Source organism: Nicotiana tomentosiformis, chromosome 11, assembly GCF_000390325.3.
Source record: "Nicotiana tomentosiformis chromosome 11, ASM39032v3, whole genome shotgun sequence".
NCBI classification, from domain to species: domain Eukaryota; kingdom Viridiplantae; phylum Streptophyta; class Magnoliopsida; order Solanales; family Solanaceae; genus Nicotiana; species Nicotiana tomentosiformis.
In genome coordinates, this window is record NC_090822.1 from 69999157 (window position 1) to 70071245 (window position 72089).

Consider the following 72089-nt stretch of genomic DNA (forward strand, 5'->3'; position numbering starts at 1 on the left):
CATCAAAATTGAGTGAACGCATACAACCTATTGTGACTGTATCCAACACGACTGTATGTGGATACAACAAAATTGATCGAACGCCTACAATCTATCGTAACTGTATCTGGCGCGACTGTATGCTTTGATACACCAAAAGTAAGCGAACACATACAAACTATCGTGACTATATCCAGCGCGACTGTATGCGTAGATGCAGAGATATTGATATATTAGCTACGAAGAGAAACAAACTATAATTATGGTAATTAAGCTCTAAACTATGGTGCTTTATAAAAAAATCTCTTTTATGTACTTGGTGTATGTGTTTTGGCCATGCTTTAGTAACACTGAATGCTAAAAAAGAAAAAAGAAAATTCCTTGTTTTATATATTTCGTAGAAATGAGATTGTGTTGCGAACAATTGGCCCAACATCTTATTGTCCCAAAATCACTAGCCTCTGTGGCTTACTGATTTCCTTGACAATTATCAAGTGTGGTCCAACATTTTCCCAAATAATATTTAAAAAATAAATAAAAGCAGTGCTTAATTATAATTCTTGGGACGTTAAATATCTGAATAAAATTGGTCTCGAGATGAAACCATGCACTAAACAATTTAGATAATAGGAGGGATTTTTGTAAAAGTTTTCATATGTCATCCTTAATCTATATCTATATCTATATTATACTAGTTTTTATGAACGTGTGTTGCACGTTAATAATAACACGTAATGGTTTAGCAATATATATAATACAATAGTCATTTAAACACCGAAAAATATCATTAAACTAGCATACTACGTGAAATTAAAATGATTGGACATTATCTTAACCTGCAAAATGATCAATTTAGTCATGACATTTAGATAATATCATTATGTAGTTATAGTTTAGAAATATGCAATGTGATGATACTTACCTAAGACTTCTTTGTAGATGATGTCTTTTGCGTATATTCCCTTTTGAACGTTGATTGTTCCATCATCACCATAACTCTTATTGTCGATGTTGATATTCCTCTTGAAAGTGCAATATATAGTTGTCCGTGCGAGAAAAATACTGCGGTAAATACGGACCAATGCTTGGGATTGTTACGTTTGTACTTTAATTATTGACATTGGAAAGCACAAGTATATTACAAATTATTTTCGGACAAATTTAAAAGGATATCTTTCATTTTCTAAAGGCAAAAGTTAAATTCTAGAGATAAATACATGCTTGGAAGTACATTTCTCATCATGATTTTTGCATGTATGACATTATTGTTAAAACCTCTATATACCATCGTTATACCATTACATAAGCCATTAGATGGATCTAAGTTTATCAATAGCATGGTAGGCACATTTATTAGGGTGAAATTAAAAAATAGCCAGATTTACAACTGGTAATTGAAAAATAGCCAAGGTTTCAAAAGTAATCGAAATTTAGCCACTTTTCATGTAAAGATAAATTTGAACAAAAATATTATTCAAAATCTAGAAAATATTCCAGCATAATATACTGGAGTTCGAATTTTTTACATGTGAACTTCCAACATAATATACTGGAGTTCCAGCATAATATATTGGTCCAGCATAATATGCTGGAAGTTCATACACGAGTGCTCCAATCTCCATTATATTATGCTAAATTTCGTGTTGCAGCAAAATAGTTGTTATTTTTCAATGACTTTACAAACGCTGGCTATTTTTCAATTATCAGTCCGAAAACTGGGTAGCCCGTGCTATTTTTATTTATTAAGACCAACATGTACACAATAAAAGATAAATTTTAATATTGTCTATTATATACATATATGACACTAACATACAAAAGAAATAATGAACTGGCAATATACATGTTATGGTAAAAGGTCATTTGGTGTTCAAGTATTTAAGTATTCTTCTTGGTAGTAATTGTTGATATCATCTTCTACTGAGTCGAAATTGAGAAATATTTTTCTTTTACCAAAGAATTTGGTAATTAATATCTCATTTAGTTAATCAACACATTCGTTATTGCTAGCTAAGATAGCAATTTTTTTAATGATTCTTATTAAGCAATCTTCACCAATAGTAACATCATGGGGCTTGATAACTAATTATTTTAGACAAAGGAACAAATCATCTTTTATTATACGCTTTTCTCCATTTTTGATACGAAACAAGAAATCATTGAATGTTGGATCTGTCATTGCTCTCAAATTTTTTGTTAGCCGAATCTTTTTTATTTAAGGTCATAAGTATGATTTTGCTAAGCTTGCAATTACAGTCTTTACTCTCGTCGATTTTAGAACTATTAGTAGTATCTAGAAATTTCCTTCAAAAATATTTTTTTACCAAATGGTTCATTGACATCCCTTACATTTCTGAAGCTCCAATCAACGTGTTCGATCGTCTGACGCTTTATTATATGTGCTTCATCCCAGATTATCAACTTTAATTTTCTTATCAATTTAGCACCACCACTCTGCTTTGATGTAGTTGTGATGGTTGTTTTAGTTGTTTGATGAGGTATGTTGAATCTAGAGTAAGTTGTATGACACAACTTATTATTTTTTTTCTAACGCTGTCATGCCTCTTGCTATGATATTTGCAAGTAATACATAATATAAGAATGGTTTTCTAGTTCCTCCATGGCCTTCTATAAAGAACAATCAACTCTAATGGATTTACTCTTTGCAATATAGTCTTGAAGCTTGCTCTTGTTTAGGATTTAATTTTGATGGTGTGTTGAAATCTTCCTCAAGTATTTGTATAGCCTTTTCCTTCAATAATTTCACTGCATTTTGTATTCTGAGGCAACATTATCATCTCGACCCTGATCAAGTTTAGATAGATCATATTTCTCAGCACTCTTGCCCATGCTTTGTAGTTATGATTCTAGTAACCCTCTTTCTTTTGCAACTTCCTTGAATGTTTGGCCTTCTCTTTTATTAATAGCTTTAAAATGAAAGGAATCCTCTAATATAATTCAACAATAATCTCAAATAGTTCCTTTCACGTTCTTTATGGTTAGTTGCATTATTCAAGAAACGAAGATAAATAAATAAAATTTACAAATATATACAAGGAAATCTTTGGGTTAAATGTTAAATTCTTTTCAAATAGAAATTTGACTAATTACAATATTTTTGTTTCCTTTTTGCCCATGTCTTCGACTGAGGGTTCTAGACATAATACTTACACATAATACTTTGTGTAAGTGCATCCGTCTTCATTATATGTTGAGCATGTCTTGAAATATTCATTGAGCATGGTTCACTTGATATTATTCAATGCTATAACAGTTTGTAAAATTTGCCTTTTCCAATAGTACACTAAGTAAAGATATTTTGTTAAACATTAATCGATTTTTATGATCTTAAATATTTATTGTCACGACCCAAAATTCACTATAGCCCGTGATGGCGCCTAACGCCACCGTCAGGCAAGCCAATGGTGATTAATCAACTTAGTTACTCATTTTATTATTATTAAAATCATAAATTCTATTAATTAAATAGATTGAAATCCGGTACTCATAGAACACCCGTGATTTTATTTTCCAATTTTCGTATGAAATATAAATTACAAGGTGAAATTATAATGATTACGTGAACTGCAATGATGAACATCCAGTAGGAACCCCCAAAAACCCAGTGTCACAAGTGCATGAGCATCTAGAAAATATAATAAAATACAACACATGTCTGGAATGCAAGTTAGACAGGAGAATGTAAATAACTCTAATGGAGACTTTGTATGCTGCGGATCGTAACATGGAATGTAGCTCACCGTAAAATACCCACAATAGTCGTGCCTTTGCGTCCCAAAGACCACTAGACATATATATATATATATATACCTGCACAATAAGTGCAGCAAGTGTAACATGAGTATATAAATCAATGCGTACCCAGTAAGTATCTAGCCTAACCCAGAAGAAGTAGTGACGAGGGGTCGACATCGACACTTACTAGCGATCCAATAAATCAAATAATGTAAGAAGTAAACAAATATGAGGCAGGGTAAATAAACAGTATAAACAAATATAGGTACGTGGAACGATCCTTCTCTGAACAGTAAACTCAAGCTCTCAATTATCGGTTACCTCCTCAACCGGAGTATATAAGTATAATGGTCCCCACCAGATACGTCGACAAAACTCAAATCAGGAAAACTCATGGATACAATGACTTCTTGTCAAATATTACGCACGACGCTGCTGAGGAGAACGGTCTGATCCCATAAGAGTGTTTCATGAAGCTACCGAGGCAAACGACCCGATCCCATAAGAGTATTTATAGAAATGTCGAGGTGAACGACCCGATCCCATAAGAATATGATACTGCCGAGACGAATAGCCCGATCCCATAAGAATATAATATTGCCGAGGCGAACAGCCTGATCCCATAAGAATATGATATTGACAAGGCAAACGGCCCGATCCCATAAGAATATAATAATGTCGAGGCGAATGGCCCAATCCCATAAGAATATGGTACTGCCTAGGCGAACGGCCCAATCCCATAAGAATATAATATTGTTGAGGCGAATAGTCTGATCCTATAAGAATATAATATTGCGGAGGCGAATGACCCGATCCCATTAGAATAAGAAGCTTTAACGGGTCCTTGACCCCACTCACGAATAAATGCGTGAGTTATGAAATTTAAGGAAACTTTTCTATGAAAACGCACAACACGGGAGAAATCTGTAAGGGAAGCACAATTATTTCGCGGCTAAATCAAGTAGCTCGTTAAATCTCTACAATAGCGAGTCTATCACTCTACGCAAGCCTAGTCTCAGGTCGTAATACATAATAAAGGAATTCAACAGGCAAGGATAACTCAAATAGTATAATTAAAGCATGGCGTGAACCTAAGTCTACCCGGACAAATCAGGAATTCTAGCATACGCACGGACACTCGTCACCTCATACGTGCGTAGCTTCCACAACATGTAGCACATAAGAATATAACACCTATGGGATAAATTTCCCCTAACAGGGTTAGACATAAGACTTACCTCGCTATAAAGTTCCATAACTGACTCCAATGCCTCCTAATTCCTCGACTCAAAGCCAAACGATCCGAAACTAGTAAAACAATGTGCAAATCAATCAAAATATTCTCCAATGCTTATAATTAATCAATTTATAACAATTCCCAACTCCGCTCAAAAGTCAATAAAGTCAACCCTCAGGCTCACGTATCCGAATTTCGAATATTTTCGAAGATAAACTTTATCCATAACAGTACGAACTCAAATATATGATTTATTCCTAATTCCATTTCACAAATCGTGGTCAAAATCCAAAATTATCAATTCTAAGTTTTTCTCTTAAAATCTCATAATTTTCACAAATTTTCATGCTTAAATCAACATATAATCCATGTATTTCACTAACATTATGTGGGAATTACTTACCTTGCCGTAGATGACAAAAATCTCCCCTTGAATCTCCAAAAATTTCCCCAACCAAGTAAAAATGAAAGAAAATTGGCCAAATCCCGTATAAAATCAAGTCTGCCCAGGCCGGTTCTTCTTCGCGATCGCGAAGGCTAAAATCATTGCCTCCAAAATTCCTCTATGCGTTCGCGACCAATGGGCCGCATTCATGAAGCCTTCGGATCCCACTGCTTTGCGTTCGCAGTGTAAGCATCGCGTTGGCGAAAGCTTAACTGCTCCAGGCCTAGATCCCCTTCTTTCTATGCCGTTGCGACCTCCATGTTGTGTTCACGTAAGTTGCCTCAGCTCCTTATCCGCGTTCGTGACCCTTGTGTCGTGTTCGCAATGAGAAAATCCAACAGCCCCAAAAATCCTTCTTCGCGAACGCGTGAATCACTTCGCGTTCGCGAAGAACAAAACCAGACACCAGCAACTAGCAACAGCAAATCATCCAAACTTGATCCGAAACCATCCCGAAACACACCCGAGGCCCCCGAGACACCATCCAATCACACCAACCAGTTTCATAACATAACACGGACCTTCTCGAGGCCTCAAATCACATCAAACATCATCAAAACTATGAATCGACGATCAAAACCTTTCTTTAAACTTTCAAACTCTTAAACTTCGCCGAACGCGTCCGAATTATACTTAAACATCCTGAAATGAAGCCAGATTTTGCGTGCAAGTCACAAATCACGATACGAACCTAATCCAAGGCTCGTAAATCCAAAAAGATATCGATAACCCCAAAACTCACTTCAAATCAAACTTAAGAAATTCTAAAACCTCCAAAATGTTAACTTTCCTCAATAAGCACCGAAATTCTCCCGGGCCATCCGATACTCAACCCGAACACACGCCCAAGTCTGAATCATCATACGAACCTATTGGAACCTCCAAATCCCAATTTCGGGGTCATTTACTCAAAAGTCAACCCTTGGTCAACTCTTCCAACTTAAAGCTTCCGAATTGAGAATTTTCCTTCCGAATCAACTCTGAACTTCCCAAAATCCAATTCTAACCACACGTACAAGTCGTAATTCATGAAGTGAAGCTACTCAAGGCCTCAAACTGTCGAACGACGTGCTAGGGATCAAAATGACTGGTCGGGTCGTTACATTTTTCCCCACTTAAACATACGTTCGTCCTCGAAAGTGCCAAGAACTGCTCCGGATTTGCCTCAAAATCACTGCTCAACACCTTGTGCACCTACCCGTGCCACCACAACCCAGGTGAATATATTAGCTCATGCTAGACTGAAGATCCTCCCTTTTATTTAGCCAACAAGACTTAGGACCAAATTTCAACCTCCAAATTTCTCGACAAGACCTGATTCCAACATACGAACACCGTATCAATCTCCACACGCTGAACCCACACATGATCATGCACCCATGCTGGCATCACACAATGCACCGCATAACTCATTTGCCCATGGTCACCTCCTCCAAACACAACAGCTGCAAATTCACTGACCCGACGCCCGTAGTATACCTCATAACACATATAACCCCGGTCTCAACCCTCAAAATAGTGCAACGATGAAAGAGATGTGCAGGAATGCATAACCACCCATTAAATCAATAACTCACGGAGTTCCTCCACTCGACAAGAACCATTACCTCATTCTGAACAGATTAGTGACATTTTCCCTTTAATATACCTTACATAAATCCGATCGCACCGATTTCAGGTCCAATAACATCGTCTCACCCAGTATATGTTGCTCGGGCAATAAGCCACCTCAAACACTGACCAAGATCTCATATGACGCCATCAATGTGCCAACAAGCTACAACTTGAATATGACACATAAGGAAGAACGAACTCTGGAAAAGAACTACCCAGCCCGTGTAATGAATAAAATAGCCAAAAAGATGCTATGAACCTTTCTCAAAGAATGGGAAAAAAATACATATAAATAAGTATAGGGAACCGTACTCAACATCTCATAGTTGCGGGTGCAACCCGATCCACACATGATACCGTTGCGGCATGCAACCCGATCCAAGCAACATACCTGTGGAAGAATGCCACCCGATCCACACATAACAATAAATAAGGAAATACCCATCAAACCATAATGCTTATACCTATGAAATACCCGAATATCGGCCAGAAGCACACCAAGTGCATAAATACGACTCTGGGGAGACGGATAACGCCATGCGCCATAAAACTCGAACTCGACTAAGGTGCAATAATGAAAAGCTACACAGGACCACAACACCCGTGCGAATAATCAAGTTGTCTCACAACCCACATGGCATAATATAGTGTTACATAGGATAGCTGATGACAGGAATAACATCCAACACCCGAAGACGCCTCCATAAATAGTGTTATGCTGAATGAACACATTCGACCTGACGTAGAACATACATTCATATTAGATCTGCTAGAGGACCTCAAACCGATTCCGATCATCTCGTACTAGGACAATAACCTTCCAAGAAAATTAGGCGTATAGCCGCCTTGGGCCGGTTCATATCGAGGTCTTCGGATAAGAGCCATCGATTCTTCTCATTATTGAAGAAGAAGAATAACTTTTCTTAGACCCCGGAATGCCAATAAGCTTTGGAAGAACTCAAACGTTACCTTTTGAGTCCACCCTTGCTCCATACTCCAAAGGCGGATGAGCAGTTATACTTATACTTGGCAGTATCCGAGGTAGCGGTAAGTGGAGTCCTAATCCAGGAAGAGGAAGGTACACAATTTCCTATCTATTATGTTAGTAGAACTCTAGGCGAGGCCAAAATAAGGTATCCTCAACTGGAAAAATTGGCGCTCGCATTGCTAAGTGCCTCCAGAAAGTTAAGCCGTATTTTCAATGCTTTCCATATGCATCGTAACTTCTTACCCACTAAGGAACATAATGCACAAACCCGAGCTCTCGGAACGGTTGGCTAAATGGGCCATAGAAATTAGTGGGTACGATATCGAATATCAACCCCGAACTGCCATCAAATCATAAATTTTGGCAGACTTCGTGGCCGACTTTACGCTGGCCTTAATACCCGAAGTCGAAAAGGAATTGTTGTTAACCTCGGGTCTTCCTCAGGAATATGGACCCTCTTTATGGACTGTGCCTCGAATTCAAGGGGTCCAGACTCAGTATCGTGTTGAAGCTGCCTACGGGTAATGTAGTTAGGTAATCTATTAGAACTGTAAAATTGACTAACAATGAGGCCGAGTATGAGGCCATGATTGCAGGTCTCGAATTGGCTAAAAGCCTGGGGGGGCGAGGTGGTCGAAGCTAAGTGTGATTTCCTCCTTGTGGTAAATCAAGTCAATGGGATGCTCGAAGTAAAAGAGGAACGAATGCGAAGGTATTTAGACAAATTGCAGGTAAGGCTGCATCAATTCAAGGAGTGGAGCCTACAGCACGTACCCCGAGATCAAAATAGCGAGGTCGATGCTCTAGCTAACTTAGGGTCATTAGTTGATGATGATGAATTCAGCTTAGGGACGGTCATACAGCTCATGAAATTGGTAGTGGAGGAAGGCCATGCCAAAATAAACTAAACAAGTATAACTTGGGATTGGAGAAACAAATACATTGACTATTTGAAGATTGTGAAGTTGCCCTCGGATCCTAAAGAATCGAGAGCTCTACATACGAAGGCAGTCAGGTTCAGCTTGTCCAAAGGGACTTTGTTCAGAAGAACATCCGACGGTCCACTCGCAATATGCTTGGGACCGGAAGATGCCGAATATGTTTTGAGATAAGTTCACGAAGGCACCTGCAGAAACCATTCGGGGGCAGAATCTTTGGTTCGTAAGATAATTAGGGTCGGCTATTACTGGATCGACATGGAGAACGATACAAAGGACTTTGTACGAAGATATGACAGCTGTCAGAGACGCGGACCAATGATCCATCAACCCGGAGAGCTACTACATTCGGTCTTCTCACCATGGTTGTTCATGAAGTGGGGAATGGACATCGTCGGTCCCCTGTCGTGGGCACCTGGTAAGGCTCAATTCATACTATTGATGATAGATTATTTCTCTAAATGGGTCGAAGCTCAAGAATTCAAGAAGTTCTGGGAAAAGAAGTCATTGGCTTCATTTGGGACCACATAATATGCCGGTTCTGGATGTCGGCTGAGATAGTGTGTGATAACGGGAAGAAGTTCATCGGCAGCAAAGTAAACAAGTTTTTCTAATATCATAAGGTCAAAAAGATCTTGTCAACACCCTATCACCCTAGCAGGAATGGACAAGTAGAATCAAAAAATAAGACCATACTTCAAAACCTAAAGAAGAGGTTGACCGATGCCAAAGGAAAGTGGAAGGAAATTCTGCTCGAAGTCTTGCGGGCATACCATACAACCTCAAAATCTAGTATCGGAGCCACTACGTTTTCATTGGTCTATGATGCCGAAGCGCTAATACCGGTTGAAATGGGAGAACCAAGCCTCAGGTTCCGATATGCGACCGAAGAATCAAGCGGTGAGGCCATGAGCACGAGCCTGGAACTATTAGATGAAAGGCGTGAGGCCGCTCTAGTCTAGTTGGATGCCCAGAAATAGCTGATAGAAAGGTATTACAACCGAAGAGCCAACCTTTGACATTTCAATATCGGGGACTTGGTGTTAAGAAAAGTAACATTGCACACCCAGAACCCGAACGAGGGGAAGCTGGGACCGAATTGGGAAGGACCATATCGTGTCAACGGGATTACAGGTAAAGTCTCGTACAAACTCAAAGCAGGAAACAGTGCACATCTATCGAACAACTAGAATGTTACGCACTTAAAGCAGTACTACAGATAAGGTACGATCTCATTTACCTTTTTATAATATTGTGAATCGGACTAACACTTGCAGGCAACAGCCAAAGGGGAATGTGACTATAGGTCTGAAAGCATGCGTTGCTTTCTTTTTCCCTTAAACCAGTTTTGTCCCAAATGGGTTTTCCGACAAGGTTTTTAACGAGGCAACAGTAAATCGTGCTAACTTAGATTCGAAGACCGATTTTAAATCGGAGTCAATGGTCGCATCAACAGTATCCGAGCCCTCTCAAGATCGACCTCGAGTATTGGGGGCCATCACCCTTGGGTTAAACTTCTTAGCAAGGAAGGAAGGAAACTCTATGCTCGAATAGCCTAGGCTCGGTGGTTAGGATTTATTGTAAGGGCCAAACGGTCAAGTGAACCGTGCCCGCGTAGGCCACCTTAGCCATAATACAAGCTTTTACACACTTTCAATCATGTACTTTACATACAGAAATGAAAGAAAGTTTTCACCTTGCTATTACATATTTTTGCCTTTTAAAGCATCGAGCCTAAGGGCCATCCCTACCCGGGGACTATCAAGCTCAAGGGATACCCCTATATGAGCCCAAGGCTACCCCCACTTGAGGACTGTCGTCCGAAATTAGTTCGGGCAACTCGGGTTATCAAAGCTCGGAGGCACAAAACTTATTAAGTAGTGCCTAAACCTAAAAGGCTATGGCCGCCCTAAAAAATGACTCGGAGACGTCCGAAGCCCGTAATCAAAATGTAAGGCCTTTAATAAAAATTCAAAATCTGCCAAAAGTTTACCCTCGGAAAAAGCATCGTCTACGAACACTTAAGCATTTTTGGAAAACTTCTGGTCACTTCGAGTTTTCAAAGCTTTGAGCAAATAAAAAATTGCATCGAGGTCAAGTTCTGTTTGGACCTCCAAAAAACAAATGATTTATTACTACATTTGATTCTATGCTAAAACATTAGAAATATTTGCAAGAATAGAAATTGTGAAAAGATGCAAAAAAAAGTTGAAATTGCCAAAAGGGGAAATGTTATATATTTCGGAATATCTTTACAAAGGCCAAAAAAAACGGCCTCAAAATGAACAAAAATATGTACACAAAAACTAAAAGTTCTTAGGCATTCACGCCTAATCTTCACCGGAGTCCGATTCGTCACCAGAACCATCGGGGCCTTCGGATCCTTCGGAACCCTCAGATCCCTCCGCACTTTCGGGCTCGGATAGTTTCTTTGCTTCGTCCTCAAGGCCTTTAGCCTCCTCGATCTCAGGCATGGATCTCTTTGAGGGTCTCCCTTCGAGACAGTTGCCTCATATATTCAGTATTGGTCTTCAGGCGGGCCTCGGCTGCTGTGACATTGGCCTTGTATTGGGTCACCATCTTGTCGACATTAGCAGAGGTTCTCTCCATCTTGGACCTTGTTGCTTCGAGCTCTTTACCAAGGGAATCCTGTTATGCGGTGGCCTAGCTCAGCTGTGCTTGGAGATCTTCATTTAGCTGAGCCCGTTTATCAGCTTTCTCCTTCGCTACTCGAAGCTGAACCTCCACCGAAGATAGCTTTGCCTAGGCGGTTTCCTTCTCTCAGGCCAGCAGATCCATCTTGCTCTTCCATGCATCGTCCATGACTTGGATCCCATCCATCTCCTTTCAAAGTTGGTCGATCTGGTCGATCTTTGGCTGGACCTGTGAGGTTTTGTCGTTAGCCACTACCAGTAGTTCCTCATTTCTAACTTCAAAGACCTTTACCTTTTCAACAAAGTCAGCATGCTCCCGCCTCAGGTCTGATACTTCTTTCTGAGCCCAATCTAGTTCGGCCTGAAGGTCCTTTGACCCCGTTTTGTTGCTCGCTGAGGAGCTTGTACGTATATCTTTTCTGAGCCTGCTCCTTGAGCTCAAGCTCGGGCTGGTTGACCTCAACGCAGTACCGAAGGAAGCTTTCATGATGAAGTACCGAGGCATCCAAAACAAAGAAAGTCGTGAGAATTATCTAAACCTAAGTGAAATTCAAAAAGACATAATGACACCTTACCTGGTTCAGCACCTACTGCGCCTCATTGAAAAGACACGGCACATCTACCTCGTTCATTTTTGCCTGGTCCTCCTCGGTCACCAGGCATCAGAGGTAACTGGCTACTCCCACGGGAGCAGATAAAACCCGAGCATCCTCCGGAACAGTGAGGATAATCGATCCCTTGCGATCGGGGTCCATGCTCTGAGCAGGGAACTGACTAACCAGTTTTGAGCTCAAACTCAGCCCACCAGCTTCCGATGATGTATCCTTCCTCGGGACTTCCAGGTCACCCAGCCTGGAAAAGTCTTCCAAAGTGGACGAGTCCACACAATTAAAAAAGGAATGAAGAGGATCGGTGTAGGAGGGCGTCCTTCCCTGCTTGGGCCTCCTCAATCATAGACTCGGTGTAGGAGAGCGTCCCCGTAAATTCTATTATATCGGGCGCTTCCTTCGGAGTGGAGCCGGCGTCCCAAGGGTCCCACCCCCGATCTCCATATCAGCCTCTCAAGTCTGAGGGAGATCGGCCTCACGAGTCTCCCCCTCGGTTGCCTCCTGCTCCCCGGGAGGGGTCGATCCATAGGCGATAAAAATATTGTCTTCTTCTGGCTCATCTTTGAGTTGGAGAAGCGAATCGGAGTCTGGCACCCGGGAGCTGGTGCTCTTTCTGGGCTTGCGAGCCACCCTCTTCTTTGGTTTCACCTCGGGGCCCAGGGAGACCGAAGGTTTTCTTTTCCTTTCTTCTTTTCCCCCGCGGCAGCCCCGGGCTGTCCCGTAATGGAGGGATCAACGGACATGTCCTAGTCCCTTCCAAAGGCCTAAGCTCGGTGGTCTTAGGCAAACCTATATATAAAAAAGGGAAAGAGAAAAGAGAGGTAAGTATGTTTTGAGCTAAGGACATAATAACAACTATTTGAAGGGGAACTTTACCATGAGAACGGGCCTCCTATCAGCCCTTCGACAACTTGCGCCATGGGCGCTCGAAGTATGACATCTGTTTGCAGATGCCATCGATCTACTCCTTAAGCCAGGGGACCGCATCTGGAACTCGAGCAACAGCTGCACAATCACAAGAGTGAATGAAAGGAAAGAAAATGAAGAAGCATTGACGCTTAAGGAGAGGCTGCACTTACGAGATGCATTCCACTTCTCAGGGAATGGCATGAACTCGGGAGGAATCAAGTCTTCGGTCTTCACCCGAACAACGCGTCCCTGCCAGCCCCGGTCTCGGTCTTCATCAATGCTCGAAAAGGGGGACTTGCTGGCCCGGCGAGTAAGCTTAATCAGTCCCCCTTGGAAGATTCGGGGATTGTATAAATGGAGTAGATGATCGATGGTGAACTGACAAGACTCGGTCTTATTCACGAAGTAAAGAAGGAGGATCAAGGTCCTCCATAGAGACGGGTGGATTTTCCCCAGGCACACCTCGTATATCTTACAAAAATCTAAAATAATTGGGTCCATCGGGCCCAGCGTGAAGGGGTAAGTATAAATACTTAAGTTCCCATCCATGTGGGTAGTAATAGCGTCCTCGGGCCCGGGGACTACCACGTACTTACCTTCCTAATTACAGTCCTCTCGGACCATGGGAAGGACGTTTTCGGTCACAGAGTATATGTACCTTGATTCTCCTTCACTCTGGTCTTGCTTGGACGAGGGTTTCTCAACCTTGAAGTCATCCACAATAGAACAACCCCGGGAATAAACACTTTCAAAGGGGGCCCGGGATCTTCTGGCGGCTGCCGACTTGATGGAATCCACGTCGGGAGCAGCCTCCTCAAGGACAACTATTTTGGGATCGACCACTTCAGTACCAGCAGCCGGTTGGGAAGATGAAGAGGCAACCTGTTGGGGAAGTGATTTGGAAGTTTTAGCCATTGTTGGCTGGTAAAATTTGAAGATTTAAAGAAGAAGTATGGAAGTTTGGAAGAACAAGTTTGAAGGTTGAATAGTGGGATATGAAGAATTTAAGAAGATCTGGGCAAGAATCTAAGAACAATTATGAAGATTTAAAGATCAAAAGATGAAGGTATGAAGGTTTGAAAGAAGTTTGATGATGGCTGGGAAGCTCGAAAGTAAAAGCTTGGTCAAAAAGTAGAAAAAGAACAAAGGATTGAAGCTTTTATAGGGAAGCAGGCAACGCTTTGCATTCGGAGGCAACTAACCGATGATCAACACGTGTTCGAAGTCAGAACGATGTGACTGGTGGGACGTTTCAGCTCCTTCATCGTAACGTACGGAGGAAGGAATCGGAGAACATCTATCGTTTTCCATCGTTTCAGCAAACCTACTCTCTAAGAAACTAAGGGACCATCTGTATACGGGTAAAATCGAGGCTAGTGAGTATCTCGATTTCCCGGCGAGGCAAACGAAGCAAGGACATAACTACAGGGAATCGGAATCGAAGCCAGGAGCCTCTCGCATCAAGGCCCGAGCAAAACACCTACCCTCAGAGCCATCGAGACCATACCTCTCGGGTACGGTTCAAGTTCCAAGACCTCGGAGAGCATTATCGAACGACCACGCACCATTAACAAAGGGTCGTGATATCCGTGTCCAACTGGATATCACGACGTGAATCTTGGCCTGTATCAACGGTAGATCAGTGATTAGCGAAAAGGAAGATTTTTACCTTTTTTAGAATTGTACTTAGGGTAAAACTCCCCTACTATGTAAAGGGAAAGCTGATTATTCATTAAACACATTATAACACGCATATCAAGGCAATATACATATTTGTTTTCTCTGCTTCTAAAGATTATTCTAAGTTCTTAGTTCTGTTCATAGCCTTTCATAAGTATTTGGTTCCGAATCGAAGGCAAGCTAATTGTTTGGATCACAACCGAGCCCGAACTCGGTCTTACTACTGGTTTGGCTATTTATTCTATCTTTAATTTGCTCATCTAACGCTATTAATCACTTGTATTGAATTAGTTCACATATTCTTAAAACCGCATGTAAATTCAATTGTTATCCATTTTTAAGGGTAAACAATATATATATATATATATATCGTCTTTTTTATCCCTTAAGAATAAATTTTACATTAGATAAAATCGTAATTTAAATTATTTTCTGAATATTTAGTAATTCGAAATCAACTAAAATTTAAGTCTATATTGTCTTATATTTAATGATAAATGGCGCTTGACATGTTTTTGTTAGTGTAATTTTAGAACTTCGATAGGACACATGATTTGCGTTCGAATTCCTTGAGAATTTGTAAAAAGGTGTTTTAAATTATACAATTTCAGTCCCGCATGGAATTATCTTTTTTCATCTTCTGTATTTACAATTATTTTTACATATTTGGAGTTCATACATAATTTAAATACGAAATACTAGATTATTTAGATACTATTCTCACTTGAACGCTTACACTTCAAAACCAAAACACCACTTCAAATTCTAATTCATGTCATTCTCTAGAATAAATATTAAGTTGTATTATTCACTAATGATTAAGGATTTATGTGGGATAGTCTCTTCTTATAGAGTTAGTTATAAACGATCGACATTTATCATCTCTTGGAACTATTGGTGCAAAATGGTTAAATGAAAACAGTTAACCACCCATATTATTCACTAAAAATGGGTTGGATAATGAGCTTTTTAAAAGTGGGTCAAATATGGATAAAAACCATATTATCCATTTAGAAAATCGATAATCAATGGATAACTAATGGATTTAACTTTTACATTTATAAAACTTCAAATTGGGGGTTCCTCAGAGATTATGAATTCTCTCAAAAGTGATCATATTCAAGAAGTCATGGATAATATGGTTACCCATATTATCTGCCGGTTAACCTATTTTTTATCCGTATTAAATTTGGGTTAGGTCAAATAATTTATCCATTTTTTCATAATTTAAACCTAATTTTGAAATATTTTTCTATTTTAAGAAAAACATGCGAGGAGATGGGGGGGAGGGTTACATATATATAACTTTTCGGTTAAGGTATAATTACAATAGAGAAAATCTTCGTTCAAAAAGTAAAACTAGGTCCAAAAGTATTTGAGTTAAGAGTATATTTTTTGAAAAATATCTTTCTATATATGTGAAACCAGGTGTAAGTTCATATTTGGGATTGAGGAAAGGACCAACTAATTTCTTCTGGATAATTTCCTTAGATGTATGTCTGAGTGTTTATTCAAGAAATTATATAAATGTGCGCATGGTTTCTCTTGAAATTAGCTTATTTAACTTTTTTACAAATCATTTTTTTCACAATTTATCAGCACATACGTCATAATATATATGTTTTAATTTCACCTAAGGAAATATATACTCCTCTTTCATATTGTTTGTCATTTTTTTAAACTCTTAAGAATCAAGTGCTCGACTGTTTATCAACAAAAGTTGTGATAGAGTGATAGATACTCATTTATCCTTAACCGAATGTCTTGATTCCATAATAAAATTCGAATTTAATTAAAGAGACGAATACCAAAAACCATGTGAAGGGGGCGCTGTCAACCGACCTCACAAACTGTCGAACCAACTCGTTGGAGTATAAAGAAGAAGAGATTAACCTTCGCTCTATTGAAACGTGATGGCCTAAGTCTGGAATTCTTACAATAGTGTCATAATTTTCTGTGCTATGATCCGGCATGGGTCACCTGTCACCTTGTTTTTTTTAATAGCAAATATATGCCTAGTGGCTAATATATATATATAATCCTTGTTGACCTGAGCGGTTTAGTTTTGATGATTGACAAAGGAACACATGTATGAACCAGGTCCATGGACATTGTACACAAGGTACAGTCAGAATCAAGTAAAAGGCATGCACGTGCAAGAGATAAGTATAAGTAGATATTTCTGATAGTCCGTGAATGAAATGATTGCAAATTTGATAAGGAGCAGGACTCGTTACTCGAAGATAACTCTATCAAAGATAAGAAAAGAGTTAGAAGTTGAAGTTAACTAAAACTCTTCCACCAAGGAAGAGTAAAGCATTAGACTTCTAGTTACTCTTTATTTACTAACTCTATAAATATCAGTGTTGTTTACTTTTAAAGATGACGCACATATACTGTAGTTAAACAAGAATTGAAAGCAAAATAGCAATGCATTTTGTGAGCAATCCCTGTGAGATTCAAGAGTATGATTTTGAAGCTACACAAACCAGATTGAAGAACCAATTTCATAAAGAGTTTTATGTGTCTGTCTTTATTTCTAGTTCAAAGTGTAATACGCATTTTGAGTTGTGCCTTTCAGCTTTTTTAGAAGCAAATTGTACTAGGTACTTGAGTTGTATCATTCAAGTAAGAGTTAACTTGAAGTAATCGCAACAACTTGTTGCGTGTTACTACAAGGATTAGGGTTAATCTTAGATTTGCAAGAGTTTGTAAACATTGTTGTTGCTTCAGAATTGTATCTTTCAAGTTAGAGTTAACTTAAAGTAGTTGCAACAGCCTGTGGCGTGTTGCTACAAGGGTTAGAATTAATCCTTAGGTTTGCAAGAGTTCGTAAACTTGGTCGTTGGCTCATAGTTGTAGTGAAATATTTGGGAAAAATCCTAGTGAGTAGTAAGTCGTAATTTTTTTACCTTTTGAGATGGGTATTTTCAACGTAAAAATACTTGTGTTCCTTACTTTCTGCATTACTTATTTCACAATTATAGTTTAAGGAACGCATAGAAGAACCAGGTCCTTCTATAATTTAGTACACGCAAAAATTGAACACCACATAAATCACCCCCTCCCCATTTTGTATGATATTGAAGTATAAAACATCAATTGGTATCGGGGCAGGTAATCCTTGAAGAGGCTAACACCTTAGGAAGAAAATCAAAATGAGTGCACGACCCGAAAACTGTGAAGGGCAATCCAATACTAGGCCACCACCGTTCAATGGTCATTACTATTCTTGGTGGAAGGAGAGGATAAGAAATCACGTACGAGTGACTGATGGATACTTCAAATGTGGTAAACAGGACCACATGATCATGAAATTTCCTATGTGGAAAGTCGAGTAAAAATATGAGAGATCTGAAAAAGGAACAGGAAGAAAGAACATGTTCATTATAAGAAGAACAACAACAAAGGGTCATCCAAAGCGATAGTTGTTGCTTGAGAAGATAGTTCAGATGAGGACACTGATGATGATGATGATGATGATGATGATGATGATGATGAACGTGCTCTTATGGAAATTGGAGAGTCTAAAAATGAATCTGATGAAAAATCTGAGATATGTTTTCTGGACCTAAAGAATAAAATCAAATTCATTTCTAAAGATAGACTATTAGGACTATTGCTAACTTTAATTGATGAATCTAAGAATATAAGTTATGAAAAAGAACAGTTGTCAAAATAGTGTAATATTTTAAAAGCGGAATGCAAAAACCTGGAAATAAAAGCTTGTAAAATTAAAAAGGAAAATACTATGTTGAAAAATCAGGTTCATGCACTTAATACAATTGTCTTAGAACTTAGATCAGAAAATATAAAGTTAAAGTTGGGGACAGGAAAAAAGATAGCCAATGATATACAACTCAACCTAGAGGATGATTTAAGGAAGGTTAAAGATGAGCTATACAAAAGGGAAGAAAATATAACAGTTTTGAAAGATGACTCAACTAAGATTAAACATGAACTGGATAGAATATGTAAATAGAACAGGTCCTCCGATGATCTTTTATGGCTACAAGAACACCATAGTAGCAATAGAAAGGGACTTGGCTTTGGAAACTCTACACCTAAATGGGATCCCAAAAGCTGTAACGACCCAAAATCCACTAGTTGTGATAGCACCTAACCCAACCCGCTAGGTAAGCTAACTAACAGTCAACGTATTCCAAATGAGATTAATGAGAAAGAAATGATGAAATAACTGAACTCTTATACAATAACCCAAGGACTGGTAGTACAAGTCATGAACCACTAAGACATAGATTTACAAAACTAAAATAAAATAATTACAACATCTGTTTGGAATTTACATAAACAGAATTCGAATCTAAAGTTACCAAGGACAGGTGATAGCCATAACTGGAATGCGGCTATATCTTCAATGCCAGCTCCCGCCATACATGTCAGTCAAGTCATGGAATTGGCAGAAGTTCCCCCATAACTAACCATAAGAGTGAATTCTTTTATTTATTAAGATGAGGCCATTTAGATTGTGCTTATTAAAGGAAAGAGCCGAATAGACAAAAGGGTTTACATGACCGCTCACTTCAATGACCACTCGACCGATCTCATCCACTTGAAAATTGGCTTCTGATCAATAGAACACGAAGATGAGGGGGGAAAAAGCACCAGATTAAGGGGGTTATCTTCTATCCTAAAGGTAGGGCATTCTCATTGGATACATACTTGGATAGCAGCATCAACTCCATGATCTGCATGCAAGGTGCAGAAGTAGAGTATGAGTACAACCGACCCCATGAACTCAATAAGTATCCTAACTAACCTCAGCAAGGTAATAGCAGCTAGAATTATAAATGATACTCGCTATCACCTGTACAGTTTATAGATTCAACAAGTATAGAATATATATATATATATGATCAAATCATGAAAATCACAATTAAAACCACCTTGGTGCTCACAATTCTTTGTTTTAAGGTGTTCTATTCAGTCAACAATCCAGGATATAAGGAAGATATGCAAGTAACTCAGGTAAACAGTCAAGGATATTGCAAGTAAAGATGAAATGCAATAATAAAATATCATTCAGTTGTGGAGCGCAACCCGATCCAAATAACAATAATCCAATAAGGCTTATTGCGGCGTGCAACCCGATCCAAATAACCACAACCAGCTCTCCCAAAGCTCACATCAACCAAAAATCTGTCGGTTTCTCACAATCCGTGTGTACACCATCAAGAGAGAAACATGAGAGGGTGACCCTAAGGGGATGGATCCTTATCCACACGCAAGCACAAGCAATTCAACGTGCTACCAGCCCAGCGTGGTCACAAGCTCAATATCATAATTCGTCCGACGTGATCATAGGCTCAATATAACGGATCCGTCCGGCGTGGTCACAGGCTATATCACAATCCGCCCGATGTGGTCACAGGCATAACAACACAATCTGGCTGATGTGCTCATAGGCATAACAGCACAATACGCTTGACGTGGTCACTTGCATAACAATACAATCTGCCCGACGTGGTCACAGGCATAACATTACAACCTGCTCGGCGTGGTCAGTCCAGTCCAAATCATATCACACAGAAGAAAATATATAAGAATACATGTATGTGATCAACGAATATCAGATTTCATGATCCTGGACTGGTATAAGTGACATGCTAAAGTGTATGCATGTGCAAAGTATGCTATCATAGCTCAAATTAGTAATTTCATCACAGAAATAACAATTACCAAGTTTATTCAAGGAATTATCTTTTTCGTAACCTCAAACATGGTTCAAATAGTTCACAATAATGTTACAAATACGAGAAATATTATAGCTTAAATCTTAACAGTCAATTCTAGGTATATCATAGCCTAAGCACTACCCCGAGCATGGATAAATACCTCGGTAGTTGCACATGGGCTCAAACCTCACACATATGCGCACTCATAGCACGTAGCTATCATAAATAATTCAGGCAACTAGTGCCTCAACCAAGTTTAGATAAGATACTTACCTCAAGCAAAGCCAAAACAAATACCGAGCAAGAAACCACCACTCTAGCAAAGCCATCCCGCGCGTATCAACTTTCGAACGGCTCAAAACTAGCCAAAAACAACTTTAAAACATCAAATAATGCCAAAGAAAACCTACCCAAATGATAAAGGTCGAATCTTTCATCAATAACTCAAAGTCAACTAAAAGGTCAAACTAGGCCCGCACCTCAAAACCTAACATAACTTATAAATTTTGACAACCCATTCAATTGCGAGTCCAACCATACTAATTTCACGCAAATCCGACTCCGAATCGATGTTCAAAACCCAAAAATTCACTTTAGAAAAGTTTGAAAAAAACCCAATTTCTATTTTGAAATCATCAATCAAATGCCAAAAACGAAGATGGAATCACGGAATATAATCAAAACTGAGTAGAAAACACTTACCCCAATCCATGTGGTGAAAAGCACCACCAAAATTGCCCAAATCCGAGCTTCTCAACTCAAAACATGATAAAATAACTCAAAGGTCTCAAATAGAGTACTTAAAGATCTGTTCCAGATATACTCTTCACAAATGCAGAAGGACACTCGCGTTCGCGACGAACAAAAACTCACCGCCACAAAATGACTTTACGCGTTCGCGACATAGACCTCGCGAATGCGATGCACAACAGATCCGAACTTTTGCGAACACGGCTACTACTTCGCTAACACGAAGACATTTCTTCCAGCTCCTCAACTCAACTCTATACGAACCCGATCTGACAGACGTGATCTCGATGCTCAGGCCTCACAAAGGTACGCGAATGCGATTACCCAGTTGCGAACAGGATGAAGGAAATACCCAGCTCCTATATTACACTACGTGATCGCGCCAATCATCGCATTCGCAAAGAAGAACTGAAACACCAGAAATCAACAGTGCCAAAGAACATGGAAATGATTCGTAACTCTTCCGAAACTCACCCGAGCCCCTCGGGACCTCGTCTGAATATGCTAACAAGTCCCAAAATATAATATGGACCTACTCGAGGCCTGAAATCTCACATAACAACATCAAAACTATGAATCTCACCTTAAATCAAACTTTATGAACTTTCAGCTTCCAAAACTCGTTCCGAACCATATCAAATCAACTCGGAATGACCTCAAATTTTTCACACAAGCTCCAAATGACATAACAAACCTATTCCAACTCCCGGAATAACAATCCCAACCAGATATCATCAAGGTCAACTCCCGGTCAAACTTATGAACTTTTCAAACCTTCAAATTGCCAACTTTCACCAAATAGTGTCGAAACCTTCTAGAGACATCCAAAGTGAATTCGGGCATACGCTAAGTCCAATACCACAATCCGGACCTAACAGAACCATCAAAATGCCGATCCAAGGTCAAATATACAAAAGTCAAATATAGTCGACTCTTCCAACTTAAAGCTTCCTAGTTGAGAGTCATTCTCCCAAATAAATCTCGAATCACCTTAAAACCAAAACCGACGATTCACACAAGTCAGAATACATCATATGAAAGTACTCAAGACTTCAAATACGTTCATCTTGGAACGTTCCAACAGTCATTCCAAAGCTATCAAATCACTGTGTATACTCACCTTGAACATACCCGGGGGTTATCCCATCTCACCCCAATCCATATAAGCTTGAAAATACAACATAACAGAAGATCCTTACTTCAACCTTAGTCCGTAAACCTTAGAACCCAATTTCCAATATCTAGAATTCATTTTAAGACCAGAATCTAGCATTTACACACTGTATAAGTTTGAACAAGTTGTATCAAGCCATAACCATAACCCAAGATGTAATCACATGATATACCACATAACTCGCATACTTGTAGCAATAATTTTCAATCACAGTGGCTGCTAAAAAACAAACCTGGTACCTTATATCAAATAAAACCTCGTTCAAGACCTTCGTACACTGCCGATGATGAAAGAAACACGCAAAAACTGATAACCACTCATTAGATCAACAAGTCATGGAGCTCCCTCTCGTCTGACAAGAACCAAAGCAAAATCTAAGCCGACTTCCGATATTATTCTTCCAAACATACCATAATCAAATCCATAGCGCCCATTCTAGGTCTAATGACCTCATCTCATCAACCTTAGCTATACTCCTGACATGCCACACCAATACAACCTAAATCCACAAACCGTGCAATCCGTGCACTAATAAGCAACCGTTCAAGTGTATTCAAACATGGAAAATGACTCAAATAAGAGAACCACCCTGCAAACTCAACAAGTACAACCACAAATGCAATGCTATGAATCCATCACACATAGTAGAACCAAGACATACGAATCTATCACAAAGGATCATATCCCAATATAACTCTGCCACAGTGTGTGATCTAATCCAAACACCGGTCCACCTGAAATACCTCGAGCCAAAATGCTCAAAATCAACAACCATATGCAAATTCACAACAACCACACGAAGTGCATGGCCATAACCACGGAGAAATGGATAGCACAATATACCACTAACAGGAAAGACCATAACCAAGATGAAATCAACCATTCGACATCCCAAGTACCATCTCGCTTGAATTCCGCCACAAGGCCCAAATAGAATCGCATCATGTGCGCAAATAACCAACATATCACAACCCAATGTAGCATAAAAGGGTAACATATAGATCATAGCAGAACATAAACATGCTTAACTCTAACCGAATGACACACCCCTCAACAATAACTGTGCTGAGTTAACAAATACGACCCAGTGTAAAATACACATCCTCATACGGCCTACTAGTGACCTCCAAATCGATTCCGATCCTTTCGAAATGAGTAGATAACCTTACTAGAGATCCACTGGAACCTATCCATAACACATACCATCAGTTGGCTAACTTGGTCATAACTACATAGTTTGCAACTAAGAAATTATCTGCCTCTGAGACTCCCTCCTAGTCTTCAAATCACGAGAATACAAAAATCTCCATATCTGGTCTGGACTCGACCACTCAAATGGCTGACACATCTCTTATGCACAATCATTCCATGAGAAATACTTTCATAATTTTTCTGTGCCACATAGCAAAATTCGAACATCAACAATCGATCAACTAGGAGTGTACCTAAATACCAATGAAGCATCTATAAGTCAAAATACAAGGCATCTTCTGAAATGCGCAGTCTTCTCAGGTGATACCGGATAGTGCCAACATTCTTCTAAATATTTGAAACTATCAATGCCATCAAGAACTCATGACCTTCCTTTTGAAACTGAACCATATACTTGTGCATGCAAATCTCAATCTCACGCGACGCACCGCCTCTATCAGGCCATCATATGAAAACATGGGAATCCCATTATCAACTCTGAGTCGCAAGCAGAATACATACTCAATTAGCTAGAAACCTTCCACTTGATCCCATTCAGGAGAAAATCACAACGCACAACAAACTCCTCATGCCTGTAAAAAATGTCCATCCCAAGCCGTGGTAAAAATCATCGAGAACTCTACGAAACCCATTGGCACAAGATCAATCCATCAGAACTGTATCCATCTAACTCAACCAAGTCCCGCAAGTCACCAAACCCAAGAGTATTGCCATAAAACCCTTATAAAACCTCATCTTATCATAAGAACCAAAAGAACCGATCATACCATTACCATACTAATCCAACCTACTACTAAGCTGTCCTATTTTCTATGAGTTCCTTCTGAGTTGCTTTGGTTAACACTTTTCCTTGCCAGTACACTATGACTCTTACCAATGCTCACCATAAGAGAATCCTAGCATGAAACCACGTCGTCCCAAAGCCCATAAGCCGTTGTATTCCTTTTTAAGCATTTGAAAAATACCACATCTGAGATACCCACTCTGAAGAGACTTTATGTGAATTTAAAGTTGTTTTCTTTAACCCTTTTGATACTGAAATGTAGAATCCAATAATGATACAGAAATCCTGCGAGTCCCAACATCATCCGATGCTTATATCAGATCTTAGCCATTTACAAATCTAAAATTTCCTCAAATACCACATATGAATCTTGAACCCATTAGAACCTTCACGAAAGTCATCCATCCTATTCAAATCTCAAGTGCACCGCCAAAACGAGCTGATCGATCAGTGCTCCATTAGTACACCAACACTCAAGGAAGTAACCTCACCTTAACGCAACCGAGTAAATCCTTGCTCCATACACACTACATCTAGCACGAATAACAACTTCAAATCATCCTTTGATTTCTATATCTCTATGAAGTGTAATACATCGTGCGTCCAGAAATTTTCTTGTCCAAGTTATCCCCAAAACTAACCTCTGCAAGTCATAACCGATCCACAAGGGTAACTCAAACCAAAACTAACATAACACATGACCATGCAAGTTGATCGTCGATAGCAGACTCCCCCCACTTGGCTCAAAGCCATAGAACACAATATCTGATAATTCACAATACCTTTTACCCCATAGCTGTCATGATCTCACACTGTAATCTAGCCAAATCCTTTATGAACTCATGTAACACTAATTATAGCATACCTTAGATCACCCGCTAAACTCATATTCATCCTCGTGACAGTCAAGCCAACTTCCCCAAGTGATCCAAGCTCAAGTTGCAACACATATAACTCACTGGTAGAAAGAACTCTACATAAAACATCATGAGAATCACACATCTGAAGATTACCTCACAGGTGATAACCCACATGCTTAGCCTCAAAATGGCATCTCTCTATGACCTCATCCTGGTGGGAACCACCATACAATCGCTAAATCCTTCCGAGTCTAAAATCGTCAACAAAACATAAGAATCTACTTTATCTAAAAAATGAACAACATGAAAGACCCCTCTACACACATTTAACTCTAGACCGTACAACATCAAGATAGAAATCAAGCACCTAATAGTCTTTTTCATATCCCAAGAAAACTCTTCTCATCACATCTAAGCCATCTGATCACACCCCGCAGCCATATCATACTCATCCTATAGCTATCCAACCACTCACCGAGTCATAAATCCCACTCATAGGGACACTACCGGATATATAGGTCCAAAAGCATATGCTTACACAACTGAAATTACCGAGCCCAAGCAGCGGTCCAAACCTGGCTTAAGTCCTCCAGACTGGCCCATCCCTAAAATACAGAAAACACACTTCGTACCTCATCCATGGAATCACAAGCTGTGGATGCACAGTTGATACCGAGCTCTCAACATAACATACGAGTGAGTGGATAGAATTCAAGAGATATGCTTCAAGCTGAATAAATGTCGCATGATAAGGAATGAAAGATGGGAAGTTTATCCTAAATTCCCTAATCATGGGCTAATGGGCCTGCTGTACTACCTTGTCCCGAAGCCTAGGGCAAAACCTCCTCTTGTGACCAAGCTCCCCGCTCTCGTTGCAACCCCTCGGTGTGAAAGACTGCTAAACCTGAGTCTGACCCTGGTGACCGAAATACCCATGGGAAGAACCCTGAATAGCCAGTAGATGGTAGGTACACTCTGGAATGGTGCTGAAGTAGGGCCGTGCTGGGGCACCCTGAGCAGGCGGTGGTGCTGAATACATAGGCCTGCTAAACTGGCCTCGCACGAACTGACCTCTTCCCCTAGACGAGATGCAACTGAATCTACTAGAATGTTGAGGCTGCTTCTCCCCTGTCGTATACAATCAGCTATGATGGCTGATACCCTCGATCCTCCGAGCTATCTCCGCAACTTGCTCGTAAGAAGTCCTCATCTCAACCTCTCTGGCCATCGTAACCTGGATACCATAGTGCAAGCCCGCAATAAACCTTCGCACTCTCTCTGCATCTGTGGGTAGTATCATCGGTGTATGGCGAGACAACTCAGAGAATCTCGCCTCATAATCGGTCACATACATCTGACCCTGCTGGAGCTACTCGAACTAACCTCGCAACTCTTCCCTTTAAGAGGGTGGGATATAACTCTCCAAAAAGAGGTGTGTGAACTGGTCCCAATTAAAGGGAGGTGAACCTACTGGCATGCTACAGAGATAAGACTGCCACTGCAGAGATAAGACTGAAATATGGTGAAGTTCACCCCGTTGGACTCCAATACTCCTATATTATGTAGCATGTCCCTACAATGATCAATGAAGTCATGTGGGTCCTCATGCCGCTCACCGCCAAAGATAGGAGGATGTAGCCTAGTCCATATATCCAGCCGCTTTTGCTTTTCAACGGCCGCGGCTGGTCTTGGATTTAGTATAACCGCTGCAACTGGCTGGGTCCCACTCATAGATAGTGCACCTGGGGTCTGATAAAGTGTTGTAGCATGCCCTAGAGCCTGAGCGGTAGGGGTATGTGCTCCCCCTCCTGCCTGAGATGTGGATGGATCTATTAGAAATAGCCAGCCTGAGTCATAGAATCCATAAACCGCAGCATACAGCCCATGACCTCCTAAAATCCTAGTGCAGTCATAAATTCTGCCAGGGCTGGCTCAGCTACAGGAGCCTCATTCTTCTCCTCAATAATATGATCCTCCACTGGATCTACTGGAGGTACAACAAGAGCAACTCTAGGATGTCGTCGTCCTCTAGCAGGTGTTGTGGCCCTCCCCCGGCCTCTTCCTCATCCTCTAACAACAAGGGGAGCAGCGCCTCTTCCACTGGGTACAACTATAGCACATGTTCTCACCATCTGTGAGAGAATAAGAGAAAGATACTTAGCACAACATTAATTGCACGATGGAAGATGGAGAAAGAGATGTTTCCTAGCACCATATAGCCTCTCAAAGATAAGTACGGACATCTCCGCAGCGATCTACAAGACTCTACTAGGCCGGAGCATGACTCGTTAGACCTATGTGAACCTAGTGCTCTGATACCAAGTTGCCACGGCCTAATTCTCACTAAAGGCCGCGATGACGCCCAACGTCGCTGTTAGGCAAGCCAATAGTCATCTATCTATTTAATTGCTCATTTTATTATATTTTAAATCATGAAGTTTATTTAATAAAGAAACAAAGTATGGAAGCCATGGTGATGCAAGCATAAATAAAACATGAAAGTAAAATGGTGATATTATTGAATAAAAAGAAAACCATAAGCGTCTACTAGAACTTTTCAAAACTCGGTGTCACAAGTGCACAGGCAATATAGTAGAATATACAAATCACTACAGCTACTGTCTGAAAATGAAATAGACAGAAATATAAAATGCAACAGGAAGGAGACTCCGGGCACTGCACATCGGAGCATGGGAAAGCAGCTATCACGATTCCAATTTCCGCTCCTTAGAATATCGTGATGGCACCTTGTCTCTAAGACTAGGTAAGCCTAACAATGAGAGACTTTGACAGAAATAAAAGCTAAGACATAATATAAACTAATAGTTCTCATAAATATCTCGATAATTGAAACACAACTACAATGCTCCCAAAACCCGGTGAGACTGAGTCATAAGCTTCTACAGAATATTCCAAAACACCTAATACAACATTGTCTAATAAAGGGAACAACAATACTATAAGGATAACAGAAGGTGACTCCGAGGCCTACGAACGCCGAGCAGGTATACCTTGAAGTCTTCAAATAACAGCTGCAATCAAACACTAATGTCCAGCAGTGCAGCCGTACCTGGATCTGCACAAAAAGATGTATAGAAACGTAGTATGAGTACACCACAACGATACCCAATAAGTATCAAGCCTAGCCTCGGTAGAGTAGTTACGAGGCCAGGTCAAGACACATACAAGGACATAATAAATAGAAGAAAAAATACATAAGTTGGCACCTGAGCTATGGACCAAATCCTGTTACACACTTTCTATGGGCGGAAATAATATTACATACTCAACCTTTTAAAAGTGTGTCTAATACACACCACTTCAGTGTTTGACCATTTTTTCTCGACAAGTGTATACTACGCGCCAATAAGATTTTGACACATGTCCTCAATTAAAAAAAAACACTTAAAAACGATACTCCATCTTCTTCATCTTAATCGTCGGAAAATCATGTCAAAGAAAAGCTAGAAACCTTGCATATTCAACCACCAAAATGATAAACACCAAAAAAAACTTCCATTTTCACCCAAAAACAACAAATTTTCATTACATTTTCAAAATTCATGGTTGCCACCAAAAATATTAACAACCATCCACCATTTTTGAGCAAAGGGTCTTAGACTCCTCCTGACCCAAATCAACCACCAACAGAAATAATATTTTTATATTCAAACAAAAAAAGAGAAGAAACGAACAAGTATAAGCCCCTCATAATTTGGATTACTATACTTCAAGCTTGTAATTATTTTTCCAATTTCAAGAACCCATTTGAGTTCCAAATCAACAGCATAAATCCCAGCAAAATAATTCTAATCATAAGGCGAGATCTAAAATATCAGTTACACTTAAATAAAAAAAAGTAAAAGAAAGTGCTTCAATAGAGGAAAGTGGTTGTGGTGGTATTGATGAGGAAGATGATAAAGGGATAGAGAGTTCTGAACAAATAAAGGTTTAGGAAAAAAAAAAGGAAGAAAAAAGAAGAGAAGGGATGGAGGTGGAGGTGGAGGTTGGCCGGCGGAAAAACAAGATAGAGAGATAGAGGGAGGGTGGGGAAGATGAGGGATTTGCTGACACGTGGCATTAAATAAGTATTTAAACAGTATTTTACCTGGTAGACAGGCTTCTATCTTGGTGTTTTACACATGCTAGGTCTTGGTCAAAGAAGGTGTGTATTAGACACATTTTTAAAAGGTTGAGTGTGTAATATTATTTCCGCCCATAAAAAGTGTATAACAGGGATTTGGTCCATAACTCAGGTGCCAACTTATGTATTTTGCCTAAATAGAATGAAAATATAATAACAGGAAGTAATAGGAGGCGGAGAAATAACTGATACAAAAACAAGTTAATAATATAGACAAATGCCAGAATTGTAAGCATAGAGATAACATAAAGGAAGCAATTAAAGAGAACCACCACAGTCAAGTACGGATCCAAACTGACAAGACAAGGAAGAATAAAAGCAACAAGAAATGTTTCACCAATAACTCTTTACAGCCTGAGATAAACAACAAGAATCATAACCGAGGTACCGCCTCGTATTCACATTTCTTAATTTCAATTACAATCTTTCCTTTTACCGCCGCATGAGCCTTACATTTAAATAGTTTTGAAAATATTTTTTCCAAAATAGCTACACGCACTTTAGACCACCATATGACGCCGCGTGGCTTCAAGTAATTTCCTTACAAGAAACACACACATAAGTTCCACCTTATGTCTCCGCACATTAACCCATATCCTTATACCGCTGCATGCGCATCAATATCACATCACAATAACAACTCACGCCGCAAGTGTCCATATGCCATAATTTGCCAATAATAAACAATATCAATATTTTCACAACAATAGTCCATGTCTCAACCATAATGTGTACAAGAATATCAACAATAACAATGAAATTAAATTTCTCCACAAGAAGGATTTCTCAACAATTAACAACTTCGCCTCAATGTGACAACGACTTTCACAACTTCAACACCAATAATTCAACAATGAAAAAGATAAAGTGCAACCATGATATTAAATAAGAATAACTTACAATGGAAGAGATAACATGTAACGATGAATTCAAATAAGGATAATCAACAATGGAAGAGATAACATATAACAATGACTTCAAATAATGATAAATCAACAATGGAAGAGATAACATATAACATTGACTTCAAATAAGGATAAGTCAACAATGGAAGAGATAACATGTAATAATGGCTTCAAATAATGATAAATCAACAATGGAAGGGATAACATGTAACAATGAAAGAGGCAACAACTTCAACTAAAGCATAAGAGCAAAATATCAAGTAAGATGTAGAACAAGCGTTAACAAAGTCGTTTAAGGCATGTATGGATAAACTAACACAAGTAAGAGTAGATTGACTATGAGAATATAGAAAATTATATGATAGTTCAATTAAAGAATGGAAGGAGTCTAAGTAGCCTAAACCGATCAAATACCACATATAACCCGTGTACCCACTCATCACCTTACGTACACGGCTTTCACATAGCACAAATGGCACAATCAATTCCAAATCCTAAGGGGTAGTTTTTCCCAAACAATGTTAGGTAAGATACGTACCTCAACTAGGCCAACTCAACCCTCGAAAATCGCTTTTCCCCTAAAATTCGCCTCCACACGGCTCAAATCTAACCAAAATCGACTTAATATCATCAAACAATGCAAGGAAAATCAATTACAATAGATAAAGCTATGATCTTTATATTTTTTTCAAAAAGTCAACCAAAGACAACCCGGGGGCCGCCCGGTCAAAACTCGGGTCCAAGGGTAGATTCCAACTACCCATAACCCCACGAGTTCATATAATGATTAGTTTCAAAATCTGAGTCCAAATCGACTCTCAAAACTCAAATTCTTATTTTTCAAAAACTTGAGAATTTTTCACAAATTTTCACTTTGATTCACATGCTTTTGATGTTAGATCTAAGATATTTTGATGAAACATAGTTGGAAATAGATTATAATCACTTATCCAATGTTTGTAAATGAAAATTCCCTCTCCAAATCGCCTACTACCGAGTCTAGAGTTCTAAAATGAGAGAATATGAGATGATATCCCGACTCCCAGCCTTTTTTATCAGATTTAGATGTCACAATTGCGAAGAATACCTCGCAAATGCGGCAACTGGCCAGCCTAAGACGAGATTGCAAGTGCGACATTGACTCCACATTTGTGAAGTCTATCCCCATTGCAAATGCGATTGTTCTGTCGCAAATGCGAACTACCCCTCTACCTGAGCTAATTCGCAATTACGAGCAAGGTATCGCAATTGCGATACCTGAGGCCCCCTGCTAAGCTTGCAATTGTGAACCTGGTATTCGCAAATGCGATACCTGAGGCATCAGACACCAGATCCTGGTTTTCAATCCAAAACATTCTGAAACATATCCGAAACTAATCCGAGCCCTCGGGGCTCCAAACCAAACATCCACACAAGTATAAAAATATCATACGAACTCGCTCACGTGATTAAAATGCAAAAATAACATCTAGAACTACGAATCGATCACTAAAATGCATGAATTTCAAAGTAAATTTTCAAGACAAAGCGTCTGAATCCTATCAATTCAACTCCAAATGATACAAAATTTTGCATAAAAATTCTAAATATTATAAAAGACCTATTCCAAGTCCCAAAATTAAAGTCCAAACTCAATAGATAAAAGTCAAGCTATTGTCAAACATTTCAACTTCAAATTGCCAAATTTCGGCAAAACAACATAAATCAACCTACAGACTTCTGAATTCAATTTCGGGCATACGCCCAAGTTCAAAATCACGATACAAAGCTATTAGAGCCATCAAAATACTGTTCTGGAGTTGTTTTCACAAAAGTCAAAGTTTGGTCAATATTTCTAACTTAAGCTTCTAAGTCAAGAATCAAAGGGTCCAAAACAACCCTAAATCATCCAGGAACGAAACAAACCAACCCCATTAGTCATAAAACCATAAACACACATGTGTGAAGCATGAAAAGGGGAAACGAGGCATAATTATACAAAACAACCAATCAGGTTGTTACATTCTCCCCCTCTTAAAATAAACGTTTGTCCTCGAACGTGCATAAGGACATACCTGAAGTGATGAATAGATGAGGATAACGACTCTGCATGTCGTGCTCGGTCTCCCAGGTCGCCTCCTCGACCGGATGACCCCTCCATTGAACCTTCACTGAAGCACTATTATTTTATCTTAACTTTCGGACCTGTCTGTCCAAGATAGCCACCAGCTCCTTAATATTAGTCAAATCCTTGTCCAATTGGACTGTGCTGAAGTCTAAAACATGTGACGGATCGCCATAATACTTTCGGAGATAAGAAACATTAAACACCAGATGGACCGCATATAAGCTAGGTAGAAATGCAAGCTTGTAGGCTACCTCACCAATCCTCGCGAGGATCTCAAAGGTCTGATATACCTAGGGCTCAACTTGCCCTGCTTTTTGAACCTCATCACACCCTTCATGGGAAAAATCAGGAGCAAAACCCACTCCCCAACCATAAATGATATATCACGAACCTTCCAATCAGCATAACTCTTCTGCCTAGACTAGGCTGTACGAAGTCGATCCTAAATCAATTTGACCTTCTCTAAGGCATATCAAACCAAATCCATGCATAACAACTTAGCCTCTCCCGGCTCAAACCAACTGACTGGAGAACGACATCGTCTCCCATATAGGGCCTCATAAGGAGCCATCTGAATACTCGATCGGTAGCTGTTGTTGTAGAAAAACTCCGTAAGAGGTAAAAACTAATCCCAAGAACCCCCGAAATCCATAACACAGACGCAAAACATATCGTTTAATATCTAAATGGTGCGCTCAGAGTGTCCGTCCATTTGGGGGTGAAATTTTGTACTCAACTTAACCCGTTGCCTAACTCATGCTGCATAGCTCTCAAGAAATACGATGTGAATTGCGTACCACGATCGGAGATAATGTATGTCGGCACACTATGAAGTTCGATAATCTCGCAGATATAGATCTATCCTAGTTGCTTTGAAGAATAGGTGGTCACCACCAGAATGAAATGAGCCGACTTGGTCAACCTATCCACAATCACCCAAACATCGTCAAACTTCTTCCGAGTCTGTGGGAGCCCAACAACGAAATCTATGGTGAAACGATCCCACTTCCACTCGGGAATCTCAAGTATCTGGAGCAAACTGCCTAGCCTCTGATGCTCGTACTTCACTTGCTGATAATTTAGGCACTGAGCTACATACTCCACTATGTCTTTCTTCATTCTCCTCCACCAATAGTACTACCTCAAATCATAATATATCTTAGCGGCACCTGGATGAATGAAATATCGCGAACTGTGAGCCTTCTCAAGAATGAACTCACATAACCCATCCACATTGGGCACACATAATCGGCCCTGCATCTGCAACACCCCGTCATCTCTAATAGAAACCTACTTGGCATCGCCGTGCTGTACCGTGTCCTTAAGGATAAGAAAATGGGGTTTATCATACTAACGCTCTCTGATGCGATCATATAAAGAATACCAAGAAACCACACAAGCAAACTCGACTGGGCTCTGAAACATCCAATCCGACAAACTTGTTGGCCAAGGCCTGAACCTCTAAGGCTAGTGACCTCTCTATAGTCGTTAGATATGCAAAACTACCCATACTCTCCGCCTTTTGACTCAAGGCATCGGCCACCACATTGGCCTTCCCAGGATGATATAGAATAGTGATATCATAGTCTTTAAGCAACTCTAACGATCTCCGCTGTCGCAAATTAATATCATACTATTTGAAAATAAGTTGTAGACTCCGGTGGTCAGTATAGACCTCACAAGGGACACCATACAAATAGTGCCACCAAATCTTCAATGCATGAACAATAGATTCCAATTCCAAGTCGTGGACTGGATAATTCTTCTCATGGATCCTCAACTGCCGAGACGCATAGGCATGGCCTTTTTATCTGACTTGCCATCTGCTCTAGTTTCTCCTATAAACTTCTTCTAGATGTCTGGTCATTAAAACCATATACTAGAGTTACTTCAAACTGCTCCCCTATACCTTGATGTTTCACCCCGCAATATATCACTTGTTTAGTTACCTCCTCAATAGTTACACTAAACACCATAGATGTCCAGAGTACCCATATCCTGCCACCTGGATATATTGTTAGGTTTGTTGTAAAAGACCAACCCTTACACAAATTAAGAATGTTGTCTGAGCCTTGCCCCTCTTAATCTTAGTTTCTAGGAGCCCAAATAAGCCTACCCTGGTGTTATGCATAAATGGATTGACTTCCCTTTGCTTAGCCAACTTATTCAGGCCCCTAGTATTCCAGAATCCTATGTTATCCATTAAGAGAGGGGTTTCCCCCTCCCTATCCATGTCCTGGCCCTATACCAGTAGAATCTCTCTCAAGGATGAGAGAATCTACCTTACTATCCACTTCTTTCTCCTTCTTCTTACCTTCCTGGTTTTCCAACACATCATATGTATTACTTATTTTTATGTTTCCACCTTCTCTTATGACCATCTCATTTCTACCAGTACCTCATCCTTTGTTAGCCAACCATGGTTTGTATGCCTAGGATCTATTTTGGGGTCTCTTGCTTTTTGTGGTTCTTCTGAATAGAACCCTTCTTCTGTTGTGCCTTCTGATCACCTTTCCCTTCTTTTTTGCTGCACCCTTTTTCTCATTTCCCCTATTTCTGCTTCCTCTTTGATTAGTTTCCTACATTCCCCTAGTTCATGTCCAAATTTCTTGCATTTGGTACATAGAACTGATTTCCATTCATAAGCTACCTCTTGTTCCAGAATTCTTCCATATTTATTTTCAAATCTAACTGTAGAAGGATAAGTCTGATTCAGAGGTATCTCAACCAATACTCTAGTATATGTCATTCATTCCTTTTATGTTGTAGCTCTATATTTTAAGGGATTGCCAATCATCCCTGCAATCTTCGTTTAAGGGATTGTAGATCATCTATGCAATCTCCGTCAATGCATTCTTCCCCCGATACTTCATATCCAACCCTGTCAGTCGAACCCATATTGGAATTCTATCCACTATTTCCTTTTTTAATATTTATATCTAATCTCCACGGCTTGACCACAACAAGTTTCCTGTCAAACATTTGTATGTCATCCTCTGCTACCTTAATTTTGTTCTCTTCATTGTGGAATCTCACCAGGAAGACTCCTTTATGTACCTGAGTAATTTTATCAATACCTAGTCCTCGCCATATCCTCCTAAAATAGCATCCATAATAGATTGAAGAGGATTTGATCCCAGTACACAGCAAATTACTGCATTCTGCCAGAAATTTACTTCCTCTTTAATATCATTCATTGATATTTTCAAATTAGTCTCACTAGGTTCAATTGGATTTAGGTCAAATCCCTCCTTCTTTGGTACCCTTCTCACTGTCCTACTCCAGGAATTATTCGGATGGGGGTTTTGCTCCATACATTTGGTTACTATTCCATTAGTTTCTTCTTCCACCATATCTGTCCAGGACTTGCTTATAGATTTTCTCTGAGTATCCTTCTACTCAGTTTGGCTACTCATCAGAGTGTTAATTGGAGTCATTGACGATGATATTTGTGTCAAATCCAACGGTATTATCCTTTGAATTACATTGATGTTTCTCGTCTTCTTCGAATCCCCTGCTTGCAGGATTCCTAGCTTGCCTATCACATTGATTTGCATTACCCATGCTGATTCTGCCCCTCCCTTCAGATTTCGATTTCCTATTCATCTTCAGCTTTCGGTGATAGGAGCGCTCATTTTAGAGAGAGAAAAAACTTACGTAATGAAACATGCAAAACTTCTTTAAATGATGACTTCTCTTCTATTTTGATATGTAACATGTTTTAGAATAATGGATGAAGTTATTCAGACATATTAATAAAAGTAGTTAATAAAAAAAGTGTAATCTTAAAATGGACAAATTACAATTATTTTACATTATTGATAGATATGTTAAATATTATTATAAATATCAAAATAAGGAAGGTAATTAAGCACAATATCACAAACAACAACCACAAGGAAGGTTAGAGTTAGAAATCAAAACCTACGGAGCTAGCTCTATGAAATTATCCCTTAAGAATAATACTCCATCTGTTCCATTTTACTTGTCACTTTTACTAAAATATAATTATTCCAAAATACTTGTCGTTCTTAGAATAACAAAAAAATAATAATTATTTTTTCTTTAATTTACTCTTACTCTAATAAATGTGGAAAAAGACTAATCTAGTTAAAACAAGAAGCAATATTAAATTGAAATTGAAGATTAAATAAGGCTAATTTAAGAATTTATCCTTTTAGCTAATGTTTTCTTCACGGATATGCAAAAGGAAAAATATACAAGAAATCACTAAAATTCAATTCGTGACATCACAATTCAAATTGGAATACTTTGGCTGTTGAATTATTTATTGGGTACAGAAAAAGAATTTCAACAGGTGCAATTATTTTTCCGGTTACTACACTTAGTAGGCATTTAGACATAAAATTGTAATTTTTGAAAAAAGCAGTATTTAGAGTTAAACTGAAAAATAGTATTTTGAATTTGAAATTATGTTTTGATATGCATTTCACTTGAAAAAATATTGTTGTTTTATGAGTGAGAAAAGAGAAATTTTCTGAAAATTTTGAGACAGTGGTTTTGAAAAACTCATTTTCTAAAAATTTCTAAAAATTTGCAAAATTTCATGACAAACCGGCCTTGGTATGTCGTAATTCAAAAATTTCTAAAAATTTGCAAAATTTCATGACAAACCGGCCTTGGTATGTCGTAATTCAAAAAGAAAAAAGATAAGGAGGGGGGAGGGGTGGAATTTTATGAATAGACAAATAAGCGGTGCGATTTTCCAAATATCAAAATTCAAAAACAAACCTAAACAAGTTCCCGCTTCAAAGCCCCTCTCGATTTCCAATTTCTACCACGGTTGTTCTTCCTCTGTCAAGAAACCCCAATGTTTTGATAAGGACAAATGATTATACCAGTCAATTCAACCGTGTTATGTTTCTGATAAAAGGTAAAAATTATACTTCGAATTATTTGATATTAGTCCCATCTATAGAAATGCTATATTTTGCAGATCTTTCTCATGTACATTTCAAGTGTCTTTTGCTTCCCAATTCAATACCGGCCCTTTTCTCGTTTTGGTCAATGGATTCGTCGGTATCTCGTATAATTCGGTTAAGCCTCAAGATTTTCTTGATTGTGCAATCTTTCTTTCTTGATCAATGTGGTTGTTCGAGTATTAAACGAAAAAGGGTGAAAACAGGGGAAAAGGATAAGGAAAAGTTCGACTTTTTGTTTCCCGTAAGATTAGTGATTATTTAGTCAATTCCGCCTATATGAGCTTTGTAACTTGTTCGGGGTAGAAATAGTCAAAGAACCTGAATAGGGAAGACATGTTACAGAAGATTCATGAGATTTAGACATAATTGATAGATTTGTGTTTGTGGAGACAGTTTGAACCTATGTTGGTCTGGTACAGACGGAAAAATTTGAGATGAGATACAACATGATTCCCGAAATCATACCTTATCTGGAAAATCAATCTTTTACTTATTACACTTGAGAATAAAAAAGAAATTACACTTTATAAGCTATAAGTAAGTATTTCACAATTTTCTTTTTTGAATTATTTTTAGGGATCACCGCACCCGTATCCGTACTAGGATCCATATTCCCAAATCTTAGAATTTACGCCTCGAATGATCCAACCTCTAGATCCCGTATCCGAGCAATTTAGGTTTGAACAATGGCAGAGTTAGAGATTCACACCAGGGGATTCAAAAAAAATACTAAAGCGTCACGCTTATGATTTGGGCCTTTGATCTAAAGCAATTTTTGAACCCCCTTTGAATCTTCTCTTATGTCAAGGGGATTCAACTGTTCACATTTTGTTTTTCCCCCTATTTGAACACTACAATTTTTTCCGCAGAGGGGATTCAATTGAGCCCTTACTTCCCTTCAGCTTCATCCCTGAGTTTGAGAGATGGAGGATTATTGCTTATGTCTTTGTTTGTCTATTTATTGTCGAATCTGCACATCATGAATCCAATTACGTTTCATGGTTCGTTGAGGCCCAGCTTCTGTTAAGCTTGATTTTGTTAGTGATTGATAATTCCCCTTGGAAGAGTAGTTATAGATGGTAAAATAGCTTAGTTTGTTGTTCAACAGTTTTTTGTACTCTGATGATTCATTTTGAAAGAGGAAATTGAACTATTATCTATTATCCTTTCAGCTAAAGCATTAACGTGAAGGGGGAAAACAAAAAGAATTCGTGGAACTCTGGTTACTAAGTGTGAACTGTTGTGTTTGTGTGTCAGAATAATCATCATCAACATAAGAAGCTAGGCAAATGGACAAAGTTTATGAGGAGCTAGATGCTGTGAAAGGAGAGGTGGAAAAGCTCAGAGAAGACTGCCGGACCAAAACGGATTTGACGGAGAGTTTGCGGAAAGCCCACGTTGATCAATTAGCGAAACTTCAAGAAGCTAAGGTGGAGACTCAAAGACTGGCAAATGACTTATTTGTCAAATCTGAGAAAATATTTGAGGTCAAGAGACTCTGTGATGACCTAAAGTTCAGTCTACATGAGAAAGAATCATGTCTCCAGAATCTTAGTTCTGCTCATGAGAAGCTGCAACTTGATTATAGGGAGAATATTGGAAAGTTGGAGGTACAAAACAAGGATTTGGTGTTCTCTTTGGATGAAGCAATATCCAGAATTCAAGATTTGGAAATGCAGATTGGTGCAAGTAATAAAGAAATCAATGCTCTTAAGCAACTCGTGTCAGTTAGGCAGGAAACCTGCATTGAATCAGAGCTAAAAGCACCGGCATCCAACGATCTGAAAGTTGGAGATGACATTATCCAAAAACTTGAGGAAGAAAATAGGAATGCAAAAGATCAGCTGAAATGGAAGAGTGAGCAGTTTAAACATCTTGAAGAAGCTCATGAAAGGATCCATGATCAGTTCAACACCAGTAAGGTGGAGTGGGGACAGGAAAAGTCAGCAATGCTTGAAGAAATTTCATCATTGCAAGCAAGGTTGGATTCTCAGACTCGAATCTCAGAAGGCCTCCAAAGCCAATTGAGGATGTGTAACCAAGCTTTGGCACATCAAGAAAGCAGAAGAAGAATTCTAGAAATTGAAGTGTCTGAGTTCAGATCTCGATTCCATGATATCTCTTTTGAGTGCCAAGAAGCAAACTCAAAGCTCGAGAAGTTGACCATCAAGAGGGATGAAGAAATTGGAGAGTTAAGAAACTTACTCCGAACAAAAGAGACACTGTTCAAGGATCTAAAATGCCAAAGTATGCAGATTGAACAAGAAAATCAAGAGTTACGAGGATCTCTCAAAGAGCTTCAAGAGACTCAACTCCAGGATGCTGCGTCCGCTTCTTCACTGAAGAAACTGCGAACCAATTTCCAGGATTTGAAGCAGTTACACAGAAAGTGTTCCTTAAACCTCAAAGAAAAAGAAGCTGAATGGAGCTCCCAGATAGGAAAAGTTACAGAAGTTATGAAAAGATGCATGTCTGAATTAAAAGGTAAAGAAAAGCACATAGAAGAGCTAGAAAAGGAGCTGGAAGATTGCCGTGATGCGTGTGATGTTCTTAATGGTGAGATATCTGTGTTAGTCATGGTCTTAAAATCAGAAATTCATGCCTTGACCAAGGAAAACTCTCGAGCGAAGGCAGATCTAGAACCGAATAGCAAAAATCTACATCAGAAGCGTGAACAAGCAATCCTTTTAGAGGCAGAACTGAGTGAGTATAAAAAGATGCTTGAAAACTCATCTAACTGCCAATTTCACCTCAGGGGACAGGTCCTGCAATTGGGTAATGCTCTGAAAGATGCTTCAGAAGAAGCCAAAGCTGACCTGGCCAAAGCAAGGGCTGAAGTCAAAGAGAGCAAACTTGAACTAGAGAAGTGGAAAGCTGAAGCAGGAAAGCTTAAAGACTGCCTTGGAGAGAACCGGTTCGCCCAAAAGCAAGAGCAGGAGAGCTTACTTGGGATTTTGAAAGAGAGAGAAGCCAAAACAAATGAGCTACAACAAGAGATTACAGAACTCGAGTTGAAGATTGTTGAAAGAACAGAGGCAGTGGAAGCTTTAAATCAGGAGAAGCTACAATATTGTCAAATTGCAAAAGGCAAGGATTGTAGCATAGAAATTCTTCAAACTAAGATTTTTTGCTTGGAGAAAGAGTTGGCTGATACAGACCTTCAAAATGAGCAAGCACAATCAGACGCCCGGAAGGCTTTTGATCAGGAGAAGGAGAGCCTGTTGCTGACTGTGAAAGAGAAAGACGGGGAAATGCAACATCTTCTTGAACGGGCCAAAGATTTGGAGGATGATGTAATCTGTAAAGAAATTGCTTTTACAGCTTTGGAGACGGCTGAGAGTTTAAAAATGCTTGAGATTAAAGAGAAAAACAATGTGATTGCTGAGTTAGAGGTGAAATTGGGTGATACAGATCAGAAGTTTGAACTTCTAAATAAATACTTGTCTGATTCAAGACAGAAGGAGGGGCAGCTGGAAACATTGTTGCAAGCAAGTAAAAAGGAATTGGATGAGCTGAAAGCTCATTTTGGCAATGAACGGATGCACTTGGAGGCCCAAATTCAGGAGATTGAATCTCAGAAAAATGATTTGCTTGAAGAAAATAAGAAACTTTCAGTTGATAGGGAGGAATTATTAGTACAAATGGAAGGAATCAATGGAAGAATCAGTGAAGTTTGCTTTGAAGATGTTGCACTTGTAAGACAGCTAGAAAAAATGTTGGGGAACCCTGAGGAAGTAAAAGAGCCACCACTTAGTAATTTAGGGAGAGGCCAATATACTGGAACTCCTTTTTCAACTGCCAAAACAGGAACTGATGAAAGAACTCCATTGGTAGAGCTCAACTGTTAGGCCATTTTTGAAATGAGGGAGCAGTTCTGTACTTCAAACACCCAAAAAAAAAAATGAAAAAAAGGAAAGGAAAAAAAAGAATTTTTGTAGTGGAGTTCTCCAAGATTTGCAAATCTGGATGGCAAACAGACGAGACTCAAGGATTTTGGAACTTTCTGCATTTCGTTGTATGTGTGGTACTTTAATATTCTTCCAATGTAATCAAAGATTCTTCTTTTGTTGTTAAAAGAAATATGGAAATCTGTATATTGGTTCATGTGCTGGTCACTAACCTGTGGTTCCTTTTCTGAAGGAAGATTGGTTAGTCTTAAGTCTTAGAACTTACATTTCTACTTAATCTAGTTAAACGTGATTTTGAAACTGTTTTAGTTCTACAGTTTTGAGAATGTTGCTGGAGGTCCAGTAATTGTAACTTGAAGTTTTTTTTTTTTTTAAAAAAAAGTCCTAGATGTTACAATTACCTCTCTTACTTTGACAAGTTATGAAAATATTCAGTTTATATAAATTTTGAGAATGTTATATGATCACTTACGTTGGAAGTGTACTTGACATACTGCAACACCAAAATAACTGGCAGAGAACAGGCCTTGTATAAAATGGTTTGAGCATGCTAAAACACCTCTTCAAATGAACTATAATTAGTCTGTTTTATTGTGAAAGAAAATGGATATATCAAATTCAAAGCTGATACCAGAGATAATCACCGCTTTTAATGCATACAATTGTTCAAAAAGTTCCATATTGACGTAAAATTTTTCTTAACTGTATCAAAATGCGAATATATGACCCCTAAATGCAAGTGGGGATCTTGTACAATTGGATTACTGTAGCTCATCACTTATTGATGAATCTGGCAGCCGTTTTTCTTTGTTCTTTTTCCCTGAAGCTGAATTCTGAGCAAACTCTGAGAGAGCCTGCTTCAAAGCCCCAAGATTTACCCCATCATCCACCAATATGCTTGTCACACCCATCTTCGAAACCTACAATATAAAACCACCATGTACTCTTAGTGAGTCTCCTGAAGTACATGACAGTACTATAGATGATCTTAGCCTCAGGTAACAAGTGGGAAATGATAGAAAGATCAACAGAAAAGCATCACGTGATTCACAAGGAAGAGTTTTTTTTTTCTGAGCAAATTTCAAGAGCAGAGATTTTTACCGACTCTATATTACGATCCTCATCATCAAAGAATAGCATCTCCTTATAAGGCACCCCTGTCCTCCTAATGATCTTCTGAAAGTGTTCGGTTTTGTGTGTCCAACTGGAAAATATTTCCTGCAACTCTAAGCATTCAGATTATGGTCATACACATATATCACCAACTTTAGGGCCGCAAAAAGTTATCCAGCTGCGTTCATGATGTCAACTTTCAGATATTATTATCATTAAGTTTGCTTTATAATACCAGCAGCTGCAAATAGAGTTCGAGGTCTCAAAATCATCATCGCTAAAGGCTGAGGAAACCAATATGTAGAGAACGTGATTCATGAGAAAATATCATTGAAAAATGTAAACAGTACAGCTATTTGTAACAGTTAGCGATGAAGTGTAGCAGCACCATCGTGACAGTGCTTTAATTTAGAACTGGATTCATTATGGGCAAAATGGCCTCCGAGCCACCTAAACTTGCACTCAATTGCCAACCCGGTAAATGAACTTAAAAGTTTTCCATTTGAACACTTCAACTTAATCATTTTCACATTAATAAACCACTTTGACCATTGACCATGCTTATGTGGCGATGACATAGCTGATGCGGTCGAGCTACGTGCAAATCACGCTTGTAAGGCGCGTAACTATGCTAGTTTTCATTTTAAAAAAAACTAAAACTATAAACAATAAAGAAACAAAGGAAATGTAAAATCAGACACTTTCTTTCCCTACCCCTTCGCTAATCACCCCCTTTCTTCCCCTTTTTCTGTTCCTTCTGTTCCTTTCCCCCATTAACGTCGTTCCCTCCGCCTCCCCTAATTCCTCTTTAATTTCTCTTCTTCCTTTTCACGATTAATTTTCTTTTTCTTATGATGAAGATTTTGTGCAACTTTTTGATTTTTCAGGGATTGTGATTTTGATTGGTCTTAGTAGTTAAAGATGAAAAAGTGATGATTATCAAAGGTGATTTTTGATGAGGTCACGATATTTTCGGGGCGAATTGATTGTGCTTCTCTTGGGGTTTTGAGAGTTGAATTCTATCGGAATTGCCATATATCTTATGAAACTTCCCAATTTCTTTCGCCCCCCACGATCCTGGCAGGTATAGCAAATAGGAATAGAAAGAAAAAAAAGTTAAAATATTAAGAAATTCGTGTTTTTTTATTGATTTGGAAGTTTTAGAATGAAGAAGGATGGAGTTCATAGTTGATTTGAGGGGATTTTAGAGTAGATGAGGATGATGTCGATGGTAGATGAAACATATGGTGATGGTGGGGCTACATTGGTGTAGAAGAAGAGAAAGTTTTTTTAAAATTTTTTAATAAATTGGTGAAAAATGACTGGGACCTGTAAATTACACTTGCCAAACAATAATAGGTTAAGAATATGACGTGTCAACTGTGTCATAGCGATTGAGGAACACGCTTAGCTGGAGGTGTTTATTAGTACTCATCCGTCAAGTATAAGTATTCAAATGGGAAACTTCTAAGTTCATTTACCGGGTTGGCAATTGGGTACAAGTTTAGGTGGCCCAGAGGCTATTTTGCCTTCATTATATGATTACATCAGTTTGTTATTTATTTAGTTTTTATTATGTTCAATACTCATATTATATTCTTTCTTTCAAAGCAGTTTCTTTGGTTGACAAGAAATGAGTGTTTCAGATTGTTCGTCCTATAAAGCTTGAAGGTGCTGTATTAAAATATCGAGTTAAAGACAATTTTGTCAGTGATTTTATAGTTTTATTTTCCTCAGGGCTCCTTGGCTTGATAAAATAATAGGATGTTCTAACATTAAGCTAATAGATTAGAGCACTATTTTATCCCCCCCCCCCCCCCCCCTTTTTTTGGGGGTCATAAAAACCTGGCTCATTACTAAAGATGCTTAGTGCAATATTCTTCTATTATTTGGCCCTAGTAGCTGCAGTAGCATTATGCTATAGTTTTTCTTTTTCCACTAAATAACTTGTTGCTTCTCAAGAAATCAAAATTCTAGTTCATGGTTTTTGCCTATCACAATTCCCAGCCACAGGTGACCTCATTCTTGAGAGAACTATTCATAACTTTCTTGAGAGACCTAACCATACCTTCCAAGTAAGTCATTCCCTTTGTGTTCCTTAAAGAAGATATGTGCTGCAAAATGAGATCAAACACCAAGTCCTCTAGCATTTGGGCCATATTACCACAAATCTGGGTGCTCCCTATGTTACATGTATCTTTAATTTTGCTTCACGTGCCCATGCCAAACGGTGATATGGATGAGGGTACTTCATGTGGATTCTTTAAAATTACGAAAAAAGGTAGAACATGCTAACCCTCAGGGGTTGACCTGGTGGCAATTGACTTGAGCCTTGGGGTTTGCTCCCTTTCAAGGTCTCAAGTTCGAAACCCACTGGGTGCAAACAATTTCTGAGGGCCATCGGACTGGGTAAAACCTGAATTAACCGTGGTGCACTTGCGGGAAACTCCTTGCCGAGGGCCTTGTGCACCCCCGGGATTAGTCGGGGCTCAAAGAGACTCGGACACCCGGTGCAAAATCAAAAAAAAAGGTAGAACATGCTAGAGATGTCCATAAAATAGGCCCAATGTGGTCGGACACTTCTCCCAATCTCACGCATAGCGGAAGCTTAGTGCACCGGGCTGCACTTTTAAACACGCCCATACTACATAATTACACACAACCATATAAGAAACCTACTGGTAAACGAGCACATGAATCATACAATACTAGACCTCTTACTTCACACACTGGAATTGAATGCTCGGCTTCAGCCTACCATAAGGTATTAAAGAAGTTTTATTTTCGTCATTTTCTATACACTTTTGCTCCTAGTGTATTTTGCTTTCTAAAACCATGAAGTGAGTTAGCGGAAGTCAACTCATACTAAAAAGGGAAGTTGTGTTATGTTGTAAAAAGTAAGGGAAACCTAAATGGAAAACAAAGTTAGCCATAAAGAAAAAATTGAGTGTGAATGCACCAAAAGGAGTAAGGTCGAAAGTAGTTTAAAGTTTTCCATCATCTCACCTTGGCTGCAAATATTGATGTTAGGCCCAACTTATCAAGAAAAGTGTTTGCTATATCAGGCGTTGGTGACCTTGAGGCAATAGCAATATTAACTCCCTTGTCCTTGAGGGCATATAAAATGCCTTTGGCATGAGGATATAAATATGGCATTTGCTGTTTTGAGCGGCATTCACTACAAGAAAGCAGAAAAAATTATCAGAAGACCAATTTTAAGCAGAATTTTAACAAAAACTGCAATGTTATTTCCAGGAAACAAAAGGTTAGGGGAAATATTCAAGTCAAGTCATGGATACACTTCAATAGTCTTATGTGAAAAAGAGCTCAAGAATTTTTATATGGTCGTGTATGACTTGGTTCTCAAAGCGCGAGTATGAATAGGTAAAAAATACGCCCTAAGAATCCACCTCTGTCAATTCAATGCCGACGAGCAGATCCCTCAAACAAGTGAACGACCCTTACCTACAAAATTCTAAGTACCTGCTACCATTACATATGAACCAACTTAAATCCAGAACAGACCTTACTAAATACAAATTTCCATTCTAAACACATCTTACTTCTGAAATCCCATAGTCATAATATGTTAGAATTGTTCATTGACTTCAACAACTACCTATATCAGCAGCCTATCTTTCTTGATGCCCTGAAATTCCCGAGTCTTGTAGAGCATGTGAATGGCCCCAAAAAAAACCTTTTTATCCCACATGCTAATATTGAATCACACCTACTATACCTTCATAATCTAGCCAACAGCATCGCAAGCCATTAGGTTATTCCGTGGGTCCGAGATCCTGTATGGCTTATATTCAAGTTGATTAGACCAATATCTTTATCAAATGAATTTGGTTGATCTACCATTGATGTTTGCTTTTTTTAACAAAAATGTTTATCCTTCTATCAACTCTTACATGTACTTATTTGTTGAATTATAATGAACACGGATAATAAAAAACATATATGCCCCCGATTCCAGTAGTCCTCAATGGAAGGAAAACATGGCACACCTGAAATCAAATTGTTATGGACCAAGATTTTGCAACTAGCTTCTAATAAAAATTGAGATTCCAGAATTGCACTAACACTTGCGATCTAGGTTGAGATTCAAAGGTTTCCTTGAGTGACTTCTTAGTTCCAAATTCCTATTGTCAGTGTTTCCAGATTTGATGTTACTATTTCTTTAGCCAAAACAGAACACTAAATAATGTCATGCTTGCAAATTTGCAAGAAGCACAAACTTCCTTTTCAGTTGTTATAATCTCTATCTGGTTTCCCTTTTCAAGTAGATCACAGCAATTTATCGTGGTTCCTCATTCCTTATCATTGGAATTCACTGATATGTCACCTCTTTAAACAACTTATCCTCATATCAACGGGTTCATCCTCTTAAGAAGGAATTGGATGTTTTCCCTGCTTTCCAACGAAATAAGCAATATGATAATAGTAAACGTGATCCGAGTCTTTCGTTGGCCAAACTTTCAAGAGAATTTCAAAATCATGGAATTTCAATTTTCATTAGTAATAAGCTGCAACGACATGGCTGAACAAACTTGAGAGGTTAACCACAAACATGATCAACTAATAGCCTCTACAAGCACTCTCCTATCTCAAGTTGGCCTACCAATTACTCAGGCTAGAAACTGAAAACTACAAACGCCCTTAAAGTTCTTAACCACTTACCTTGCATAAATATGAATGTCACTCTCCCATTATACATTCACACATAAATAAAACAATCCTCGCTCTGCTGCTTGTGATGATAGAGTCACAAGCAGATCAGCTACATTCCAATCCCAAACTAGTGGTATTTGGCTATGCGAATCCTTGACAACCATTCCACTCTATACGAGCCCATTTTATTCCAGTAGGGGAAAATAATTTGCCTTAAAAAGATTGCTGTTATAGCTAAAAAATATTCCAATACACGTGGATAATATGTATCGGATATGGTACCTTACATGAAGATATTTATACTAAAACACGGTTGTATACCAATTATCTGTAAATACCTATGTTGCAAGCCCATTACCTAGCAGCCTATGGGTAAGACAGAGAAATAAAAAGAAATGAAGCTTTCCCAAAGACTGTATATCATGATCAATAGAATTACAGAAGAGAACAGCCAAAAATAATTGTAAAAAGAAACGGAGGATGTAAATGGAGTCCAGAACAAACGAGTGATTGTATATTATTTGGAATAAAAAAGCTAGGTGATTTCATTTCATCGGCCAAACCTTGTGTTGAATGCAGGTACTCAGTGAAATAATCAACTTGTTAAAGGGAATAGAAAAAAATGGGTGAACAAAGAGATGGAAATTACCAATAAAAAGGCCAGAGAGTGTAATCGAGATCGAAGACGACGAGGCGAGGAAGCACTTGGAACATCCCCATTATCTCCATTGCCTCGTTCTTCACCCCGTCGTCCCCCATCTCTCTCGTCTAACGATTGGGTTGGGCAAGAGACAGCATATTTTATTCCGGTCAACTATTTAACGCCCCTTCAGACTAATTCCACCATTAATTAACTTTTCAAAAGTCAAATAGTGTATATATATTCTTACGCTATCAATGTACTATTGCTTTTTATTTTTTTAAGTCACCAATTATGTTTGTGAAGGTAATTAAGTGGCTTTGCCTTTTAAGTAACCTAATAATTTAAACTCGTTTTGTAATATGATTTATAGCACTTTTTTTTAATACTCCAAAAATAATTTAACAAACTATAATTGTTAGACTTAATGGAACTATTAAAAATAGATTTAAGATGAATAATATTTGGAGGTGTAGTTGTTGCATCCTATGCTTTTTTTAATATTAGTGTTAGTGTACGTGCTTTACACGTGTGCATCGCGTCAATCATTATTAAACGTATACAAGAAGAAAAAGTTGTTGAAAATTAGCAATTGCAGTTAAAATAAATGCAATATATGTTTAAATAATAAAAATTAATTTACATTGACACAATAGTTAAACTCAATATGTTTTGAAACATGCAAAGATGATGAATTTAGTTGGATTAGTTATATAGTATTTGTAATTATTATTACTTTATTATATTTCTGGAACTTTTCTATATAGTATATATAAATAAACATTATTTCTGAAACTTTTAGTTTTAAATCATCTCAAATTTTGAATATTGAAATTTATTTATATTTTTGTGAAATAAAACTTTTATTTCCAATGTGTTCAAATAAAAAAATTATATAAGATGAAATATTAATTAATATTTAAGTATTAAATTTTAGAAGATCCTACATATTTGTTCACATAATAATAAGCAAGTTGTAATTTTAGCTAAGAAAAACTTTATTTTTAATGTTCAAATGAGAAAGGAATTTATAAAAATAAAATTTAAGTGATTTTAATATCATATACGTTAGGAATCTTGCGTATAATTTAAATAAGAAACAATTTACTGAGCTATATTTTATTTTTATTTTAAAATTTTAAATATTAAAAAATAACTAAATATTATTTTTTTCGTCATGTATACCCTCTATCGACGCGTATAAAATTATAAAAAATATAAGCCCTTCAAAATATAAATTTTAAAAATATAAGCTCTTGAAAATGATAAATATTGAGCCTATTCCGTCAAAAAGTAGTGGATGAACTAGCTAAGCATGAAAACAACCAATATAATTTTGAAAGTTTAATGTTCTATTATGTATCTCGTTCTTCTATATTAATTTCGTATCAAAAACATCGTCGAGGTACCATGTATCATAGACAAGTCAACTACAAAAAAAATAAAAATTAGCGATGGATAAATCCATCGCTAATCCTATTCAGTGACTGATTAGTAACTGATTATAAAAATTATAATCTACAAGATGAATTTCGTAACTAATTCATGTTTTATAAAGTTAAATTATATAATAAACTTTCTTAGTAATAATATTAGATTTTTTTTACCAAAAAATTAAATTCATTTTCCATCTATTTAATAGGAGTGTGCATTGAGGTAATTTACGTTTTCTATAAATTAAATTATGGTAATTAATTTTTCATCATAAATTAATAACTTCTATTTTTCCAGCAGTAGTTATTATCTTAGAACACAATGCTGTGGTAAATTTTAAAAATAGAAATAAACGAATTTAACAACAAAGCTTCTAAAAATACTTATGATTTTAAATTTTAAAAAACAACAAATAAATCATATAAAAGGAAAATAAAGAGGCAAAATTGGTCTTTGTGATTAAACAAAAAGGACAAAGAACAAAAATATTACACAAGATCGTGAAATTTCCTTGTTCGAAAGTCGAAACCAACAAAAATAATTCTCCTACTTTTTTATATTCTGTTATGTCTTTAATATGTTGTATCCTTATTAGGAGAAGATATTAAGCACTGAATTATATTAGAAAAAACTTCTTTGATTTACAACTCCTAAATATTAGGAAAGTTTTTTGATTTTACAATTTTATTCAATGTAAAATATATTTTAAAGGGTAAAAAAGACGAACGACATTTCGCTAAGGGCTTTCGTACTTTTAATATAGTACTAGTCTCTATGTTGGTGCGTTGCACGAGAAATGCGTATTGAAAATAATAAGATTTCAATCGCTTATATTGTTGAATATGCACAAAGTAGGAAGTTTAATAATCAATTCTTTAAAATAATAAAAAAAATAATATATAATTCAAATCAAGTTATCAACAACATTTTTGACATAATATAGGAGGAAAAAATGGAACTAATAAAATATTTTAGAATCACAATGTTATATTATTAAAGTTGCAAACTCACTTTAAAATACGATATTATTCACTATTGTTTGTGAAGCGATGCTGAATAAGTATGAAGTTCAACAATTCTTAAAAAAAATATTATATGTTATCAAAACCAACTCATTAATAATGTTTTGACACAATCTAAAGATAAAATGAAACTGAACATTTTGAGAATTATGTTAAAAGATTTAAGATCACTTCGAGAATGAAACAAACACTTATGGGAAGGTATATTCAAAATTTGTGATCACGCCACATAATAAATTAACTTTGATAACCTAAGGCGTAAATATTATTATTTGTGGTGAATTTTATACTTGGTTCTATGGAGAAGAATTGAAATATATCTAATATTTGACTTGTTTTTGTTCCAACACATAATTAACTTCCCGAACTATAGATAATATTTTCTTCACACTTGATTGTCTAATATTTATAGTAAGAATTATAGATAATGAATATAGAATTTGATTTTCATTAAAATAATAAAAGGACGAATACGTTTTCTTTACGAAGTGGACTCTAAGAATGATATTTTGACTTGGACTCTACAATATTTGAATTGCTTTTTCGTTTTTAGACATTAATGTTTAAGATATAATTTAATTATGGAAGGGCATAATAAGCAGCTAATATTTTAAGAATATTTTTGTCGTTCAACATTTAACGTAGAACATTCATTTTTTATAATAATATAGATAGATAGATATAATTTTGGAGTTTGGTCTTATTAAGGTGCAATAGTTTCTGCTAATTTTCATATGTTTGGTGCAATTTTTTGTGCCGCGGTTTCTGAAATATAAACACAACCACTAATGTAAAAATACTTAACCAGGTAGCAAGTGAATCTAGTTATTAACTTCCGTAAGGCAACAAATTCAGACAACATATTTATCCATCAAGTGACATAAAACAGAAAAAATGTAGCGATTGACTACAAAAAGACTTATATGGGTATACATATTGGGTTTAAGCTTGGTTAGCTTAAAATAAAGAGTGAAGGGGAAATGGAGGAAAAATAAAATATTTGAATTTTTCTCCTTGACAAAGGGACATTATCCCATAATGGAGGAAGAAAAGGCTTTTGATGGATATATATACAATTACTTTTCTTCTATCTCTTAAAGAGTTAAGAAGAACGCAAGCCTTGTGCCGTCGTCTCTCGGCTCGGCTTCAGTTTCGTCTTCGGCTTCGGCGCCGTTCGTTGCTTACCCTACTGCTGGTCCCAAAGAAGAGCTTTCCATGGAAAATACTGCAACAACCAAGATTGAGGGTTATGGGAAGATATTCCTGAAGATGACTTCCGGCAAGGTGTTAACGCTCAACAACGTTCTTTATGTTCCTACTATTAGGAAGAATTTAGTTTCTACTTCTTTACTTGTTAAGAATGGATTCAAATGTATATTTGTATGTGACAAAATTATTGTAACCAAGAATGAAATGTATGTTGGAAAAGGCTACCTCACAGAGGACCTTTTCAAACTCAATGTAATGGTTGTTGACAGTATGAATAAAATTTCAGCTTCTTCTTATTTATTGGAGTCAAATGATTTATGGCATATTCATTTAGGACATGTCAATTACAAAACCTTGCAAAAGTTAATTAATTTAGAAGTATTGCCTTAATTCGAGTGTAATAAATCAAATGTCAAATATGTGTTGAATCCAAGTTTGTAAAACATCCTTATAAGTCTGTTGAAAGGAATTCAATTCCTTTAGACTTAATTCATACTAACATTTGTGATATGAACCGACACCATCTCGATGTGGGAAAAAGTATTTTATAACTTTTATTGACGATTGCACTCGATATTGTTATGTTTATTTGCTTAATAGTTAGGATGACGCAATTGAAGCATGTAAGCAATACAAAAATGAAGTGGAGAATCAATTGAATAAAAAGATCAAAATGATTAGAAGTGATAGGGGTGGAAAATATGAATCTCCGTTTGCAGAAATATGTTCAGAATATGAAATTATCTATCAAACTAATGCCCCCTACACACCTCAATCCAAAGGAATTGCGAAAAGAAAAAATCGGACATTAAAGGAAATGATGAATTCTTTATTAATAACTTCCGGATTACCACAGAGTTTGTGGGGGGAAGCTATCCTTGAAGCTAACTGAATACTCAACAGAGTACCCCACAACAAAACGCAATCTATTCCATATGAAAAATGGAAAGGAAGAAAACCCAACTTGAAATATTTCAAAGTGTAGGGGTGTTTAGCAAAGGTACAAGTACCTTTACTCAAAAGGATAAAAATCGGACCAAAAATTGTGGATTGTGTTTTCATTGGATATGCTACAAACAGTAAAGCATGCCGGTTTTTGGTTCATAAATCTGATAATCCCGAAATTCATGTTAATACGATAATTGAATCAGATAATGCTGAATTCTTTGAAAGCATCTATTCGTATAAAACTGAATGCGAGTCGTTAAGTGAAAGACCTAAACGACCACGGGAAGAACCAAAGGAAAATCCTTCAAGTAATGAAGATACAAGGCGTAGTAAACGTCAAAGAACGTCTACTTCCTTTGGACCCGATTTTGTGATATTCTTGCTTGAAAATGAGCCTCAAATGTTCAAAGCAGCTATGTCATCTTTTGATTCAGCATTTTGGAAAAAAGGCAGTCAATAGTGAGATTCAATCAATTTTGGATAATCATACATGGGAATTGATTGATCTTCCTCTAGGAAATAAACCTTTAGGTTCGAAATAGATCTTTAAACGGTAAATGAAAGCTGATGGCACTATTGACAAATATAAAGCAAGACTTATTGTCAAAGGTTATAGATAAAAGGCCTTAATTACTTTGACACTTACTCACCAGTAACGAGGATAACATCTATTAGGGTGTTAGCAGCACTGGCGTCCGTGCGCGGTCTTGAAATCCATCAAATGGATGTTAAAACCACTTTCTTAAATGGAGAATTGGAGAAAGAGATTTACATGGAACAATCTGAGGATTTTGTTTTTTCGGATAAAGAAAAGAAAGTGTGCAAACTGATTAAGTCACTTTATGGACTTAAACAAGCACTCAAACAATAGCATGCCAAATTTGACCAAACAATATTGGCAAGTGGATTTAAAATCAACGAGTGTGACAAATGTGTTTACATTAAAAACACTCCAGGTCATGAAGTCATTGTTTGTTTATATGTTGATGATAAGTTGATAATGAGCAAAAAAATGGCAGATATAAATGCTACTAAGCGCATGTTGGATAGCAAATTCGACATGAAAGACTTAGGAGTTGCTGATGTGATCTTAGGAATCAGAATTCATAAGACTCCGCAAGGTCTAGCATTATCACAATCTCACTACATTGTAAAAGTACTTGACAAATTCAAGTATTTGGATCTCAAGATTGCCAAGACTCCAATTGACGTGAGTTATGCACTTCAAAAGAATGAAGGTGAAAGTGACTCACAACTGGATTATGCAAGAGTATTGGAAAGTTTGATGTATATCATGAATTGTACGCAACCAGATATAGCATGTGCTATTAGCAAACTGAGTCGGTTTACAAGTAATCCCAATCAAAAACATTAGATGACAATGAAATGAGTTTTAGAGTATCTGAAACATACCCAAAATTATGCTTTTGTCACGACCCAAAATCCCAACCTGTCGTGATGGCGCTTATATCGATACTAGGCAAGCCGATAATCTCGATAAACCATAATTTCTCTTAAGTTTGAAAATACAATAATTTAATACAATTCAAAATCTCATAAATACTGACACGAACACTCCCCAAAACCTGGTATCACTGAGTACATGAGCATCTAATATGAATACAAGTATGGAAAATACGGTCTATAATAGTCTGAGACCAAATACAGTAAACAAAGAGATAGAGAAGGAGAGACAAGGTCTGCGAAACACGGCAGCTACCTCAAAATCTCCTAAAAATCAACCGCGCGAAAGGATCAACATCCGCTATGTCCGGGAATACCTGGATCTGCACACGAAGTGCAGGGTGTAGTATGAGTACAACCAACTCAGCAAGTAACAATAATAACTAAAGAACTGAAGATAATGACGAGCTACACAGTTATAGTTCACTTTCAGTAATTCCAGCAAAGAATAGACATGCTTTCAAATCCGGCAGTTTAAGTCAAATCAACTTTATACAGTTCAATTTCATGTAATCCGGATATAAATCTTTCAGAGATTTCATAACAATGACAGATAACAATCAAGTGCAATAACAAATGCAAAGCAAGTACAGCCTCTCAGGCAACAGTCACTCAACTCATCACTCGGCTCTCAACCCTCAACACTCACACTCAATGGGTACCCGTGCTCACTTGGGGTGTACAGACTCCGGAGGGGCTCCTACAATCCAAGCGCCATAATCTGCACAGACAACTCACGTGCTGCACGGATAACTCACGTGCTATAATATCCTGCACGGACAACTCACGTGCTATAATATCCTTACCTCACCGACAGGCCCTCGGCCTTACTCAGTCCTCAACCTCTCTAGCTTCTTGGGCTCTCAGAAATCACAAAGATCAGCCCAAACAAAGATAACACAATGTATTGACAAATATCAAGAAAGATTGAGGTATGATACGCAAGTAAAATCATGACTGAGCACAAGATAGAAATTAGCAATTAATTCAATAAGTACGTGCCCTCTATGGGTCCCAACAATACTATCACATAGCCTAAGCATGATTTCTAACATGATTTATAGTCAAATTTCTTCAACATATAGAGAGCATATAGCTAACAACAAATTATTCAACTTTATAGTTTCATGGGATGGACCAAGTCACAATTTCCTCGGTGCACGCCCACACGCCCGTCACCTAGCATGTGCGTCACCTCCAAAATAATCAAATGACACAAAATTCTGAGGTTTGATACCCTCAGGACCAGATTTAAAACTGTTACTTACCTCAGAGCGTGAAATTCTTTACTCTGTTATGCCCCTGCCTCGCAAATCGGCCTCCGAATTCCTCGAATCTAGTCACAAATAATTCGTTTCAGTCAATAAAATTTATTGGAATTAATTCCATAAATGTTGGAATTAATTCCATAACGCGATGCACAACCCAGCTCCTCTTCGCGAAGAGCAAATGTTGGGAAGCACATTTTGTGCTTCGCGAATGCGAGGGACCTGTCGCGTTCGCGAAGAAGAGAGGTCTGGACTGAGAGTTTACACCTAATTCAAGCCTAATGAACTTTGAAATTTCTAATTTATACAAACTACTCCGAAACCTATCAATTCACGTCCGATTGACCTCAAATTTTGCTCATAAGTCATAAATGACATAACATAGGTATTCCAATTTTCAGAATCGGATTCCGACCCCGATATCAAAAATTCAACCTCCCAGTCAAACTTTCCAAAAATTGAACTTTCGGCATTTCAAGCCTAATTCCTCTACGGACCTCCAAATAATATTCCGGATACTCTCCTATGTCAAAAATCACCAAACGGAGCTATTGGAATCATAAAAATTCAAATCCGAGGTTGTTTACACATAAGTTAATATCCGGTCAATTATTTCAACTTAAGCTTCCAACATGAAAATTCATTCTTCCAAGCTAACTCCGAAATACCTTAAAACCAAAACCGATAATTCACACAAGTCATAATACCTCGTAGGAAGTTATTCAAGACTTCAAATAGTTGAAAGGAGCATAAATGCTCAAAATGACCGGTCAGGTCATTACAGCTTTGCATTATAACAAATATCCCTCAGTGATCGAGGGATATAGTGATGCAAATTGGATTACCGGATCATCTGAAGTTAAATTCATGAGTGGATATGTTTTCACAATTGGGGGTGGAGCAGTGTCTTCGAAATCATCCAAACAAACGTGCATTGCTCGTTCTACAATGGAATCTGAATTTATAGCTTTAGATAAGGCCGGTGAAGAAGCTGAATGGCTAAGGAATGTCTTGGAATATATTCCATTTTGGCTCAAACCTTTGCCACCTATATGTATACATTGTGATAGTCAAGCGGTAATAGGCAGGGCAAGGAGTGTTATGTATAATGAAAAATCTCGTCACATACGACGGAGACACAATACCGTTAGACAACTACTCTCTAATGGTGTTATCACTATTGACTATGTAAAGTCAAGAGATAACGTGTCGGATCCACTTACAAAAGGCCTATCTAGAGAGGCAGTTGAAAGATCATCAAAGGGAATAGGGTTAAGGCCTAGGACAAGTCATTATGGCGGTAACTCTACCTAGCATACTAGAGATACCAAGTGCTAGGTTCAAAGAGATCAAACAAAGTTATGAATGACGATTCAACATTGTCAAATAACTCAACCCATTCTCGTGATGAAGACAATGTTCAGAAATCGAGGTAAAGCATTAAGGCTTTTTGATGAGTCAATAAAGCTTAAAGCTTTTTAATGATTTGCTAACTCTGGCAGAATATGACAAGATAGTGTGTCTATAGGATTACACGTTTAGAAATCACCTATGTGAGTGTGAAGTGTAAGCCGCTTCAAGGGGAATGAAAGTAAAGGCCCATTCTCTAAGCACTCATGAAACCAGGGGTTCGTGGCTGAAATGAAAACAACCGTGAGAACCATAGATGGTTAAGGGTTGATTGTGTGACTTATATTGTCTAGGTATACAACAAAGCTCGCCGGTTTAAAGATATCAAATCTATCAATTGATCGAGTATATCCGATATAAGTTCACTACGGAAGTTTAAAGGGAAACCTACTTATCCAGATATAATTAATCCTTGCATGTCAATCACACACTTGTCTGTGCATTCCTTTGTCTTATAGCCATTCCCCATTCATGTGGGGGATTGTTGGGTTTAAGCTTGGTTAGCTCAAAATAAAAAGTGAATTAAAAATAGAAGGAAAATAAAATATTTGAATTTCTCTCCTTGAAAAAGGGACATTGTCCCATATTGGAGGAAGAAAAGGCTTTTGATGGGTATATATACAATTGCTCTTCTTCTAGCTCTTAAAGAGTTAAGAAGAAGGCAAGCCTTGCGCTGTCGTCGTCGTCCTTCGCTCGGCTTCGGATTCAGATTTGGTCAAAGATTGATTGATTAATCCTTTTGGACAAAATTTCTTAAATTATTTAATAAAATATTAATTAAATTAGCCAAATATCCAACCCGAACTGGATCCGTGCGCGACCCAATTCAATTTCTTCTCGGTTTTTTATTTAAATTTCCCTCCCACTTTTAAGTGACTGTTCTGAAGAGTTGTGGACTTTCAGAAAATGTACTTCCATTGGCTATAAATTTGTTTGATTCCTCAGATTTTTCCTTACGAATTTTCTGAATTTCAAGACTTCTTCTTCTTCTGCACAAATCTATTTCAGTGTGATTTACTACCGATGAGTGGATCGCTGACACTGTGGTTTTTGGAGGAAGAAAAGGCTTTTGATGGGTATATATACAATTGCTCTTCTTCTAGCTCTTAAAGAGTTAAGAAGAAGGAAAGCCTCACGCCGTCATCGTCGTCGCTCGCTCAGCTCGGCTTTAGCTTTGGCTTCGGATTCGGATTCAGATTCGGATTCAAATTCGGATTCGGATTTGTTCAAAGATCGATTGATTGATTAATCTTTTTGGACAAAATTTCTTTAATTATTTAATAAAATATTAATAAAATTCCCCAAATATCGTACCCGAACCGGATCCGTGCGCGACCCGATTCAGTTTCTTCCCAGATTTTTATTTAAATTTTCCTCCCGCTTTTAAGTGACTGTTCTGAAGAGTTGTGGACTTTCAGAAATAGTACTTCCATTTGCTATAAATTTGTTTGATTCCTCAGATTTTTCCTTACGAATTTTCTAAACTTCAAAACTTCCTCTTCTTCAGCACAAATATACACTACTAGAAATACGCTAAAAACCGACTAAAAAAACGACCAAAGTTGATCGGTTATGGCCAATTACCGACCAAAACGCGACCATTAGGGTGTGGACAGTGTTTTGATGGTCGGAATGGCTTACCGACCAAAGTTGGTCGGTAGCTTAAAACGACCATCTGACAATTTTAAGTACTTACCGACCAACTTTGGTCGGAAACATATTTTATTAATTTAATTTTACTGACCAAAGTTGGTCGGTTTAACTAAATTATATTTTTTTATTAATTATTAAAATTAAAAAAAACGACCAAGTTTGGTCGGTAATTGAAAATATATATTTTTTAAAAATAATTAAAATTAAATATTACCGATCAACTATGGTCGGTAATCTCAACAGTGCAGGCAAAATACCGATCAAAGTTGGTCGGTAATGTTGAATTTTGGGAATTCAATGTTCATTAACCGACCAACTTTGGTCAGTATTTTGGAATAATATTTTTTTATTAAAAACCGACCAACTTTGGTCGGTTTTTCTGGGTTTAATTTTGGCATAAAATGTCTGTTTTGGCAGCTACACCACCTGCAAGCATACCAATATATCTAATAACAACTGAATTATAACAATAACAACAATAACAACACAACAACACAACAACAACAACACAACAACCAAAACATTCAATAAATACTTTAAAACTAACAAATTAAAGTTCAATTGAACATAAAAATCCAAAACTAAGTTAAAACTAATTACAACTAGTTCAAAACTGGTTATTTTTGTCTAGTTCAAAGTATATAAAATTCAAGGGGTGTTTTCTACAACATCATCATCACCGTCTGATGAACTATCATTTACAAGACGGTATAGAGAACGGTCTTGTGGACGACGGGAAGAACGATCACGGGGAGGACGGGAGGAACGATCACGAGCAGGACGGGAGGAACGATCACATGGAGGTCGACCCTCTGGAGATGACTCACGAGACCGGGGCAACGGAAAAGCTCCACTAGATAGGAGAGTTCTGATCTGAGCTTGCATGCCAAGGAATTGAGTATCTCTAAGCCTTTCTCTTTCCTTGGCCGCTTCTAGCTCGGATGTGAGCTTTTTCACTATCTCCCACATAGCGGAGAGGCTCTCCCTATTAAGTTGCTCGCCTTGTGGGGAAGTCCCTATTCCTTGCATTCCACACTTATAGCGATGGAATTGTTTAGTAGGAAGCCCGTATACCTTCCCCCATTTTGGACCGCCAACAGACTCCAACCATATTCTTTCAGCATCCTCATCCGAAGGTTGGGTTGGCTCACCCGATTCACCAGCTGGATGACTACGGATGAATTCCTCCACGTTACTTTGGTAGCGACCCTATATTATTTTAAATTAAATCAGTATTTCAAATTTTTTATAAAAGTAAATTATAATACTTAAAGAAAATTGAAAGCTTACATATGCAGTCGAGGCCCGGTTCTCGACCCACCTATCTTGATCCCCCTCTTTCTTCTTCTTCACAATATGCGTCTCCTTGAATAGCTCATCATGGCTCATTGGACGCCCATACTTCTTTTCCTGAAAACAAATTAATTAAGTTAATAAACATAATAGATATACTTAGAAAAGTAAAATAATTTAAGCAATTACGTACCAATCTTCTTTTTATTGTCCCTAGGCTGATCGCACCTCCAGTGTGCAAGGAGCCTCCCTTCTCGGATGCGCGAGCTTTCTTTCCTTTTTCGCTCCTCTCTAAGAACTCCGCGGTAAGCCATTGCCTTTGCAAATAATTCCACAAATTTTCAAGTAACCAGCTAGGCCTCTTGTTTTTCTTTCTAGCAGAGAAAGCATCCGCCAATCTCTTGCTAGCTTTATGATGAAAATTTGCAGCCACTTCCGCGCTATAGCGGTCTTCCCATACACACTTGTTATGTATTTCAAAAGTTAAATATTAGATGGAAACATCATAAATATAAATTATTAAACTGTTTAAAAGAATATTTATACCTTAAATTGATTGAAAATTTGCTCCTTCAGCGAGATTGGGCAATCAGTCCAAGTTGCATAAGGGCCATCATAAAGCTTTCTGATAGCATTGGTGATTATCTTCTAGTCTTATTACCCGGACCGAACCTACAATTTGACAATAAAAACACATTAATATCTTAGTAAAAATGTTACAAATCAATAGACGCAAAAATAATAAATAACACTTACCCATCACCCTCAGGGACTATGATGATCCTGCCATATCGATCATAATGCACTACCTCGTCATCAGCATCCGAAACATGTGTATCAAAGGCATGTGTAGACGGTGTAGGCGGGTTAGAGCTATTGCCTCGCAGGCGAAGGCCTACAATAGATGGAGTCGATGATGAAGATGGTTGTGATCCCTGTGACTGCGACATAGCTGAATGCGACCCAAGTGGCTGTGATATTGATGGCTGCGATGTAGATGGCTGTGAGGCAGCTGGACTGTATGTCGGACGTATAGTCCTATGGTCTTGTGATGGAATACCCGGTGTCTAAATGAAGGTGTACGGCTCGTGATGCTGTGGCAGCTCAGTATAGCTGTGTGGTGGAGGATAAGACATAAGCATCTCTGAAAAGGGTGGACAAGAGGGACTATTATTTTCTACCCTCCTCTTTCCCTTCCTACCCTTTTCTCGACCCCAAGAACTAGTAGGGTCATTGTTACCGTGACCCTTGCCTGCCATCTGCATATTATACAAAACATTTAGATTGAAACATATAAGAAACTAGCTATAAAATGAGAGATTTAAAATACCAACTTTTTAATCCTCATCGACGTATTGCTCCTCGTCCGAGAATTCTTTGTCCTCACTTGTTTGAGCTTCATCAGTTGATTCTTTGTCCTCATTTTCTATAATTGTTACTTCATTTATATCAACTTCTTCCAATATGCGTTCAGAATGTTCCTAATCATTTTCTAACTGATCGTCCACTATTTGGTGAACACTGGAGATATCATTTTGATATACAACAACTAACACATTCTCGACTTCCACCCTACCTACATGCTTAGTTTTTATTACAACCCACCAATCAGACTTATTCCTCTGCAATGGATAAGGAGCATAATACATTTGCCTAACGTTACGTGCAATTATGAAATGATCATAGCGATCATACTCCGTCGTATGATTAACCTCAATTATGTTGTATTGGTGGTGTACTCTTGTACCTCTTGTTGGATTTGGGTCAAACCACTTGCATCTAAAGAGTATCAATTTCTTATATGGCCAACCTGTATATTCTAGTTGTAATATTTCTTTGACCACACCATAATAATCAATATTTCCAACTTGGTAGCCATCACCATCTTGAACCCACACCCCGCTGCTGCTGCTATTTTTATTTTTAGAGCAATCCTCTATATGAAACTTATAACCATTCACTACATACTTAGACATTGTTGTGATCTGAAGCCCAGGTCCCCAAGATATATCTTTCAAAAATTGATTTACACTATTATTTGGATTATTTACCTACATAGTGTTAAAAAATTCATAAGTTAGCACAACTTATGAATCAATTTTTATACATTCACTAAGTGTATATATATATTTACAAATTGTTTGAATCACGTATCAAATCTCGTATATACAACATCATGGCCAAATTGACCCACGAAGTGACTGTGACACATCAAATATTTTTAGTAGTTGCATCAATATGTAGTCACAGTAAATTTTTGTCACGGCCCGAAATTTCCCACCGACGGGACCGTGATGGCGCCTAACATTTATTTCCATTCAGTAAATAACAATAACTTACTAAGATGAAATATAATAAGTGCGGGATATCGTAAAACTGTATTAATTACTACCACCTGGATCTGGAGTCACAATTCACGAGCATTCTAGATTTTACTACAAGTAATAATCTGAAAGAAATACAACTGTCTGAATGAAAGAAAATAGTAGGACATAAAAGATAGACGGGGACTTCAAGGTCTGTGAATGCCGACAGATCTACCTTGAGTCTCCGGACAGCAGACCAGTAGCAAATCTTAATCAACCTGAACCGGTATCAAAATCTGCACAAAAAGTGCAGAGTGCAGCATCAGTACAACCGACCCCATGTACTGGTAAGTGTCAAGCCTAACCTCGACGAAGTAGTGACGAGGCTAAGGTAAGGCACCTACAACTCAACATGTACAATTTAACAGTGTATACGCAAATAACAGAAATGAAGAACTAAACAGGAAATGTCGGGAGGGGAAACATACTGAGGGGAATACAAGATAAAGAACTACAACAGAATGATCATCAGAGTAGTCAATATACCATGAATCAACAGTAATAGTGAATACAGTAAGGAAAAATGCACGGCATCACCCTTCGTGCTTTTACTCTCAATCTCACCATAAAATTAATAGAAACGACACGACATCACCCTTCGTGCTTTTACTCTCATATCATGGCACGGCATCACCCTTCGTGCATTAACACTCACAATATGGCACGGTATCACCCTTCGTGCATTAACACTCACATTATGGCACGACATCACCCTTCGTGCATTAACACTCTCCCTTACCATAATGCAATGCATAAATAACAACAGGGAGATAGAATAACAAGTACAAACCTTACTTCAATATTTGGTTCCATAATATCAATCTCAACTTTGAAATTAAAACTCAATTATCACTAGGAAATCTGTAAACATGATAAGAAAGATGAATTGAACAATACTAGCATAACACGTAGCAATTTGACATAGGAAAAGACAATATAAGAAAAATAGAGAAACATGAAAAAATAGGTAAATTTGGCGGCGGATAAGTACTCGTCACCTCACATATACGCCGCTCACATGGATTTCACTTGGCAAGTAATCTAAGGTTCCTAATTCCCTCAAGTCAGGGTTAGACACAACACTTATCTCGCTCTGAAGGCCACTTAATTCTCAATCACAGCTTTTTCTTTGGAATTCACCTCCAAACCACTCGTATCTATTAAAAAATGGCTCAATAATATCAAATATTGCTAAAGGAATCAATTATATTGCATAAATTAAATTTCTCAAATTTTCCTCCAAAAAGTCAAAATATCGACCCCGAGCCCGCTTGGTCAAAACCCAAGGTTCGGACCAAAATCCTTTTACCCATTCACCCCCAAGCTCGAATATGTTATTAGTTTTGGTATCCGACCTCAAATTGAGGTCTAAATCCCCAAATTCCCGAAATCCCTAGTTTCTACCCTAATCCCTAATTCTACCATGAAAACTCTAGATTTTAGATTGAAAATTCAAGAAATGTAATGGGTAATTGAAAGAAAATGGTTTAGAATCTCTTACCAACAATTTGGGGAAGAAATGACTCTAGAAATATCACCTCTCACCAATTGGTTTTTGAGAAAAAAAATGAGTTTTTGGCTAAAATCCCATTTTTGGGTTCTGTTAAGTGCTGGGCGACAGTGTTCATCGCGTTCGCGAGTCATTGTTCGTGTTTGCGATGAAGAAAAATCTGTCTGCCCCTCCCCAGTGCCTAACGCTACACGTTCGCGATGGGCTTGTTGTGTTCGCGAAGGGTAACGCCCCCATCACTTTGCGTTCGTGACCAAGCCTTCGCGTTCGCGAAGAAGAAATCCTCAGCTGCCTAGTTTACTCTTCGCGTTTGCGAAGGTACTCTCGCGAACGCGAAGAAGTACATGCCAGAACACAGACTCTGCAGAAAAAACTAGATTTCCAAAGTCCAAAACATTCCGTGGTCTATCCGAAACTTACCTGAGCCCTTGGACTCCAAACGAAATATGCACTCAAGTCTAAAATCATCATACGAACTTGCTCGCGCGATCAAATCGCCAAAATAATACCTATAACTACGAATTTAGTACCAAATCAAATGAAATTCTCAAGAACACTTTAAAATTTCTATTTTCTCAACTAGACGTCCGAATCACGTAAAATCAACTCCGTTTCTCACCAAATTTCACAGACAGGTCTTAAATATCATAATGAACCTGTACCGGGCTCCGAAATCAAAATACGGACCCGGTACTAACAATGCCAAACATCAATCAATTCTTAAAAACAATTAATTTTCAGACTTTTAATTTTTATCAAAAATTCATATCTTGAGTTAGGGACCTCCGAATTCGATTCCGGGCATACGCCCAGGTCCCATAATTCGATACGGACCCACCGGGACCTTCAAAACACGGATACGGGCCCATTTACCAAAAATGTTAATCGGAGTCAACTAAAATCAACTTTTAAGGTAAAAATTCTTATTTCCATCAATTTTCAACATAAAAGCTTTCCAGAAACCTGCCCGAACTATGCACGCAAATCGAGAAGGGTAAAATGAGATTTTTAAGGCTTAAGAGCGCAGATTCAAATTCTAAATCATAAGATAACCTTTTGGGTCATCACAATCTCCACCTCTAAAACAACCGTTCATCCTCGAACGGACATAGAAAAGTACTTGGGCTGGTGAAAAGGTGGGGATATCTACTCCGCATATCAGAGTCGGACTCCCAAGTAGCTGCCTCAATAGGCTGACCTCTCCACTACACTCGAACTGAAGTGTAACTCTTTGACCTCAACTGACGAACCTATCGGTCTAGAATGGCCACCGGCTCCTCCTCGTAAGTCAAATCCTTGTCCAACTGGACAAAGCTGAAATCTAACACGTGGGACGGGTCACCATGATATTTTCGGAGCATAAACACATGGAATACCGGATGAACTGAGGATAACCCTAGAGGCAACGCAAGTCTATAAGCTACCTCCCCCTCTCTCTCGAGGATCTCAAATGTCCCAATATACCTAGGGCTCAACTTTCCCTTCTTCCCAAATCTCTTAACACCCTTCTGGGCGATACCCGAAGCAATATTTTTTCTCCAACGATGAATGCAATATCACGAACTTTACGGTCGGCATAACTCTTTTGCCTGGACTGAGCTGTACGAAGTCGATCTTGTATAATCATGACCTTGTCCAAGGCCTCCTGAACTAAATCTGTACCCAATAACCGAGCCTCCCCCGGCTCAAACCACCCAACTGGCGACCTACACTATCTATCATATAATGCCTCATAAGGAGCCATCTGAATACTCGACTGGTAGCTGTTATTGTAGGCAAACTTCGCTAATGGCAAAAACTGATCCCAAGAACCTCCAAAGTCAATAACACATGCACAGAGCATATCCTCCAAGATCTGAATAGTACGCTCGGATTGCCCGTCCGTCTGAGGATGAAATGCTGTGCTCAACTCAACCCGCGTACCCAACTCACGCTGAACTTCCCTCCAAAAGTGTGAGGTAAACTGCATACCTCGATTAGAAATGATAGACACGGGCATCCCGTGAAGACGGACGATCTCACGAATGTAAATCTCTGCCAACCGCTCCGAGGAATAGGTAGCTGCCACATGAATGAAATGCGCTGACTTAGTCAGCCTGTCCACAATAACCCAAACTGCATCGAACTTCCTCTGAGTCTGTGGGAGTCCAACAAATAAATACATAGTGATACGCTCCCACTTCCACTCAGGAATATCTAACCTCTGAAGTAAACCACCATATCTCTGATGCTCACAGTTTACCTGCTGGCAATTTAGGCACCTAGCTACATAGGCAACTATGTCCTTCTTTATTCGCCTCCACCAATAATGCTGCCTCAAGTCCTGATACATCTTGGCGGCACCCGGATGAATAGAATACCGGGAACTGTGGGACTCCTTAAGGATCAACTCACGAAGTCCATCCACATTAGGCACACAAATACGACCATTCAGGATCAAAACTCTGTCATCTCCAACAGTAACCTGCTTGGCACCACCATGCCGCACTGTGTTTATAAGGACAAGTAAATAAGGATCGCCATCCTGCCGATCTCTGATGCGCTCAAATTAAGAAGACTGAGCAACTGTACAAGCTAGAACACGGCTGGGCTCAGAAACATCTAACTTCACGAACTGGTTGGCCAAGGCCTGAACATCCAATGCAAGCGATCTCTCACCAACTGGAATATATGCAAGGCTACCTATACTGACTGACTTTCTACTCAAAGCATCGGCCACCACATTGGCCTTCCCGGGATGATACAATATGGTGATATCATAGTCTTTCAATAGCTCCAGCCACCTCCTCTGCCTCAAATTGAGTTCCTTCTACTTGAACAAATACTGCAAGCTCCGATGATCAGTGAATACCTCATATGGCACGCCGTAAAGATAGTGCCTCCAAATCTTCAGCGCGTGAACAATGGCTGCCAGCTCTAGATCATGAACAAGGTAATTCTTCTCGTGAACCTTCAGCTGCCGTGAAGCATAGCAATAACCTTGCCACCCTGCATCAATACTGCACCCAGACCAATACGAGATGCGTCACAATATACTGTATAAGATCCTGAACCTGTGGGTAACACCAATACCGGTGCCATAGTCAAAACTGTCTTGAGCTTCTGAAAGCTCGATTTACACTCATCTGACCACCTGAATGGGGCACCCTTCTGGGTCAATCTGGTTAACGGGGCTGCTATGGATGAAAACCCCTCCACAAATCGACGTTAATATCCCGCCAAACCCAGGAAACTACGGATCTCTGTAGCTGATGTGGGTCTAGGCCAGTTCTGGACTGCCTCAATCTTCTTAGGATCCACCTGAATACCCTCTGCTGATACAACGTGACCCAAGAAAGCAACTGAACTCAACCAAAACTCTCATTTTGAGAACTTATCATATAACTGGCTGTCTTTCAGAGTCTGAAGAACGATCCGAAGGTACTGCTCATGCTCCTCTCGACTGTGGGAGTAGATCAAGATATCATCAATAAACACAACCACAAAGGAATCCAAGTAGGGTTTGAACACCCGATTCATCAAATCCATGAATGCTGCTGGGGTATTTGTCAGCCCAAATGACATCACTAGAAACTCATAATGCCCATACCGAGTCCAAAAAGCTGTCTTAGGAACATCGGATGCCCTAATCCTCAACTGATGGTAGCTAGATCTCAAATCAATCTTTGAAAACACCTTGGCACCTTGAAGCTGATAAAATAAATCATCAATCCTCGGCAATGGATATTTGTTCTTGGTGGTGACTTTGTTCAATTGTCGATAATATATACACATCTTTATCGATCCATCGTTCTTCTTCACAAATAACACAGGTGCATCCCAGGGCGAGACACTAGGTCTAATGAAGCCCTTATCCAGCAAATCTTGCAACTGCTCCTTCAATTCTTTCAACTCTAGCGGGGCCATGCGATATGGCGAAATAGAAATAGGTTGAGTGCCCAGAGCCAAATCAATCCAGAAATCAATATCCCTGTCAGGTGGCATCCCCGACAGGTTTGCAGGAAACACCTCTGGAAACTCACGAACAACCGGCACCGAATCTATAGAAGGAACCTCCGCACTAGAATCACGGACATAAGCCAAATAAGCTAGACACCCCTTCTCGACCATATGCCGAGCCTTCACATAAGAGATAACCTTACTAGCAGAATGGCCAAGATTCCCTCTCCACTCTAATCGAGGCAACCCCTGCAAGGCTAAGGTCACCGTCTTGGCATGACAATCTAATATAGCATGATAAGGTGACAGCCAATCCATACGCAGTATGACATCAAAATCAACCATGTCGAGAAGTAGAAGATCTACACGAGTCTCAAGACTCCCAATGGTGACCACACACGAACGATAAACACGATCTACAACAATAGCATCTCCCACTAGTGTGGACACATACACATGAGCACTCAAAGAATCATGGGGCACAACCAAATAGGAAGCAAAATAGGATGACACATAGGCGTAAGTAGATCCTGGATCAAATAGAACTGAAGCATCTCTACTGCAAACTGAAACAGTACCTGTGATAACATCGTGAGATGACTCAGCCTCAGGCCTGGCTGGGAAAGCATAACACCGGGGCTGGTCCCCACCACCCTGAACTACATCCCTGGGATGGCCTCTAGCTGGCTGGTCTCCACCTCTAACGGCCTCACCTCCACCTCTAACTGTCTGGCCCCTACCTCTGGCTTCCTGACCCCTACCTCTGGCTGGCTGAGTAGGTGGTGGAGCAACTGGTGCCGGAACCATGGCACGAGAACTCTAATGCTGTGAGCTGCCCGTTGCCCGAGGGCAAAATCTTGCAATGTGCCTCGGATCACCACAAGTATAACATAACCTCGGATGCTGTGACTGCTAACCCTGAAACTGACCTTGTGGACCTGAATAAGCACCTTGATAACTCTGGAGTGGAGGTGCACTAATAGGAGCTGGTGGTGCACTATAGGCTAGCTGGTCGAAATAATGCATCTGAGGGCCACGACCACCTGAGGCACCGTGGGATACCTGGAGTGCTGAATGAATTGGCCTAGGAGGATGGCCTCTACCAAAAGTACTCCTACCTCTAGATGAGGCACCGTTGAACTCACCGGAATGACGAGGCCTCTTGTCAGACCCTTGACCTCCCTGAGTAAGAACCATCTCGACTCGTCTGGCGACCCTTAGCAGCCGCCTGAAAAGAAATGTCACTCCTAGTCTCCTTAGCCATCTGCAATCTGATAGGCTGAGCAAGTCCATCAATAAACCTCCTCACCCTCTCTCTCTCGGTCGGAAGCAGAAGTATGGCATGACGGGCCAAATCCACAAATCTCATACTGAGTAACAATCATACTACCCTACTGGAGATGCTCAAACTGACGGCGACGCTCCTCCCTCAATGTGATAGGCAGAAACTTCTCTATGAAGAGCTGAGAGAACTGGTCCCAAGTAAGAGCAAGCGACTCAGCTGGACTGGTCAACAAGTAATCTCTCCACCATTTCTTAGTGGAACCAGTCATCTGAAATGCAGCAAAATCGACCCCATTGGTCTCCACTATACCCATGTTTCGTAGAACTTCAAGACCGCTGTCAAGATACTCCTAGGGGTCCTCTAAAGGAGCACCACTTAAGTGAACAGGAAAGAGCTTGGTAAACCTGTCCAATCTCCATAAAGCCTCAGAAGACATAGCTAGACCATCTCCGACCTGTGCCGCAATAACCGACTGAACTAATCCGACTGGTTGAGCTGCTGGAGCCTGATACTGGGGAGCTATCTGCTCCGGAGCGGGAGTGGTAGGAGTTTGCGCTCCTCTTCCAGCCTAAGAGACTGCTGGTGCCATAGGAAATGCGCCAGTCTGGGCCACACTCTCTATAAGGCCCATCAAACGGACCAAAGCGTCCTGAAGTACTGGGGTAGCAATGAACCCCTCCGGAACCTGAGCTAGTCCGGTAGGAACAGTCTGGGCTGGAACCTCCTCGTCAAGATCTATTTGAGGCTCCACTGCTGGGGCTGCTGCTCGGTCCCTAGGCTGAGCCATGCCCCTGCCTCGGCCTCTGGAACGGCCTCGGCCTCGACCTCTGCCCCGCGTAGGAGCTGTCAATGAAGGTTCTGGCTGCTGCTCAGCTGAGGAAGCGGTACGTGTTCTCGCCATCTGCGAGAGAATAAGATTAGAAGAGTTCAATCAATATTGAGAAAGCAAAATCGCACGATAGAGAAGAATAGAAATGAAACTTGTTCCTAAACTTCATAGACTCTGGAAGATAAGCACAGACGTCTCCGTACAGATCCTCCAGACTCTACTAAGCTTGTTCGTGAATCGTGAGTCCTAAGCAACCTAGTGCTCTGATACCAACTGTCACAACCCGAAATTTTCCACCGACGGGACCGTGATGACGCCTAACATTTCACTTGCTAGGCAAGCCAACATTAAAATATCGTTAAACCAATTACTTATTTAAAATCAGTAAATAACAATAACTAACTAAGATAAAATATAATAAGTGCGGGATATCGCAAAACTGTATTAATTACTACCACTCGGATCTGGAGTCACAATTCACGAGCATTCTAGAATTTACTACAAGTAATAGTCTGAAAGAAATACAACTGTCTGAATGAAAGAAAGTAGTAGGACATAAAAGATAGACGATGACTTCAAGGTATGTGAACACCGACAGATTTACCTTGAGTCTCCGGACAACGAACCAGTAGCAAATCTCGATCAACCTGAGCCGGTATCAAAATTTGTACAAAAAGTACAGAGTGCAGCATCAGTACAACCGACCCCATATACTGGTAAGTGTCGAGCCTAACCTCGACGAAGTAGTGACGAGGCTAAGGCAAGGCACCTACAAATCAACCTGTACAATTTAACAGTGTATACGCAAATAACAGAAATGAAGAACTAAACAGGAAATGTCAGGAGGAGAAACATACTGAGGGGAATACAAGATAAAGAACTACAACAGAATGATCACTGGAGCAGTCAATATACCATGAATCAACAGGAATCGTGAATACAGTAAGGAAAAATGCACGGCATCACCCTTCGTGCTTTTACCCTCAATCTCACCATAAAATTAATAGAAACGACACGGCATCACCCTTCGTGCTTTTACTCTCATATCATGGCACGGCATCACCCTTCGTGCATTAACACTCACAATATGGCACGACATCACCCTTCGTGCATTAACACTCACAATATGGCACGGCATCACCCTTCGTGCATTGACACTCAAAATATGGCACGACATCACCCTGCATGCATTAACACGCACAATATGGCACGACATCACCCTTCGTGCATTAACACTCTCCCTTACCATAATGCAATGCATAAATAACAACAGTGAGATAGAATAACAAGTACAAACCTTACTTCAATATTTGGTTCCATAATATCAATCTCAACTTTGAAATAAAAACTCAATTATCACTAGGAAGTCCGTAAACATGATAAGAACAATAAATTGAACAATACTAGCATAACATGTAGCAATTTGACATAGGAAAAGACAATATAAGAAAAACAGAGAAACATGAAAAAAATAGGTAAATTTGGCGGCGCATAAGTACTCATCACCTCACATATATGCCGCTCACATGGATTTCACTTCGCAAGTAATTTAAGGTTCCTAATTTCCTCAAGTCAGGGTTAGACACAACACTTACCTCGCTCCGAAGGCCACTTAATTCTCAATCATAACTTTTCCATTGGAATTCACCTCCAAACCACTCGTATCTATTCAAAAATGACTCCATAATATCAAATATTGCTAAAGGAATCAATTATATTGCATAAATTAAATTTTCCAAATTTTCCTCCAAAAAAGTCGAAAAATCGACCCCGGGCTCGTTAGGTCAAAACCCGAGGTTCGGACCAAAATCCTTTTACCCATTCACCCCCGAGCCCGAATATGTAAATAGTTTTGGAATCCGACCTCAAATTGAGGTCTAAATCCCCAAATTTCCGAAATCCCTAGTTTCTACCCTAATCCCTAATTCTACCATGAATTCTCTAGATTTTAGGTTGCAAATTCAAGAAATGTAATGGGTAATTCTACCCTTCCCTGGTCTTTGCGTTCACGAGTCATTGTTCGCATTCGCGATGAAGAAAAAGCTGTCTGCCCCTCCCCAGTGCCTAACACTACGCGTTCGCGAAGGGTAAGGCCCCCATCGCTTCGCGTTCGCGACCAAGCCTTCACGTTCGTGAAGAAGAAATCCTCAGGTGCTCAGTTTACTCTCCGCGTTCGCGAGAGTACCTTCGTGAACGCTAAGAAGGACATGCCAGAACACACACTCTGCAGAAAAAACCAGATTTTCAAAGTCCAAAACATCTCGTGGCCTATCCGAAACTCACCAGAGCCCTCGGGCTCCAAACTAAATATGCACTCAAGTCTAAAAACATCATACGAACTTGCTCGCACGATCAAATCGCCAAAATAACACCTAGAACTACGAATTTAGCACCAAATCAAATGAAATTCTCAAGAACACTTTAAAATTTTTATTTTCTCAACGGGACGTCTGAATCACGTCAAATCAACTCCGTTTCTCACCAAATTTCACAAACAGGTCTTAAATATCACAATGAACCTGTATCAGGCTCCGAAACCAAAACACGGACCCGGTACTAACAATGTCAAACATCAATCAATTCTTAAAAATAATTAATTTTCAGACTTTTAATTTTTTTTAAAAATTCATAACTTGAGATAGAGACCTCCAAATTCGATTCCGGGCATACGCCCATATCCCATAATTCGATACGGACCCATCGGGATCGTCAAAACACGGATCCAAGCCTGTTTACCAAAA

General features: G+C 38.7%; 2 protein-coding genes across 3 annotated transcripts; one reads left to right on the top strand and one right to left on the bottom strand.

Moving 5' to 3' along the window:
- Positions 1-37168: 37168 nt before the first annotated feature.
- Positions 37169-41591, top strand: LOC104103678 (uncharacterized protein At4g38062-like). 2 transcript variants are annotated; one of them, XM_009611596.4, is made up of 2 exons: positions 37169-37334; positions 38556-41591. In XM_009611596.4, the coding sequence occupies exon 2, from the start codon at positions 38673-38675 to the stop codon at positions 41229-41231; it is 2559 nt and encodes an 852-aa protein (XP_009609891.1). In that variant the 5' UTR covers positions 37169-37334; positions 38556-38672; the 3' UTR covers positions 41232-41591. The 2 variants fall into 2 exon arrangements, with proteins under 2 accessions (XP_009609891.1, XP_009609892.1); XM_009611597.4 differs by having other exon boundaries at positions 38641-41591.
- Positions 41592-41853: 262 nt separating this feature from the next.
- LOC104103677 (uncharacterized) lies at positions 41854-47957 on the bottom strand. The gene is made up of 4 exons (XM_009611595.4): positions 47728-47957; positions 45411-45582; positions 42393-42509; positions 41854-42211 (listed from the first exon to the last, which is right to left on the bottom strand). The coding sequence occupies exons 1-4, from the start codon at positions 47835-47837 to the stop codon at positions 42053-42055; spliced, it is 558 nt and encodes a 185-aa protein (XP_009609890.1). The 5' UTR covers positions 47838-47957; the 3' UTR covers positions 41854-42052.
- Between the last annotated feature and the right edge of the window lie 24132 nt (positions 47958-72089).

Excerpts from the sequence above, each read along its gene's own strand:
- LOC104103678 (XM_009611596.4), top strand. The coding sequence starts at position 38,673 with ATGGACAAAGTTTATGAGGAGCTAGATGCTGTGAAAGGAGAGGTGGAA.
- LOC104103677 (XM_009611595.4), bottom strand. The coding sequence starts at position 47,837 with ATGGGGGACGACGGGGTGAAGAACGAGGCAATGGAGATAATGGGGATG. Across the intron at positions 42,510-45,410 it reads CATCAATATTTGCAGCCAAG|GAAATATTTTCCAGTTGGAC; the intron begins GTGAGATGATGG and ends TTAGAGTTGCAG. Across the intron at positions 42,212-42,392 it reads AGGATCGTAATATAGAGTCG|GTTTCGAAGATGGGTGTGAC; the intron begins GTAAAAATCTCT and ends TTTATATTGTAG.